The sequence below is a fragment of the Stegodyphus dumicola genome, chromosome 9 (assembly GCF_044657685.1).
Source record: "Stegodyphus dumicola isolate Sdum_Otavi_A_Nest chromosome 9, ASM4465768v1".
NCBI lineage: Eukaryota > Metazoa > Arthropoda > Arachnida > Araneae > Eresidae > Stegodyphus > Stegodyphus dumicola.
The window spans coordinates 9,317,677-9,389,765 of NC_140776.1; the positions used below are offsets into that span (position 1 = coordinate 9,317,677).

Sequence of the window (72,089 nt, forward strand, 5' to 3'; positions counted from 1 at the left end):
GCTTCCCAATTCAAAAAGAGATCGTGACCAATTTTTTCCAGTTTTTTCCAAGATGGGGGGAGAAGAAAACCTAGGATGGAATAACACGACACACAGAGAGAAAGAGAAAAAAAAAGCCATCTTGTCATTTTCTGATAGGGTACCGGTGTTCGAATACTTTTGTGACCGACTGTACAGCGAAACCTTCGCATCCAGCCAGGACTTTAGTCATAACTTTGCTAAAAAAAATATGGGGCATTTTTTTAATACAAAGGGTAAACGTAGAGGCCTGAAACTTCCAAACTAGTTACAAATGTTGCATATCTTTGGGTTCTTTCTGTTAACGGAATTTGCCAGTAGCCTCTATATAAATCTAATAGGGTAATATATTTTGCTTTTGCTACAGTTTCTATACGTTCTTCAATATTAGGCAAAGGATAGTATTCAGTTTTAGTAACAGCATTGAGTTTACGATAATCAATACAAGTCCGAGGATGCTTTGATGAAGATTCTATCAAAATCATGGGAGATGTATAGTCCGATTCTCCCGGCTCTATAATTTTAAGATCGAGCAATTTTATTTATTTATATAATTTTAAGATCGAGCTGAATTTCCCTTTTGAGAATTTCAGTCTGTCGGGGTGACAGTCTGTATGGCTTTATTTGTATTGGTTCGTTATTTAATAGCTCAATATCGTGACAAACTAAGTTTGTTAGTCCAGGATTATTTTTATTATCTGAACTCAATTTACCTTGAGTTAGTGCATTGTATCTTTCTTTCTGCCGATCCACTACAGTCCTTTTTTTGAAAGTTAATTTTTTAGATGAAATCATCTCTACCCATTCATCAAGAAAATGATCTCGAATTTCAGGAGGAACTCGACGTTTAAGTTGGTCAAGCACCATCAAATCTAGCAACTGATCAAAAGTCTTAACTCCTAGACCAGTCACCCATTCTTTGCAATAATTTTCTATTTCATAATTGAAATTCACCCATGTGGATTCGGTACTCTTTTGATGTTTCATAAATTTCTGCCTAAACTATTCCGGGCTTAGTTTAAACCGTCTTAACAATAAATTTTTCACGTGTTCATAGTCTTTAGCTTTATCGGAGGGTTCTCTAGCTATTAACTGGGTTACTTCGTAAGGAAGTACTCTTAGTAAATGAGATACAAATTCTTCTTTATCAATTTTAGCCCATTCTGCTTGCCTTTCAAACAATAGCAAATATAGACTGATATCTCCTTTCTTGTCATCGAATTTCTGCATAAGGTGACGCAGCTCCGTTTTCGGCCGGATTTATCCGGTATTTTGAAACTTTGTCTCTGCTTCAAGTCTTAATCTCTCTAATTCATACTGTTCGTTCCTTCTCCGCTCTTCTGCTTCTTCTTGTCTCCTACGTTCTTCTCTTTCCCTTTCCTCCCTCTCTTTCCGTTCGTCTCCTTCCTCCCTCTCTTTCCGTTCTTCTCTTTCCTCCCTCTCTTTCCGTTCTTCTCTTTCCTCCCTCGCTTTTCGTTCTTCTCTTTCCTCCCTCTCTTTCCGTTCTTCTATTATTGTGTCTAAGACTCCTTTGACGAAGACTTCATGATAATCTCTACTTTCAACAATTTTCTGTTTTAAATCAACTATTTTCAAATCTGCAGTCACATGAACTCCCAGTTCAGCCGCGAGATTTTGCAAATCTTCCTTACGAGCTCTTCCTAAGTAACACATTGTTTCTATGTTTAAAATTAACGAACACTGTATTCCTTATATTTCCTCAAAATAGCTCAAAAATGAAATATTTAAATTATATGAAGTTCATTCTCTCTACCACATTAATTGTGATTAAAATAAGAATAATAACATAGAACAATATATATATCTACCGTATGGACAACTAAAATGAATATTAAATATAATATCAAATACGGTAATAAAATAAGACAATTTATTATTAACAGGAAGTAATAATCTGGTATCACTAATATTGCTTTCAGTGATGAACTAATAAAATAAAACAATTCTATATGAACAGGAAGTAATAATCTGGTATCACTAATATTATGTTCAGTGATGAACTAATAAAATAAAGCAATTCTATAGGAACAGGAAGAAATAATCTGGTATCACTAATATTATGTTCAGTGATGAACTAATAAAATAAAAATACGCACGATTATTCGATCTCGGTCGGTGCCTCCAAAATAATGAAGCAACTCTAATGATGGAACACAGCAATAACTTTTATTTAACACTAAAAAAAATGGCGACCTACAAACAAGAAGAGAAAACATATTCTAAAAACTTATTCAAAAAAATAAATAATTACATGCTTCGTGCGAGAAAATGCATGCAGCTCTCGAGCCTGCATTTCAATATTGCCAGTAATCTGTACATTATTTATTATTCATCTATTTCAAATGCACGAGAGATTAATAACGATATTAAAGCTGTTACAATATAAATCTAATGTTAAGGTGTTGTCATTATAGTTGTGGTGAACATAAAATGTTTGGTGGAGGAAATACCTTTACTTTATACTCTTGGGCTCCAAAGCCTCATTGCTAACATCATCATTAAACTTTCTATTTTTTAATCCACTTATCTATTTTAGGAATTCTTTATAATTAAAATAATTTTGTCAAAAACTATTAAAAATGTCATAAGTGCATATTATTTTTAATGTGATAACACAAGTATTGCATATAGTAGAAAGCAAATATTTAAGTTATACCCCATTAGGCATGGAATTAAACTAGGCTTGGATGACAGAAATGGCAACTCCTTCCATGATGCTTCACACTTCATCAACCATATTAGGTGCAGAGGGGTGGCAGGCCAATCTTTTAGCAACCCATTACCAGATGTTTTCAATGGGTAACAGATCTGGAGACCATGCAGGCCAGGGCAGCAACCGAATATCCTGTGTATCGAGGAAGGTCAGAACACAACATGTAACATGTGGTCTTGTTTGAACATCGCGTTTGGAGGCCTCGAAGATAAGATACAACCACTGGACGTAAGATGTCAGAAATGTACCCATCTGCATTCAAACTACCATCGATCCACCATCTACCACTAAAGATGTGCATGTCGTGTACCCAATGGCTGCCCAAACCATCACACCAGGTGCAGGGTCCCTATGCCAATATCAAATGATCGTGCGGTCTCCTCGGACTTGGACACGGATACAACCATCAGAATACTGCACGACCCGTTTAAAACGATGCTACCAGAATACCGTTTCTCGGAAATGCCCTGCGTCGCTAGATGTAATAATCCCTTTACTCATGGAAAACATTTCCCACGAAAGCGCCCAAGCAGCCAGCCCTTTCATCGTGATTCGTGAAGTTCACAGTGTTTAAGAACCACTCATCTAAGTGAACAAACCAAACAAAGGGATTAGTTTCCCAAAATTGCGGTGGCAATATGCGCTAGACGCAGCTGTTTCATTTGTTTTTCCGCTGTATCTCAAATTCTTTGATCTAAAGGAGTAAAATGTCACTGTGACTGTATCGGTGTTTGTTTACAAATAAGTGAGAGCGTATTTTGAAATCTTGATGGGATCGTATAGGATCAGACGTCTAGGTTTAGAGGAAAATGTTGTTAAAATGCTTGAAAGACAAAATTTACTATCATGTAAGGTAAACTACATTTCTCAGTCAATTCTAAAAAGTTATATCGCTGATAGGTTGAAATTAATGAACACTGGTAGTTATCCCTGATTGCCTTCGTAGCTGAAACGAAATGACAACATTGCCTGCACTTATCTTTCAAAGAAGTGTGGAATATAATTGTAACTCTGATGCCCGAAGAGGGAGAAAAACCCCACTCTTTTAAAAAGGCAAAAAAAACCAGAACCTTCGTACAAAAAATGTTTTTTTCAAATATTTCATGGCTGAATTAGTAACCAATAAACAAAAATTACCTTGTTGGAACAAACTGCTTTTCCATTCTTCATACATTTTGAAAAAATAAATACTAGTATGCTTTAGGATTCATCACTCTATATAGTAATAACAGTATTAGTTAAATGCTTTTCAATTTAATGTAATCAAGTTTTCAGCTCTTTAAAAAAAGATACAAATAGTAATTAATATTAAAGACATACTTTTATATATTTGGTTTAAATAAAAGATTATTTGCATTTTTTAATGGTTTAGATGCATATTTCCTGAGTGTACTTCTTATGTTCGCTGCTAAATAATAAATAAGATAAATTTATTTAATGTTCTTAATTACTGCTGTGTGTGTTTCAGCAAATGCATTATTGATATTCAATAACTCATGCTTAATATGGTTACTAGTTCAATCTCTTTGGTCTGGGAAATTGTTTATTTTGGTCATAGTAAATCTGGGAAATTAAAAGTTGCACTTCAGTAGAAATTTTGCCTCATTTTAAGTGTAAAATAATTGTGTGCTTTCTAAATTTCAGATAATCTATAAATCCTTAAAAACTTGTCATTAAAGAGTTTGTTTCCTAAATATGTATGATATAATTTATTTCCGAGATGAGTAACAAATAAGCATTCTCTAGTTTTCCTTTTTACGTATAAGGTTAGTAAATTTTTCTCTTTATGTAACTGAGTAAATTGTGTGTGTATTATGTTTTCCAAGCTAGCATGATTTTTTTTTTTAAAGACAGTAATTCATTAAATTTAAAACACACAGTTTTGCTATGTCTTCTCATACTGAAAGGAAAACTATTAATAATTTAAAAATGGTATATAAATTTTATAGAATATTAATAAAATATTATAGCTTATAATGCATAGTGCCTTTTCCAAACTCATTGTTTTGTTTTATTAAACAGTTTTAGAATTTAAAAACATGAAGAATGTATAAGAAAATGTTTTCTTATCTGCATTACAGTATGGCATAATTTAATGCGCGCCGCGGCGTGTCCCCCCCTTTCCCCCGCAGAGCAGCGTGGAATTGATAAACAAATTTCGGAATGGTTAGAGAAACGAAGGATATGCCTTTAATGCCTTTATCCATTTTTTCCAGCAATTCCACTTTTTGTTTAATGGACTTCGAAAAATACTTTCGCTTTGTAGATCCTTTACATATTAGTAAATATATATCGGAAATTCTATTTGACATAATCGAAAGTTCAAGCTTACTTTTATAAAATTGCTCTAACAGTCTGCAAAAAATAACAAGCCGGATCCAATTCGAAGATTAAGGAGCAATGCAATCTGCAACATTAACTGAATTAGATAATTTTAGCTTAGCTTATACCGTCCGTTAGACATTAAACGCACATGCCTATTCACAGCCATAAAGGTCTTATGCGCATGCGTCACCGCGAGGCATGCTCAGAAAGTTTGTAGCTTTAAGGTCCGGATTATGGGTGTCCGAATTAATGACTTTTGACTGTACTAAGGCAGTTTGTGCTGGTCTTATTTCTGCCATATCTTTGCATGCTTAATTTCAGGTGATTGTTCTGTTTGATCTGTAATTAAGCTAGCTCATTTTGAGTATGCTCATTGGTGACCTTGTGTTTGTCTTGCTTTTGGAAGTTGTGACTTTAACATGGAGAACAATATTTTAATAATTTATATGCATTATTTGGTAATTAAACCATTTGTGTTTTACCTATTGTTTTTAGCATATATTTCTGCTGTGAAGCATACCATATAGTATACTTAAGGAGGATTTTCCTCTGGGAGATAAGCCGGATCCAATTCGAAGATTAAGGAAAAACGCAATCTGCAACATTAACTGAATTAGATAATTTTAGCTTAGCTTATACCGTTCGTTATACATTAAACGCGCATGCGTTAACGTATTATGTGCATGCGCACATGCCTATTCGCAGCCGTAAAGGTCTTACGCACATGCGTCACCGCGTGGCATGCCCAGAAAGTTTGTAGCTTTGAGGTCCGGATTATAGATCATTCCGGATTATGGGTGTCCGAATCAATGACTTTTGACTGTAGTAAAAACTTTAAAAGTATCATTATTGGCAAGGGAACAAATAATTGATAAAAATCATTAATATCTGTTTGAAATTTTAAATACTTGGATAACTATATCCTAATTTCTACCTTCCTAAAATATTTTTTAAAATTCTATGTATATATATATTCGCCTAAAACCTATATTATTCTTTCTTTTAAATTTTGTTAGTATTAAAAAATATGACCAAAATGAAAAGAGTAAATAAACCATTGAAAAATCTATATTCCTGCTAAAAAAATGAGCAACTAAGGCAAAATGTGGAATAAAACAAAAACTTTTTAATGGATATGTGTGAAATTGATCCAATAGGTTGGTGTGACATTACTAGACCACAAGCAAACAATAAAGCAAAGACATACAAAAACACCTGTATGATGACCATCACATCACAAAAATCCAAATGGGTTGGAAGAACATACAGTGGAAACATCACGTTAATAGCAGCTATGAAACCAATTAGCTGAAATGTATGCTTGACAACAGCGAGGCAAGCTGGCAATAGTGTCATTGATCTTTTTTTATGGCAGTAGCGTCCATTCCTGTAGTAATGCATGTGGAAGCTCATGCAGGGTGCCTGGTAAGCACACTGCAACCTGCTGTCTGCTGTCCCAACATGTCCCACACATGCTGTATAAGATTCAGGTCTGATGATCTAACAGGCCACCGCAGATGTGGAATGGTTTAACTCTCGAGATAACTCTGCACCACTCGAGCTCTATGCCGGTGGCCATTATTGTCCATGAAAATCATGTCAGTACCCATTGCATTGATGAAGGAACATACAATAGAGTGTAGAATTTTGTCGTGATATTGGACGGCTGTGACAGAATCACCAAGAATCAGGTAGGGGTTGTTGCGGCTGTTTGTTCCTATTCCAGCCCATACAAGTAAGCCTCCTCTTTAATGGTCTCTTTTGACTTCTCTTTCTTTCTGATAGCATGTCCCTAGCTCTGTCGGAATTGTTCTATGTGTCAAACTGAGAGTCATTCGTAAAGAGTATGTGGCCCCACTTCTCTGGTGTCCAACTGCAATGTTCATGGACCCTGTTCAATCTCGTTTTGACATGTGATGGAGACAAACAAATACAAACCACAAGTTGTTGGATGTACAGTCCACTTTCATGCAGTCAATGCAATACAGTTTTGTTACTTTAGTGAATTTTGCTCTGAATTTCAGCAAATGATGAAGTATTATGTTAAAAACTGCTTACAAATTTCTTAGGACTTGAAAAAGATTTCAGAACAACTTCTACTTCATGTATGAATATAAACACATTATTATTTTTATGCGAGATTGTAGACACATTTATGTGTGCAATGGCTTCAGAGCCAGTGCAGTAACACTGGGTAGCAGAATCAGGGGGCAGCAAAATTTCTAGAATTTAGAGAAATAACAAATAAAATTTAGTAATGATAAAATTTTAGAATTTAGGAGGCATTAGGAAGCAAAATTTAGGGATGGCAAACTGTTTTGAATTTAGAGAGGTGCAAGGCAGCTCAGTATAAGATTTGCAGAGATTGTACTGAGCAACAAAAGTGCCTAGTGCCAGCCCAGTGTGAGCAATAGGATCGGTGGTAGGCATTCTAGGCATCAAAATGAAGGATCCCATAATTATTTCTCCAAAATGTTTTTGTACAAAATAGATGTTGACTTTAAAAACACATGTTCAATTTCTAGAGCTACCAGTTTTTTCAATTTACACTGGAGATTCTTGATTTTCAACTGCATTATCGACCCATGCACCGTATCAACCCAATTTACTACACATTTTTTTGTGACTTTCTTTTATTTATAAAATTTCTGGTGACTTTTGTATTACTCACAGTTTCATTATTTGTTCCCAAAACGTGATATTTGATATCTGAAATCTCTTGGTTTGAAATGAAAAGTTATTTTCTCAGTGAGATATTATAGTAAATTAGAACTGTGCCTGCAAAAACAATGAAATGATTGTAAATAGGAGTAAGACAACCTTTCAGGTTTTTACCCTCAGTACCAAACCGACAGACTTTATGATGTGGCAACGACTAATGCTGTCAAAAATTATTGTACTTTTTAATGTTTCTGAACTGTATTGGTCTGCCCATCACAGACTAATGGCAGTCTTGCCTAGATCTGGCATAGGATTTTTAAAAAAAAAAGAACTATATCTGCAAAAGCAGGTGTGTTTGAAAGAATTATATTCTAATTCTTCAAACAGCATCAAAACTATAATACTCGTCATATTGCACAAAGGATCATGGCTGGATGTCGAGAACTAAGAAAAGTATCTTGCCAGCTTGGCAGTATAATAAAATCACATTACGTCAGTTTGATGTTACTACCCAATTTCCATGCACCTTATTGGCGACAAATTCAAAAACACAGTTACTAGGCAACATAAATTCAACTCTTCCATGAACAAAGAAAAAGTTTATACAAATAACAATCAAGCCTAAATAATAATTTTTTAAATACTTTTTTTTCCAATGGCAGATTGTGAACAGTTACAGTGTAACCCAGTCCATTAATCTATACAAGGCTAGATGTGGTGGTCTCTTTATTATGGAGGCACCTAATAGGTGGGCTACCATCGCCTCGTTTCATTTATTAAACATTTCTTTCAGTGTAAGTTGCTTCGTTTTTTGTGCTAATACTTTCTCTTTAATTCTATAAACAGACATAATTTCTTGTTCAGTTCCACTGTTCAAGTCCTGCAATTGCTGTGTCGAGAATACCGCCTAACTTGTCAATCAAAATTTTTTTGTTTTCAATAACCTCTCTGTCACTTTCTTTACTATTGGAAGTGGTACATTGAAACATGCTTTCACTTTGTAGATCCTTTGACAGCTCCAGAATCGGAAACTTTTTTTGACATAAGCTTACTTTTTATAAAATTGCTCTAACAGTCTGCAAAAAATAATAAGCCGAATCCAATTAGAATATTAAAGAACAACGCAATCTGCAACATTAACCAAAATAGATAATTAGATACTTTTAGCCTAGCTTATATCGTCAGTTATACATTAAATGTGCATGCGTAAACGCATATGCCCATGCGCAGAAAGTTTGTAGCTTTGAGGTCCAGATTATAGATTATGGACGTCCAGATTAAAGACTTTGTACTGTATTATAAATCATACAAAAACCAATTAAAATATTTTCCTGTTTAAATGAGAATTGGTGATTCCATTTTCAGTTATCAGTTAGAACTATTTTAGTCAATTCATTAAAAAAAAATTTCTTATGTATATTTTTATCTTTTGCAAATTATTTCCGTCACTGAAAATATTAAGATTTCTTTAAGAAAAAAAAAAAATCTCCTGAGTTTAATTGGTTGTCATCTGTGAATTTTGCTACCAAATTAAACCTATTCTATAACTTCATCAAATAACAGCCACATAGATTTATAGAATTTAACTCTTTGAAATCCAGACCATTCGCTAAACTGTACTCTCAAAATACCGAACCACCCGAAATACAGCAATTTCCTCCCCTCCCCATCCATTAACGCAGAAAATAGGTGTGAAGATTTTGAATGACATCCTTTGTACTTTCTAACAAAGATTCCATTAGCCTTTGACCCCTTCTTTATAAAACTATTCTGAAGGTCAGACCAACAAACTTTTCTGGCTTTGTTATGATCATGATTTAGATTTTGTTTATTTCCGCTATTTTTATAGGAAGGACTAAATTGATTAAAAATAAATACAGTCAAAAGTCTTTAATCTGGACGTCCATAATCCGGAATGATCTATAATCCGGACCTCAAAGCTACAAACTTTCTGCGCATATACGTTTACGCAAGCGCATAATACCTTTACACGTGCACATATGCATTTACGCATGCGTGTTTAATGTATAATGGACGGTATAAGCTAAGCTAAAATTATCTAATTATCTATTTCAGTTAATGTTTCAGATTGTGTTGTTCCTTAATTTTCTAATTGGATCCGGTTTTTTTTTTTTTTTTTTTTTTCCCCAGACCGATAGAGCAGTTTTATAAAAGTAAACTTGAACTTTCGATTATGTCAAAAAGAATTTCCGATTCTGGAGCTGCCAAAGGTTCTACAAAGCGAAAGCATGTTCCGATATCCATCAAACAAAACTTGGAATTGCTGCAAAAAATGGATAAAGACATATCCTTTGTTTCTCTAACCATTCCGAAATCTGTTTATCAATTTCACGCTGCTCTGGGGGGGGATGTCGTGGAGCGCAATGAACTGGAAGTTGATCTGTCGGCACTATCCTTATCTTCAGGGCAGATGTTTTTATTTTATTCAGCTTATAATTCCTTACTAAATGTAGTATTTCATCTCGATGTACTCCGTCTTTGATATGATTTAAATCAAATTCCTTGTCATTATAAATATCACAAATACACATCAAATAGTTTTCTGGTTGCAATTTTCTAATTTCAACTATGCGTAATGTATGCTTTACACATGCGCGCGTTTAAAGAAATGTTTAATAAAATAAACAAGTAAATATTAAGCCTTTATTTTTTTTTAATTTTGATACCCTTTAGATCACAACTGCTCTTTATTTCATAAATTACGGTTTGATATTTTTAATTTTATAATTTCTACATGCCATCTTACCAGATTTAAACTAATGATTGATAATCCGGAATCGCCGAAGTCCTGATGAGTCCGGATTAAAGACTTTTGACTGTATACTACTTAAATTTTTAAACTGCAATTTTATAGCTGTTTAAAGATAAAAAGCACACGGTACCTTAAAAGAATCTACAACGAAATGTTACGACTAAGCAAAAAATAATAAATCTCTTAGGACAAGCTGTCTGTAGTACACTGATACAATGCGTTTGGGGAAACTGCACCTGCTACTGCATACCTTAGGAGAAGGGAAGAAAACAAGATTACAATCTCGGCCATTTTCGGGCGGTTCTGGTTGTTTCAATGTAGGGCGGTGTCGGGCGGATTGGTTGTGAAAGAGTTAAAGCAGAGCTAATTTAAGGGACAGTAGGATAATCCTTCAGGGCAGGACTATCCAGTCTTTTTGTGAATAAGAGCTAATCCTCCCTGCTCTGTGAGCAATAATGTCAGTGGGAAGTATAAAATAATAGTGTAATTAATAAATTGCTTATGGTTGACTTATGGTGTAAAGCATATTAAAATTAGTGGATTAGCTTTTCTAGATAAAAAGATGTATTTATATATTTTTTCAAGCAAGCAAAAAGTTATGCTTCATCTGAATGATTTTTGAACTTCTAATATTAAATTCATAATAATTTTATGTTGTATTTTAATTTAATTACACTGCTACCTGTTATGTAATTATATATTTTGCTAACAAATGAAATGTGATTACCTAATTCTCTTTTTTTTTCCTCTCCCCCAGGATGTATTAGCTTTAACGCCATTAGAATTTCAAACTTTGCTCGGTATAGACCGCAGAAAAGCTGAAAAGCTGTTAGATAAAATTAGCAAAAAATGTGTTTCACATCCTGAAACAGTAAGCTGCTTATTTCTAAAATTTACTTATATACATTTTTTTATTCTTCTGTTCACATTTTTTGAATGTAATCCCATATTAAAAAATTAACTGAATATCTAAAAAAAAACCTCTCTCTGATTTATTATTGTACATGACCTTTATTTACATCAAGTAAAAATATTTTAAAACATAACTTAATATTTTAATAACTTTTCACATTTTGAAACTTCAATTTTTAATAATTTTTTTTTGGTGATTTATCATTAGAATTCAAATTTCTATGAGATGGAAAGATAAACTTAATTATTTATTTATCTGTCTATGATATACAAGATGCTTTCTTAAAGCAGCAAGAAGCTCAGTGACTGTAGGCATTAAGAGGAATAAAAATTGGAATATGCAGTTTGATTCAAGAAGCATCATGAAACACATTAACTGGAGTAGAAGTTCTGGCTGAAGGCAATGGATGGTAATACCATTGTGGTGGAAACCACATAGAGCAGTTATTTATCTATTTTACTCAAGAATGTCATGGCCAGCTATACAGACGAGGAATAAACTGATTATCATTTGATTTGAATAGGTGGCAATGGATGCTTAGCACATATTCTAGATATTCTAACAGTAATATCCAAGAAGGGATTTTCTTCACGACAGTTCTCTTTACTGGAATAGATCAATGACTATAGGAAATAGAATCCTTCAAGCCAGCAAATTGCAATGAAAAGAGGTGTCAGCATGTACACATTTAAAATAGAAAAAAACACTGCAACAGTTTGCTCCCATCAGCAAGTTCATGGATATGGATAGCTGAACTGTATGTTCTACATATGGTGATGTGGAAGGATCTGCATGCTGGAAACATGCATTCTTTCCACATATAAAATGTATAACTTATGAAACAAAGATGACTGCTCCCATTAAGTATAATTTGTGCCCTAGAAATGATCCATAATTTCCCACCCCCATTTTACTATCTAATGAGGCCAGCTTCACATAGGAAGGTATTGTCAACAGACTCAGTGACGTATGTGGTCAACAGAAAATCTTCAAAGCAGTGTCTCTCGGAAAGATCAACATGAATAGGAATCCTTGATGTATATCTCAAATGCATCTGATAATCATTTCCCATTAGTATAGGCTATACAATGACATCTGCAGCTGACCCTTCAAGCAACTCTTATACTAATTTCTCTTAATAATATTCAGGCATTATACTGTGCACTAGATGCTGTGTTATAAACATGCTTTCATATAAACCTTGTACGTGCATCTCTCCTCAACATTAGATGCTCCTCAACATCAGACCCTATTTTATACAGCCTATATTTTCACAATTTTTATCAACTAAATTTTGTTTCAATGGTATTTTTCATGGCAAATTTTGTTCCAGATGTCTACCGTCATCCCTTCTCGATATCTACCGGCATGAGTATTTTTTCAGGTTTCACCAACTAAGTGTGGTTTTCAAAAGTATGATCCAAGGCAGTGTTTTCTGCTCTTAATCAATAAATACTACCACCTTAAGTTCTATTTTGCACAGTTTCTCTTTTCTGTTTAGTCAATTTTGAGCTTCAAAAAAATTCTCCTCCCACCTATACATATTATAATTATGTGATAAATTACTTAATTGACTACTCTATTTCAATTTAATAAATGGTTCATGAAATTAAAACTATTTTAGGAAATATTTCCAGTATCAAACTGATATGAGCTGCCTGATGCCTGAATTCCATTATTCAAAGATCAGATCTCAAAGACAGTTTTTTCCATTCCAAACATCTTTTCTTTTTAATTTTTTTCATGTAAAATTTTTATATGAATTATATTATTATTATTTTTTATGTTAATAGGTTTTCCAGCTGTGTTCAAATCAAAATAAAGCCTCAAATGAATTTTTTTCATTATCATTGAATTCACTAGATCTGTTATTGCAAGGAGGCTTACCTTTTGGAAGCATATCAGAGGTAAGTTAGTTTATAGATATTTTACCTTTTCAGTTGATGTAATTTTTCTAAGTTGGTCAATAAAAATAAATAATTTAATTATTCAACATATTGCTATCAATAAGCTACACTTTTCTTTATTTTAGCACAAAATCTTAAAAGTCATAATTACTTTATGTATGAAAAAGTAATGAAACATATTTCCAGATTTCTTTTTCCCTGCACAGTGTTTCTTTAGTGCACAGTACAGAAAAAATACTAGTTGTTTTATTGTGACAGAAGTATAATAAATTGGAGAAGGGAGGACATTTTTTTTTTTTTTAATTTTACTATAGCAGTTTTTGGCATTATTTGCTTAAATAAAATTCTTTAAAAAATGTTTATTTAGGAAAATTTATATTTTTGATAAAAAAATGTGCTTTAGCACTTGTATTCAAAATAGAAGACTTTCTGCCTGTGGCAAATTGTCTGTCGTATTATAATTTGCCAAATATGATCTATTCACAGAAAAAACAGTATTAATTAACTGTACTAACAGGGCTTAATTTTAAAAATTAAACGTGCCAAAGCCATACAGGAGGCCATCAGGAAAAATAGAAAAAAATTAAATAAATAAAATAGTACATATTGACTAATAAAATTAAATAAAATGTAAACAAATAAACAAAAAAGTTAATAAAATTAAATAAATCATTGATAAATAATTAAATAATAAATTAGAATATCAAAGTTTATAATATTTCTGGAACTTTCAGTCTGGAACTATGATCAAACTGAGAAGTACTGAAGCCAGGCTCTGGTAGAGTCCGGCTGAATTTAAGCCCTGAATGCTAAAGAAAAACATGTATTCTTTCCAAATATTTCTGCGATACCAGTTAATTTGAAGATTCATTGATATTCTCATTTTAAGGAACTTCTTAATACAGTACCACATACATATATAACAACTATAAATAAGGCATAAGGGCAGTACTTGTGGTATTAAGTATTAACTTAGAAGTCTAAAGATCCTACACCAGAGGTGGCAATGTGGTGCCCATGAAGAAATTTTAAAATGTCCCCTCATTCAAATTTCTAAATTTTGGATAGTTGGACAACAAAGAGCTGTAATTTTATATCTTTGCCATTTTACCAATTGTACGAATCATATAATTAAACTTTTGATGAAAACTGAATATTAGCAACAGCTAAATAATACTACATGACTAGAGGAATAAATTTCCAACTACTATGAAAATCTCATTCTGCATATTGTGAACTATTTTCTGTCCTCATTATCCTTGTATACTCTGCTCCAACATGGCAATCTATGGCTCCATAAACTTTGTTCATACATAAATTTGTCATTTCACGTATTTGAATTTTTAGTTGTAAGGAGAGTACCATGAGGGAAAAATAAGAAGCAGAAGACAAATAAATTTAATGTTGAGTGTGAAGAATAGTTTTGTTTTATTTATTATAAATGAAAAAAAAATGTATGCTTATTATGCATGTCAAGTGCAGCAGTTGCCAATGAATGTAGTATAGAGAGATGTTTCATCACTACTACAGTGCCTCCTGAATAATCACTGCAATGACATCGAACTCCTGCATTTCAGAAGTATGCTGTTCTACTAAAATTGTTGCCAACCCCTCTGTTGTTTGTTCTAGAGTAGATGAAACTTAATGATCGTACACTGTATTCAGTTTTGTGCTGTTTATTCTCGTATAGTTACCTATCCATATGTTTTGCTGTTGTGGAGATAACCAAAATGTTTTATAAATTATAGATGCAAGCATTTAAAATAGCAGAGTAATACAGTGCACTGCCTGAATAAAACATTTTGCATTACTTTATGAAGTAATTTCAATACTTCATAAAGTAATGCAAAATGTTTATTTATTTTTGACTGCCTGAATAAAACATTTTATTCAGGCAGTCAAAAATATAATATATATATTATAAGGCACTGCCTGAATAAAACATTTTGCATTACTTTATGAAGTAATTTCAATACTTCATAAAGTAATGCAAAATGTTTATTTTATTTAATTTTTCACATTTGAAAAATACTCACATCTAGATATAGAATCCTGAGAACTGTCAGGTAATTTAAGCTAATAATATACAAAATGCATTTAAAATGTATAAAATTTTTCTTACTTATTTATATAGCCTTCCTCCAAATTATTTTACATAACAGAATTTTTCTACACATTATAAAATTTCTTCTGGCCAAAAGAACCTTACATTAAAAATATTTTATTCATTTCATAATACTGTGTTTGCATAAGATGTTTTATTTTACAAATGTAACATTTGTATTTCTAAAATTATATTTGTAAATGATTTCTCTTTTTGTAGATTACTGGTCCACCTGGAGTAGGAAAAACTCAGTTTTGCTTTATGCTAAGTATGATAGCAACATTACCTGTTTCATTAGGAGGTGCAGATGGTGAAGTTTTATATATTGATACTGAATCTACATTTTCTGCTGAGAGGCAAATTTAAAATTTATATTTAAAAATATTACATTAGAATCTAAAATATTATATTAGAAATATCTAAAATATTATATTAGAGATTTTAGAAAGATCTAAAATATTATATTAGAATGCTATCTTAAATTAAATCAGATTTTATTTAATTGTTACAGTTTATTTATTTCCAGTATATATGATGATTAAATTGATTTATATCTGTTAGAATTTAAATGCAGTGAAACCTCCCATGGTGATCGCATTCCATAAACAGCAATCTTTGAAAGTAACCAGCATTTCTTATATCATAAAAAAGCACTTTCGACTACTTTATTAATTTATATAAATAAATATCAGTATATTGAGTGTCACCTTGTTTAAGATGATTACTTCAACAGAAGGCCAAAATAATCTTGAACATGCATGATCATCTCGGTGAGGTTTCTCTGTATGTAAGCTCATAATTTTTTTTTTTTTTTTTCCTTATCCCTTAAATTATTTCCAGGATTGTTGCTATGGCAAGGAAACGATTCCCTCAAATTTTTAAACAAAATAAAGAAATAGAATTATTCCTTCAGAAAATTTCAGTTCATAAAGCTACTTCTGTTAGTGCATTAAAAGATATGTAAGTATTAATTTTCTTTATTTCATAATTAGAATCATTTGTGGTGATACTCAAGCAAAATCAGCAATATAAAATCATTATAACAGCTATAAAAATAATTTATCCTTTTTATATCAAATGAGTAGTTTTTTATGTCCATATAATAAAATATTTACTTCAATATAAATGTACATGTTAGTTAAGTAATTATCATCAAGTAACCAGAAAATATTCAAAAATATGGGCAACTGCTGGCTTTTTCAGAATAATTACTAATTATTCTGAAAATCACTTATCCTTTTTGATGCAAATAGAATAAGTGCTGCTCTATTTTTTTATGACCAAGTCTTAAAACAATTAAATGATCTAAAAGTTGTTGTTGTTACATATGGCTTGATTGGAAAGATCAATCCAAACATATAAAACAGCTCAAGTATCACACAAGAACAATGATATATAATAATAAAAAAAGAACAAACATTTAAAGTAAGAATCAGAATAAATGAACATGGGAACAAAAGTAAAAAGTTAAAAATTTAAACAAGAAGGAAAAGAACATAAGAGATGTAGTCTTTATAAGGAGTTCATGAAAGCTTTGGCATTTCAGTATAGTTTCTTTACCTCACCATATTTCTGAGACTCTTTATCTAGTTCTAGGCATATAAGGAGATGCTCTGCATTCATGATGCCCAAATTGCAAATTTGGGATATACTAGATGGAAGGGTGCCAATTTTATTAAGATGATATGCCATGCAATCGTGGCCTGTTTGCAGGCTGAATTTAGTCACAGCCTCTTTACGGGTTTTTCACAACTTTTTCCATGTGTCTTGAATGTTAACCCAGAATTTGCCTGTTGATTTTGCTGCCTGGTCAGATTCCAGTATCTATTAATTTCTTAAAAGTATGCCTTTTAAGTGACTCTAGAGGAAGTGATTTGCTGTCTTGTGGCTGAAGTCTTCTTCTCTTGGCTAGTGCGTCTGCTTTTTCGTTATCATCGATAGCTACATCTGAAGGGATCCATTGAAAAACAATTGTTTTCTTGTGTTTATAACGACACTTCTAGATTTATGTTATTTCTGAGATAATCTGGGTATCTGTGTCATGATTTATAACTGCAGCCTGAATGGCTGCTTTGGAATCGACTAGAATAACCGCTTTAGAGAAACAATCAATCTTTATTTTGAGGTTTTCCAGAACCAGTGAGATTTTAAGGATCTCTGCATCAAAATTTGACATGGAGTGTCCCACAGGAGTGCCTTGAGAAAAGAGTTTACTGTATACACCAGCCTTAGTGTTGTCTTGTAGTTTAGAGCCATCAGTGTATACTCCAGTGCATTCAGGTTCAGGTTATTGTTCATATAACATACTTAATGTGTTTTATTTTAATATTGCATCAGGAATGTTTCTCTTTCCCAAGTCATTAATATCTAGTTGGTATTTGATACCAATATATTCAAGGGGATTAACCATGACCTTGTAAATTCATTGGTTTGTTTTCATCTGTTTCTTGTAATAATTTCTCACAAGCCTCTAGGGGAGACATTTGGATCTTCATAGTACTTGGTTTGCATTAATTCATCCATTGCGCTCTATGTAATGTTTTCATTTTAACGAATGTACACTGTGTCAAAAAATAAGGGGAGGGGGGAATTTCTATATCTCCTGTTCTATTGAGCTGATTGACGAAATTCAATTTGTGTTTTCCATGTCTCTAAAGCTCGACTTAGGATATGTATTAGATTTATATGTAGCATTGTTCTATGAGGGTAAGTTGAAAAATAAGTTTTCCCTGTCGACTGTGGTCAGAGTTGTGTATGAAAGTCAAAAAATAGAATGAGACATTAAAGATATGACATACCTTTATTTTTCCACATAGGTACCAAGTACATTGAGACATTTGTCATATCGCTTGATAAGCTTCAAAAAGCCCTCCAGGAAAAATCAGGGCTTTGCATATGGAAGAAGTGTTGAACAGCTTGTTTCACTTCAGTATTGCTTCCAAAGTGCCTTTCCCCGAGATTTTTCTTCAAAGCCGGAAACAGATGGAAGTCGCTTGGTGCAAGATCAGGACTGTATGGCAGATGGTGTAGGCACTCCCAACCAAGAGTTGCAATATGGTTTTGCATTGCCGTCACCGAATGTGGTCTGGCATTATCATCCAACAGCAGAACGCGGGATGTGAGAAGGCCAGGCGGCTTTTTTTGAATCGCCTCTTTCAATTTCGACAGGGTGTCACAGTAGTGCGTAGCATTGATGGTTCCAACCTCCAAAAAAGTCCAGCAACAAAACTCCTTGGGCGTCCCAGAAAACTGTGACGAGCACTTTACCTGCAGAAGGTGTTGTCTTGAACTTCTTTCGGACAGGTGATGACGGATGTTTCCACTCCATAGATGCGGCCTTCGATTCTGGCGTGAAATGGTGGACCCACGTTTCATCTCCCGTCAAAATCCGAAACAGAAAGTCATTGCCATTTTCATGGCAACGCACGAGATGTTCCAGGCTGACCCCCATGTGTTGTTCCTTGTGTGTCGAGGTCAATTGTCGGGACACCCATCGTGCTGACACTTTTCTGTATCGAAGAATGTCAAGGATGATGTTTTGAGCTCGCTCATGTGAGATTCCAAGTTCTTCCGCTACTTCATCGATGGTGATACGCCGGTTCGCTCTAATCATGTCATCCACCTTCCTGACATTTGCATCTGTAGTGGCCGTGCGCGTCCGTCCAACTCTCGGTTATGTCCTCCACTTGCTGACGTCCATCACTAAATGTGCGACACCATTTGCTTCGACATCACACCTGGCCCATAGACTTCCACGAGGCGGTTATGAATTTCTGTTCCTGATACTCCACGTGCCCATTCATAGCGAATAACCGCTCTCACTTCCTTCTTTGACCATGAATTCAAAACGCAACTTCTCTCCATACCTACAGGGGCTCAAATGAGAGGCTGGTCTCCGCTTTGCGCAGACACTGCAACAGCGCCATCTGCTTGATTTGCAGCGACCTCTACCCAATGGTGTATCGGTGACTTGCGCGTCTTCCTGCTGTGTCGCCTTTCGCCCATAGCCGTTCAACACTTCTTCCATATGCAAAGCGTGAATTTTTCTTGGAGGACTTTTTGAAGCTTATCAAGCGATATGACAAATATCTCAACATACTAGTACGAGAATAATAAAATAAAGGTATGTCATATCTTTAATGTCTCATTCTACTTTTTGAGTTTCATACACAACTCTGACCACAGTCGACAGGGGAAACTTATTTTTCAACTTACCCTCATAATATAGGTATTTTGACACAAAATCGGACTTTTTCGAAAATGGCATGCCATTTTTTTTTTTTTTTTTTTTTTTTCCCATATTTTGATTCTACAACTCAAATTATGCCAAACTGCCGAGTTTTGTAAAATTCGCTTGAGTAGTTTTTAAAAAATTAGTTTTCAAAAGTTTAGCACCTCAGTGTTAATTGAATTTGACATATATTTATTAATATCTTTCTTTTTATTAAACTTATTTGAATCTTCCTTTCATATTTCGAAATTTAGGTTCATTCCAAATAAAATTCGTCTTTTTTTTAGGATTTATTTTTAAAATTTGTATTTGTAAATAATTTTTATACATTTTTCAAAAAAAATTTTGAATCATAGGCTATAAAAGTTTTGCCATCATCTTAAAGTAGATGTATTTCTAAGCATACCTGCAAAAAATTAAGAGTTTTTTAATCAGACTTTTCTAAGATATATAAATTTACATTTTGGCACGTTTTGAAATTTGGCATATTTATTATTAGCGATAATAATGAGAATGTGGTTTACGCACTTTGTTAAACTTATTTGAAAGTATGAACAATGACTTTTTCCCCGTTCATGGACAATGAAAAAAAGAAAAGGAAAGGAAAATAGGTTGCTATAAATTAAGAAGTTCACCAAGTGAATTATTCTTGGCATAAAATGAAAAGAATTTGCCAAGATAAATTTTTAAATTTCGCACCAAAAATTACAAAGTTTAATATCTAGGCATAATTTGAGTCTTAGAATCGAAATATGGAAAAAAATTTCAGAAAAAGTCCGATTCTGTGTCAAAATACCTATGTTAGAACAAAGCTATATATAAATCTAATGTATATTTTAAGTCTCGCTTTTGAGACATGGAAAACGCAATTTGAATTTCGTCAGTCGGCCCAGTAGAACGGGAGATATCCTTTCCCTCTGGCCTGCAGTACACCAACTGATTGTTTCTTGATTTCAGTAGCAATTGGTGTAGCTCTGCATAGCTGTAATCGGGGTAGTTTTCACCGCTCCTGTGATAATCCGAAGAGCTTTGCTTTGGGCTTTTTCCAGAGCCAGTTTTCCCTTGTGTGGTAGAGATTAACACCTCACTTCCATATTTGAAAATAAGTTTAATATAAGTGTTGTAAGTTTTATTTAGAGTAGTGAGCTTCCTCATTTGGTACCAGCTAGTCTTTTCAAAATTGAGGATATTTTCTCTACTTTTTCTATAACAGTATTTACATGATCAGTAAAGTTTAATTTGTTGTCCAGCACTACACCTAGATATGTGCTACTAGTGCTTTTGTCAAGAGTAGCATTGTCTATTTTTAATTCAAAGTCTGTATTCACATGTCTCAAGCGAAGACTGGTTACCTGTTTTCTTTTTATTTATAATCATATTTGTTCTCTTTGGACCAGGTCTGCAGGACTTCATGTTCATTATAATTTAAATTTTTTTCTTTGGTCTTCATATTTTCTGGAATTTTCTGCTTCTGTCCAAATAACAACATCGTCTGCTAAAATACGGACATTACCACCTGTAATGCTTTTTAACTTCACTACCAAATCATTTATACAGTACAAAGTCTTTAATCCGAACGTCCATAATCCGAAATGATCTATAATCCGGACTCAAAGCTAAAAACTTTCTGCGCATGCGTAAGCGCATGTGCATAATACCTTTACGCTTGTGCATATGTGTGCATAATACCTTTACGCATGTGCATATGTGTTTATGCATGCGCATAATACGTTTACGCCTGCGTGTTTAATGTATAACGGATGGTATAAGCTAGGCTAAAATTATCTAATTATCTATTACAGTTAATGTTGCAGATTGCGTTGTTCCTTAATCTTCTAATTGGATCCGGCTTATTATTTTTTGCAGACTGTTAGAGCAATTTTATAAAAAGTAAGCTTGAACTTTCGATTATGTCAAATAGAGTTTCCGATTCTGGAGCTGCCAAAGGATCTACAAAGCGAAAGCATATTTCGATGTCCATTAAACAAAAAGTGGAATTACTGAAAAAAATGGATAAAGGCCTATCCGTCTCAAAATTATGCGAGAAGTATGGCTTGGAAAGTCCACTCTATATGACACAAGAAAAAGGAACTTTTTGAATATTTTGTGGAAGCATCTGAAACAACTTACATTGAAAGAAATGTTTAATAAAGTAAACAAATAAATCTTAAGCTTTTTTTTTTTTTTTTTTTTTTTTTTTTTTTTTTTTTTTTTGTAAATTTTGATACCCTTTATATCATAATTGTTCTTTATTTCATAAATTACGATTTCATATTTTTAATTGTATCATTTCTGCATGCCATCTTACCAGATTTAAATTGATGATTTATAATCCGGAAGTCCCGAGGAGATCGGATTACGGACTTTGTACTGTATAAATGTTAAAGAGGATGCAGCTGCTAACTGCTCCTTGAGATAGACCTAATTTATTTCATTTATAATTTAATTCCTGCTCATTCCATCTGGTCTTCGCCCATCTTTGGGATAAAAAGTATTTGTACGAGTTATACATTTTTCTGCCAATTTCATAATCGCAACGTTTGTTTAGATGTCTCCTTCTCCATATTATGTTGTAGGCTCCCTGAAAATCATCAAAGACAGCCAAAGAGCTTCTCTCTGAATTGAAGCTGGTTTTAATTTTGTGAACCAACTTCAAAACTGAATTTGTAGTTGACATGTCTTTTCTGAAACCAGTTTATTCTGCCAGAATCTTGTCTGACTCCAAGTAAAACCTTAGTCTTGCAGTTATCATTCTTTCAAATATCTTGACTATAATGGAAGTCAGTGAGATTGGTCGGTACAATTCTATATCTTCAGGTAGTTTTCCTGATTTTAGAATCAGAATGAGCTATGCCTTCATCCAGTTCGCTGGAAGATTGGGTTTTGCACTCCAGACCTTATTGTAAATCATTAAAAGAAAATTTCTTGCAGATTGCCCGAAATGTGTCATGAATTCTGGGGATATAATCTGGTCCTGGTTGTTTACCATTTTGTATGTCTTTGATAGCCTTATCCAATTCCTCCATTGAGAAATGCTCTCTAAAATGTTTGCCTAATTCACCGTCCTTTGATTTAGTACTTCTTTTGTGTTTTTGGCATCTCTTTTCCTGCCTCTGTTACTCTTTACTGTGTGAGTACCGTTCAAGATAGAAGTTATTGAATATTTTAGCAAATTGTCATGGAACACTGACATCTTTGTCTTTTTTGATGGGGTGATTAGTTCTTCATGTTATTTTGTTACTTAATGTGTTCATTATTTTGTAAGCCTTATTTCCATTAGTTCTGTAATCTAATTCATTAAAAAACCTATTCCAGGATTGCCTTTTGGCTTCTAAAACTTTTCCTTTCATTACAGTGCATTCTTTTTGCCGTTTGATTACATCTTGTTTGCATTTTTATTAGTATTTAGCATTATCTAAAAGTTGTATATTATAATTGGAAGGAATATTAGTACAGTCTGTCTAACAGGAGAACAGCTCTTGCCAGATAGTCTGCAGCTGTCTGTTGCTGTAGAAATGAACCCTAACCAATTTTCCATAGGGGGATGATGAAGATTTGTTTTTCAGTTTGCCATCTTCGTGCACTTAATGACAAATTGGTGATATTCGTTTTTTCATTTAACCGCAATGGGAGAATGAAGCGCAGTCACGGGACCGGACCCGCTGAAATGGATCATCGCAACCGGCCTGCACATTTTCAGCAGTTAAGCCTAATTTTACAAAAAAATCATATAAAATCAGCATTCTGCTATGATGACCTTCAATTTTTGAAGTTGCATATTTAATCTACTTGTTTTTAATGTGTATTAATGTAAAGAATATCACATTAATAGAAATAAATTAAACAGGCAAAATACTAAAATCATAAATATAGACACATAAATAAATACTATAAACATGAAAAAAAGTTTACAAATACAAAATTTAAAAAAAAAAAAACTAAACAAGAATTACCTGTATGTAATTAAATTCCAATTTAAAAATTATTTTAAAGTTAATATAATTTCACGGTAAGAGGTTTTTCCATGTAATATATTCAAATATGTAGTATCAGTTTTCTGTATAAAGTTCACATTACACTTTTCCTCTTTCTTTCTTTACTTTATTTCTATTTATTTATATACTTATTTTTTCCAGAAACCATCTGGCTTTTTGCTTTTACAGAATTGATTTACAGACGTATTGTATTTTAGTTAACAGATCTGTTTTATTCGTTGTATATTATTACAAAAGTGAAGTTCATGCATAGATAATTGTTTTAATTTATCCAATTCCTGTTTGTTGATAAGTCCTCAATTTTTTCATTGATGATCCTTAAAAATTCTTAAAAGTGCTTAATTTCCATGTGCAGAAATGTATATGAACCCAGTACTTTCCATAGTGCCTTTAAAATAGAAAATGATGCTTTTCATGTAATGTGTTATTCCAGGATTACCTACAAGTATGCAACTGTTCAAAATTAAGGATGATCATCACTACGCAAAGTTACTGCTGCAGAATGTTCAACAATATAAAATGAATTCTACAAAAGTTTCAAATAATTTACATACAATATATGCTTTAAATGTGTAGAACAAAATAAAATTTTTCTGAAAAGAGTCTTTTTCATGGGTGAATGAGTTATGATGATACTTCATATGAAAAATCATATGAAATATGATCATATGAAAAATATGTCTCTCTTCTGCATGATTAAACCTTAGTTGCTTGACAATAACTACAGTGAAACCTCTGATAACCTAAAAGCAAACTTCTGTTACTTAAAAAAATTTGATATGTTTGGGCATTTTAGTTTAAATATATTTTAATATTTTAACTATTTTTTCAGTGGAAAATTAGTAGTAATTAGAAAAAAAGTAGTTTTATATATGAGGCAATATGATCATATTTTATTTCTTCAGTTCTTTGGTTATATTCAGAATTTTTATTCACTGCTGTTCTGTTATGCACAGTATCTAAGGAGCAGAAGTAACATCTGTTTTCCCCTCATTTAATTTTAAAACTGACTTTATTTTCAGTACTACTGCATAAAATTAGAAGCAAGAGTAGCATCTGTTTTTCCCACATTTACTCAGACACAGTCATAGAGTCATTTCTTATAGAGTCATTTCTAAAGAAATGACTTTATTTTCAGTACAACTGCAGAAAATAAGAGGTTAATTTTGAAATAGCTTTCTTTACAGAAGTATAGAAAGCTCTTCTTTATAGAATACTTTCATGCTATATAAGTAAATAAGCTGGTAGCTAAAGTATTTAGTTTTATCATACTTTTATAAACTCCTGCTGGAAACATCTTCTGAATTAATAGACATTTCAAAATTTTTATTCATTCCGAAATATGATTCCTATAACCATTTGTCAAAAATCTATTCTTTTTATTAAATTAGATAATAAAATTATTACCAAAATGTTAAAGATAAAAACTGGATAGCAAAGCAGTTTTTTCTGTAATTATGCAGAAACATTTTTGTAATATTGTCTGAAGAACCTAAGATTATTTTCAAAAGCAACTTCAGCTCAGTTATGCACACTAGGACAAAAATCTGCTTTTCATGAAGCACTCATTTATATCTATTCAGGCAGAAAATACAGAAAACTGAGCTTGTTTGTGGCATCATAATTGTACCTCAAAAGCAAATTAAGCTTATTGATGACTTCTAAAGGGTTAAGTAAAGGCCTGCGCCAAGCCTGATCGACACCGTCGTGCAAATGCTTAGCGAGCGCCTTTATGCAGTGATAGTATTAAAGGGACATTGCTAATGGTTAACATTTAAAATGAAGCATTATTAACATTATAATATGAGAAACCAAAAAAAATTTATTTTATATTTTAATTTGTCTAAATATGAATACATTTTGTACTTTGTTAAAACCCACACTCAAACATATTTATTGAAGAATTATATATACACTTATGTAAAAAGCCGGCCATCCATTATAGTGGTTAGCATTGCTGACTGCGGTGCCGAAGGGCCCGGGTTCGATCTCAGAGAAGGCATGGATGTTTGTAAATGTATAGTGTCCGTGCGGCATGGGGAACTTTAAATATGCGAAGCGAAAGTCCTCTCGGAAGGTAGGTGCTAGGTGAAGAGGGGTGGGAGACACTCGGACACGTCCCCTAGGGATGCTCCCCATCAAAATTGGGGGCGAAACAAAGCTAAATCACACTGTCACCTAAAAGGTGCTCAAGGCTGTTGCCACCGACAGGCGTATCTTGCGCTCCTTGTCACGAGGAATTCCGTGGGCGTGGGCTGACTATAGGCCAGACAAGTGAGCATTAATCAACAACAACAACAACAACAGCATGTTATAAAAACTTAACACTGCAAGCGAAGTGAAATAATGTACTAAATGTACTGGATACCAAAGATATTGCTGAACACTATTTATTATCTTAAAATTAAAAACAAATTAATTTAGATATCTAATAAGTTCGTACTGTATAAATTGTTGTTCGCAGCATAGTTTACGACAAGGTTCAAACTGTGATTATAAAATTGCACAAAAATTGCTCTAGGTCTGATATCTAGGGATATATCCAAAATTATTTATTGCACACCGCTGTGTTGTTGACATCCATATGGCTTAGAGTTTCAACCGGCAATGCTATATTTCCTCCAAAAGTTTGCAAAAATTGCAGTTCATGCATACTTTTTATATCGCTTTTTTTTAATCAGTTTTTGACATAAGTTGAGCTGATGTCGTAAATATAGGTGAACGAAAATACGTGATGCCGATGTGTATGTAAGAGTACATACAAGGCACTGTAGACGCGATCAACAAATTGCTTAGTCCTTATTTTATGTCTACTGTTGCAATGATAGTAATTTATTCAAACATTTATCTTTATTTGTCATTTTTTTTGGTGACTGCTCATAGTTATTGTTATTCTACTAAAAAAACGGGAAGTGCCGTTACATATTGTGTTAAACTTAGGTTAGCTTTTTAATTCAGAAAAGTGACGATTTGAGCATAATTACTCGAAAAATGTTTTTTAACATGAACCATTTATTTATTAAACTAAAAATTATTATCTTTTGAGAAGAAAGGATTGGGATATTTGCAGAGTATCACTGAATTTAAAATATACCTATTTGAGATCTAAAGAAGTAAAAATAAACAAGGTATTCCGAAATCAAAAATTAACCATTTTCCGATTTTTAGCTATATGGCAAACTGAAGGAAAATGTTTCTTTATTTCATTACATCTTAAATACATACTTTAAATCTGATTTATTTATTTTAATAAGCAAAAGAGTACTACCACATCCTTGAATTATTTGGTATTGATCTAATAGTTCATATAATCTCCAAGAAATGGTTTAAGATATTGTAGGAGTTCCATGGTGAGGCAAGACACAAGTATAAAATATATAATCTTTATTTTACACATCAATAATAACATTCCAATGAGAAGGGAAATTCCCGCTCCATACACACCACTCTCTCCTTACCATCTGCCACTCATCCGAGGCGGGCATGCGCAGAACTCACAAAACTTCCTATTCGTACGGTGTTTCCATGGCAACACCACATATACTCAGTTTTTCAGAAGTAAGGTAAAATATTTCCAACAGTGACTTTCCGAGTGTCTTTAGGAAGTGTTTCACACAATCTTATAATAGTTATTTTCGACATTTATTTTTACTTCCGCTTTTTATATTTTCATTTTTGCCCAGATGCTGAGAAAATGGTCCCGGATAACCAGGTTTCAAGTTTCAGTTTCCCAAAAGACAAAAATGGATGTAATTTTTTTTAGATTTGTCGAATCTTGCCAAACAATACAAACAGGCAAAAAGTTAAATTCTGCTGAAAAAAATTTTGTTGCAAAATTTTTAATTTTAACAGTTTCAGGAACGTAAACCTGAGTAGTTCTGAATTTAATGACTCGAAATGAGCATTTAAAAAATCATGAAAAAAATAAAATGCATTTCTGGAATCTACATCTTCGGTCTTAGAATGATTATAAAAGAATAAACCTGTTGATTCAGAATTTCAAAATTTATTTTTAAAAAATATTAAGCATTGGCATGATGTTATTGAAAGAATTATCTATGTAATTCAGTTTTTAGTCAAACAAAATTTAGCCTTCCATGGTTCTAGTAGCAAGTTACAAAATTTGACCCTGTTATGTCTGTATATATTAATAAAATTCAAACTAAAAAATATGCTTCATTACCTTGAAGATAAAATTCAAAATGAAACAATTAGCTTATTAGGGGATAATATAAAGCAAATTATTTTAAGTAAGGCTAAACAGGCAAAGTATTTTTCTATTTTATGTGATTGTATCCCTGGTGCCAGCCATCAAGAGCAGATATTAATTTGTATGAGGTATCTTTGTTTAGAAAATACAGACATGAGTATTGAAGAAAGGTTTTTAGTATTCTGTGCTTCAACAGATACAATCGGTGAACAACATTCTTATTGAAGACTTTAGAGAAAAATGGTTTAGATATTAATAATTAACATAGCCAAGAATACGACAGTGGTTCAAACAATGAGAAGTAAACAGTTTTCGAGTAATTAATGCTCAGATTGTTGCTTTTCCCAATTAAAAAGTTAACCTAAGTTTAACATAATATGTAACTGCACTTACCTTTTTTATGTAGAAAAATAATAACTACAAGCAATCAAAAAAAAAGAAAAAGAAATGTTGCACAAATTACTGCGATTGCAACAGTAGACACAAAATAAGGATTAAGCAATTTGTCGAATGAGTCTACCCTTACATACACATCAGCATCACATATTTTCACGTTCAAATAAGACAGAAGAGAACACCAAAGACGAACTCCTGCCCTGGTTATAACTTTCGGTCAAATAAGACAGTGTGCTAGGAGGAAGGGGCACTCAGAACTGACAAGCTCGAGGCTGCCTTAACACAGTTACACGCCCCAACCCCTAGAGGTGATCCAAGAGGCTGCTAACCTATCGGTTGAGCTGACAAGCTAAGACTAAGCTAAGTTGACAGGAATACTTGACAACTCACATTCCACATCCCTGTTCTGGAGGGATGGTAAAAACATCTGCCATCAACAGAGGCCCCTATGCCGGACAGTAGAACAAAGTCACTTAAACACTGTCAGACAGACTGGGTCACCAATCTAGCTTGCTAACACTACGTCATGGTATTCGGATGTCGGCTTTAGGCTCCCCCAGGTGGATATCAAGGAAGGATATGAATATACAAGTTTTGAGACTTCATGCACCCACTGGAAACCTCAAGCACTTTAAAGTGCTTGAGGTTTCCAGTGCTCCACTTTAAAGTGCTTGCTGAATTCGACAACTGCACCGACGGGGATATTTCACCCCAGATAATCATGAATATCTGACTATATAGCTCAACCGCAACCAATGGAATGGATGAGAACACCATACAGTCCCTAACGAGCTTGATAGGTTTGATGGTCCATCGCTAGCGATGACTCCAGTCCTGTGGAGACTGATTTTAAACACCCGTGGCCGAAACTGCCTAGATACAGATCCTAATACCCGTGGCCGAAACTGCCTAGATACAGATACTAATCAGTAGCTTCTCAGGTGAATGACAAAATTGAATAACTTAGCTGAAAATTTAAATTTTGATATGAATTACAGTATTTTATATAGTTAATCAGAAACTTGTATTTAAAGAAAATGGAAAGAGAAAAAAATAAAATGATAAAATAGTAAATTTAATTAAATATATGTAAAATGACTATTTGTAATTTGTTATTATTTAAATTTTTACTAATATTTGTTTTAATAAAATATATGTTTCTTGACAGTGTTTCTAATATTGAAAAGGATGTCATTCAGAAAAATGTCAAGTTAATAATTGTGGATTCCATTGCTTCATTGTTAAGAAAAGAATATGGAGCAGCCAGTATTGAAAGCATTATGGAAAGAAATAATATATTACTAGAGCAGGCAGCTATTTTAAAAGATTTGGCTCAAACTTATAAGATTGTTGTAAGTTACATGGCAAATTTTAATTTAATACCAGTTTGTTTTTAAGAGCATTTACAAATGATAATTTTAATTATTTACAACTGATAATTTATATAGCAAATGAAGGCAATTTGTTATGTATTTACTTGAGTTATAGAACCTTATATTTTCAAATAATGAGATATATGAAATTATATAAAGCATATATGAAATTATTAAAATGATTCACTAGTTATTTCAAAATACACAAACAGAATTTACTATTTACTCTGTATATATATGTGTATGTATAAAAAATAGCCAAAATATGTACAATAATACATAACCATATATAATGATAATTTAATATGGGCTTAAAGCATCAACAAAAACTGTATCATTAAAGTAAGATTCACATTAAGACACAATAACACGCCGAATAAATACTAATTCAGAAGTTAAACAACAAAAATCAGCGTTATATTTACAAAATTTTCACAGGACTAGTTTCAATGGTTTTACCGAACCACCATCTTCAGCTGCAAAATTGCAAATGAACAAGATAGAAAATAATGATTAGATAAGATAAGAAAGCCTGGACAAGAATAAGCAAGTGGCGCCATCTGTTGGTGAAACCAGAACTAAAACATAATTTCTTTAAAGGCCGAAGGCAAATTTGGATTGGAATTAGGATCATTAACTAGAACAGAAAGATTTTTATGAATGTGAAATGCCTCTAGAAAATCCAGTTCTCCAATGGAAGATGTTTTTTGAATAATTTTGGCAGCAGAAAAACTGAAAGTGTGGTTTTCGGACCAACAATGTTGAGCAACAGAAGACTTCTGTGTTTCCTTTTTTCTAACATATGCCTCATGTTACCTCATAAGACGCACTTTTTTTCCTAAATTTGGTCTCAAAAAAGTTACCTGCGTCTTATACGTGAAGAACACAGGTTAACTTTCAATAATGAATGCTATTTTTAGCCCGACTAAAGGTCTAGACACACATAACGTTTTCTGCATCTGCCATAATTATTTTGTGCATGTGTGAAATATCTGTCGCCAAGAAGCGCCAAAGCTCGAAGCTGATATCTAAGTTCGAACAGGTTCGACGGTTCGGAACGTCTGTGTTCACGTCTTTACATAGACTTTCTTTGACTCGGCCAACAAACGTGTTGGTATCGGCGCTACTCTGTATAAACATGTTGGTATCTGTGCTTAAAACTATTTGTTTAAAAAACATACCCTGGAAAATATGATTACAGGAAAGAAGAGATTAAGCTATACAATTCATTATAAACTAGGAGTGTTAAACTACACCAAAGTGCATAAAACAGAGCAGCAGCAAGGCATTTCGGTCCACCACCTACCGAAAACATGATACATACTTGGCATCTGAAGGAAGATCAACTGAAGACTGCTAAAAAACAAAAACATAACCTTCGATGCCCAGCTCCAGCTTGGCCTGAACTTGAAAATGCCATAAAAATGTGAGTGATAGATAAGAGGAAATCTGGGATAAATGTTTCAACCAAAATGATAATCAATGAGGCCAAAGGCCTTGCAGAAAAACTTGGGAATCAGAACTTTTCAGGGTCTGAGGGCTGGTGCTACAGGTTCATGAAAAGGCAAGGCTTATCAATGCACACAAAACAACTATTGCACAGAAAATGCCAGCAGATTATGAAGAAAAAATACTTGCATTTCATAGGTTTGTTATAAATGCACGCAAGAAAACTTCTTTTGAGCTCGGTCAAAAAGGAAACATGGATGAAATTCCACTCACATTTGATGTACCATTCAATAAGACTGTGAGTATTAAAGGGTCTAAATCAATAACCATAAAAACCACAGGTCATGAAAAAACCCGATATATGGTAGTTCTAACATGTTGTGCTGATGGCACAAAACTACCGCCGTTTTTCATATTCAAAAGAAAAACTCATCCGAAAGAAAAACTTCCAATGGGTGTAATTGTTCATGTTCATCCGAAAGGCTGGATGGACGAAGCTGGAATGAAACTTTGGTTACAGAACGTATGGGTGAGGCGACCTGGTGGACTCTTAAGAAAACCCTCTCTTTTGGTTTTGGATCAGTTTAGCGCCCATAGAACTGAAACCATAAAGAATAAAGTGAGAGAATTAAAAACCCAGATAGCTGTCATTCCTGGTAGACTGACTTGCCAATTGCAGCCTTTAGATGTATCAGTGAATAAGCCATTTAAGGAAAAAGTGTGAGAACGATGGAACAAGTGGATAAAAGAGCCACATCACGCCCTCACACCCTCAGGTAGAATGAAGCGGCCCTCTATTTCACAAGTGTGCGAATGGGTAAAAAGATGTTGAGAGGACATAAAGGCTGAAGTAATTGTTAAGTTCTTTAAGCAGTGCGGTATCAGTAATGCGCTTGACGGAACAGAAGATGACGCATTGTTCGAAGAAGGTGATACTAGCGATGACAGAAACAGTAGTGATGACGATATTCTCGTTTTCGATGATGATGATAGTAAAAAGGATTTTTATGCTTTTGAAAGTGATTAAAGTCTAATTAATTAAAAATTAAAAAATTAAAAATTCTAGTTTTGAGATACATGTGCTTGAGTTTCGGGCTCTCTGTGTTCAAAATTTGATGGCTCTGGGTGCTACCATTTTTACATAATATGAAGAAAATACATTCATATTTTTCAATATTTAACAACAGACATAATGTGCTTCTCATACCATGGTAATAAACTTTGTAGGTCTTTTCTTGTTCTAGCATGTCAGTACATCTCCTCACAAAGTGGGATCATTATATTTGGTAGTTTGCGACATGCAAGTGAATTACTTTAAATGCTTCATAGCTCCACTTGCAACCCAGTAAATGTCTTTTGGATGAACTGGAACATCAGATGCAAGTTGGCTCAGGTGCTAAGTGGTCGCTAGTCGGGCTTTCACGCATATGCGCCATCTCAGTGTAACTAGATATTGTCGATTTTCGGACACATATTAGTTTCAAAAGTTTTATGTAGAATGCATAACACACCGTGACCAGTGGCGTAAATAAGGGTATGCAAGGAATGCCGTCGCATACGGGCCCGAAGGTTTAGGGGGCCCTTGAGTGTCCTACTGAATTACATTTACATGCTTAAAACATGGATTCTTTTATCTATCAACACATACATAATAGAATCCTTCTTCTAGTAAGTTTCTAATCCCCCCCCCAATATACGATGCAAATAGGGAGACCTTGGAAGCAGATGAAACAGCTAAATTCAGTGTTACAGACACCCAAATTTCCACTGAAGGAAAACAAAAAGGCTGTATGCTTTCATTTTGATTTCCCTCTAGAGGACACAAGTTATTAGTAATAACTGAGGCCAGCCTATTGCTCGTTTATTGTGAGAACAAGTTCTAAATTTCTTGAGGCGGGCATGTGCAAGATGCAGTCCAAGGTGTAAGAGAGCTACGTAAGTATTTCGAAATTCTTCAAAATATTTACATGCATTTCGGAGAAAGTTTAAGAAGATGGAGTTTACTTTCTTTGGGAGACTCTGATACTACTTTCAAAATTTTAAATCCTACCAGGTGGGCTGGACGATTATCATTTTTGATAGCAATTAAACTAAGATACTTTGACATCTTAAAAACATTAAATTAAGTTATATTAACATCAAAGAAAGTACAAAGAAAAGACATTGCAAATGGGTTTAAAAAAAATGGAGTCTTTTAAATTTTTATTCTTAACAATTTTTATGGGAAACGTTTTTATCTTTTACTAATGCAGTGTCTCAAGTATTACAAAGAAAATCAATCTCATCAGTATCTAAAAGATGTTTCTATCAGTATGCAAAATATGAGAAACAAGTTTGAATACATTATGAAAGAAGCTGAGTTTGTTGCAAATAAATGGAACACAGGAACTAATTTTGAAAATGAAAAATAATAATAATAATAATAATAATAATAAAGACAAAAAAAATATGGTTTAATGTGAGGATAACAGGTTTGAAAATTCCGAAATATCTTTTAAAGTAATTGTTTTTTATGCTGCTGTCGCTATTATAAATACTCAGTTAACATATAGAATGACTGGAATGACAAAAATCGCAATAATATTTTCCTTTTTTGCACCTAAAAATCTGTCATCATTAATAAATGCGGAAATTATTAATAGTATTTCAAAAATACAGAAAACATATAAAGGAGGCTTTACTAATGCACTGGAAGTAAAATGCTGTGATTTATAAATACTTTCAGATCAGAAATCCATTAAGGATTTAGTTAAATTAGAAGTGGTAAAATATTATGACTTGGCAAGCAGTTATTCAGAAGTGTGCAATTTATTTGCATTGTGTTTATCATTACTTGTAACCACAGTCACGAGTGAGAGATTATTTTCAAAACTGTAACTAATGAAAACATATTTGAGAAACACTATGACACAAGATCGATTGTCAGACCTATCACTATAGAGTGTTGAAGCTGAGATGTCTGAGGAAATAGACATCCAGGTATTGATAAATAATTTTGCGGAAATGGAGGTTAGGAGCACCAAATTTTAATAAAGAAGGAGTTTTGTCTTTATGACAAATTTTGGCAACCAGTGTTATAATTATACTTACCATATTTGACAGCATATAAGATGCACCCTTATTTAGACGGCCACACACAAGGAAAAAAAGTTTCAATAGCGTGGTTTCTTTTAGTTCTCACGTTTCGTAAAAGCCAAATAAACAATTATTGAATGTAATTACCTTCACATATAAGACTGTGTCCTTCACGTATAAGACGCAGGTAACATTTTTGAGACCAAATTTAGGAAAAAAAGTGCATCTTATATGCCGTCAAATACGGTAATTATGAAAAACATTAGAGAAGACCAGTATGAGCCGAGAAAAATTAAAAGAAAACAGGGAAAAATTGACTATACGTATTTTTATGAAAATCATGTGTTCAACTAGTTGAGTGTACCAAAAAGTATTTTAAAAAGAGAGGGGAAGAAACTTTACCATACCATACTATAAAAAACTTTACACTTATCATATTTTCTACAAAGATTGTATGTTTAAATAATTTTCTTTATGAAATGTATAATAAATATGTTTTATATTTAACAAATGTATCACTTACATTGTAAAAGTTCTTATTTATTACTTGTATATCATTGCATAAGTCATGTTCACAGAGCACTATATATTAGTGTAAATTCTTATTTCTACGTTTACCTATTATGCCGAGTTTATAGCATAACCAGTCATTTATTAGTTTGCTAAATTAAATGAAAAAAGTAATTTGAGCAGATTTTATATAAAATATTTTTATACATTATTTATATTATATTTGTACAAGGGGTGATCAAATGAAAAGGTACAAAACGACGTAAAAATGTAACAGTTAAATATTTGCATATTCCGCCATGGGAGAATGTAGCGAGACATCTTGGGATGCGATTGGAGTCTCTGACTGGGATCGGAGCATGTGTGGGTGCCCGCATGCACAGGAGAGAGCAGAGGCTCTTATCAAAAGTGGTGTCCAAATGATGTGGCAGTCTGTATGAGGACAGGATGGCGTTCGCATTGCAAAATTTGACGACTGAGGAGCAACAAGGTGTTATCCAATTTTTGACAGCGGAAAGTGAGAAACCGACAGCTACTCATCGCTGGATGGTGACAGTTTACAGAGAAAAATGTGTCTCTGACAAGTCTGTCAGAAAATGGAGTGCCCGTTTTCGTGCAGGCCATGAGAGTGTGGGTGATGATTTGAGACCAGGCCAGGCAAACACTGTCATCACGAGCGATCTCATCGACAAGGTTGACTACCTAGTGAAAAGTGATCGGCGTGTCACATTGCGAATGTTGGCGGTGAAGGTGGATGTCAGCTATGGAACCGTGTGGACAATTGTTCACGACAGGTTGCGATATCGGAAGGTTTGTGCCGTTTGGGTTCCGAAGCAGCTCACCGACCAGCAAAAGGAACTGCATAAAGGGCACTGCAACATCTATTTCAGTATCAGGAAGACCACTTTCATAGAGCGGATCGTCACAGGTGATGAGACCTGGTGCCATCACTACGAGCCAGAGACAAAGCGGTAAAGCATGCAATGGAAGCATGCGTCGTCTCCTCCCCCTAAAAAGTTCAAAGCCATGCCGTCAGAAGGCAAGGTGTTGCTCACCGTCTTTTTCGACGTTCAAGGTCCGCTACTTGTGGAATTCCTCGAGCACAGAAAAACCATTAACTCCGATGTGTACTGTGAAACACTCCAATGCCTATGCAGGTCCATCAAGAACAAAAGACTGAGACTGCTCACAGAGGGTGTGGTTCTGTTCCATGATAACGCGCGTCCACACTTCTCCAGAGTCGCACACATGGAACTCGCAAAGTTAAAGTGGGAGACGTTGGATCATCCACCCTACAGTTTGGACATGTCGCCCTGCAATTTCCATGTGTTTGGTCCACTGAAGAAACACCTGAAAGGGAAGCATTTCAGTTCGGATGATGTACTCAAGGACGCTGTGAAGGACTGGGTCTCGTCACGGCCACAGGAATTCTGGGAACAAGGAATTCTGTGGCTTTTGCATCAATAGGATCGTTGTGCTCAGGCCTATGATGTATATTTTGAATAAAGTCTACATTTGTACCCAACATGTCCTTTCGCACCTTTTCATTTGATCACCCCTTGTATGTAAAACTTACTGTATTTTATTTTTAAAAAAAAAAAAACCTCCGAAGATCTAGGCTTTTTTCCCTCTTTTTAATGCTATACTTTACATCGATATGTTCCTTTTTTTTTATATATAGACTTATTCATTTGTTATCAGTATGTATCTCAGTGAAAGGAGAGAAAAATCTGTCTCTCACACTCACACACACACTCACAAAATATCTTAAATAAACTGGTTAAAATTATCTGATGTCAAATATTACACCCAGAGTAAAGTAAATTTGCATTTTACAGTTGGTGAAGGGAAAATATTTTCCTGATTATTCTTTCTTCATGTTACGTATCTTTCAACTGTTTCCCTAAAAACGTGCTTTTTTTTATATAATTATTCCAGATCTGATAAAAATCATCATGAAAACATTGGCTTCTGGAATACTTGATTTTTTTTCAACTTCCCATTTTTTTAAGCACAGTTTATCAGGAGGGCTAGGAAATTTTTTTCCATAGGGGCCCAAGAGTTCTAGTTATGCCACTGACCGTGACAGAGAATGAGATACAAGAAAATAGCAATTATATGGCATTATAGAAACAGCAGTGAGCCAATAGAGACCGCTACATCTATGCCGCTGACAACCAAAGCAGTTGAATACTGAGTGTGAGCAAAATATCAAAACTACAGCACAGTGCTAGTTCAGTAGAGGAAGGTGATAAAAAGAAATGCCAAAATGCAAAATCAGTCCTTAGAGTTGTAATACAGAATAACATGGTCAGTAAGTGCGAAATCAGTCAACAGTCAGAAAAAGAAATGCCAGTGATGAGACGAATTCGAACATAAGAACAGCTGTAAGAACAGCTGAGAGGGGACCCAAACAGGTGTAAGGTAAAAGGGAGGATACAGTGTTGGGGAATATGAATGTAAGGTGTAACGAATTGAGATACATAAGATATATAATATGTAATATATAAGTCATTAGTTCTAGAAGTAATTTATATTTGAAAGCTTGGAGATCTCCTTGAGAATGAGGTGTAGTATTTGCATTTTGTCTAATAAGTTGTTACATATTTAGAGATCAGGGATTTTGTTTTTGTATATCTGGATCACTCTGCCACTAATAGATCTTGAACTTCCTTCATTATCAATCAACATCAGAAGTAACATTAGGAACACTATTAGCATTATTAAACAGGGAATTAAATTGAATGTAGATGTAGAATCAACATCTACATTCAATTTAGCAAATCAGTTTTGCAAAGAGATAGAGGACTCATGGTTAACTGATTTAGTAGCTTTATAAATCTTAATACGCTTTTAAAAATTATCATCACAACCATTAACACAATCAGAATTATCACTTTTCCTCTTCTTACTAACAGAATTTACAACTGGCAAACTATTTCTATTTAGTTAAAATATCGCACTTACCTTGGAGTGAAGTAGCGCATGACGTATAAAGTTCAGCAACCGTGAGATGTAATTGTCGAGTTAGGTCCACAGTCAGATGAAAGTCAGACACACTAATCCAATTGTCACTGATCAGTGATTCATCATATTACCTAGGGTACAGAAACAAAATCTTAGTTGTATCAGAATGTAATGAACAAACTACTGTTCAGCTATAATAATAGTAAAAGAAGCACTGCTGTATCTCTTAATAGCATTGCTACAGGAAACATCAATGGTGAGTGCTTGGTGCTTTTTAACCTTATTAGTGTACTTAGTACAGTTATTTTAATTATTAATTGAATTGTGTGGGATGAATTGAATCCTTCTTCGGATATGCTAAATCAGATGTTCTATTTTATGCCAGTTAACAATTTTTAATAATTAATACTCATGCTTCATTCAAAATGTTAGTTTGGCTCAATAAATAAAATTTAAATCACTGCATTCAAATGCTTTTTTGTATCCCAGAATATTTAATAATAGCTAATTGAAGTAATTACAGTGAACTCTCTCATAACAGTCGCCTTTTAAAAATGATCACTTCTTAAAATATGAATAAATTTGAACATCACTTCTTTAAGACCAATATTATGTGGAACTGAGGAAGATTGTTTTTAAAAAGTCATACTGTATATTTCATGAAAATATGTATTAAGCTACAATATTTGTTAATTTTTAAAATTTTAATTTAACAGATCCTTTTAACTAATCAAATCACATCCCATGTAACTGAATATGAATCTGTGTCTTCTAATGCTTTGTCAGGAGATGAAGAAGAGGATCCTTGTGATTTTGATAAGCAAGAAGGTAAGAAAATTTGTTTCTATCCTTAGATAAACTTATAAAGAAAAATTCAATTGAATTGATATGCAACTTTTAAAAGCAGTTGTGGTGTTTTATTATTATTGTTATTAAGACCTTTAAAAACATTTTATTTTAGCAATTCCTAAGTCTGATCTCAATTAATGTGTAGAATATTTTAGAATAGTTTATAACTAACAATAGAAAATAATCAGAAATGTCACCTATTTTTTTATTAAATGTCTGAAATGGGAATTTAGTATGAATTGGTCAGTCTTTAATTGTAGTGAAGGTTTGATGCCAGTCTTTTATAAGTCAAATTTACAGTGAAACTATAGTTTTTATAGATGTTCTATGTGTGCCCTGCCAGTGACACCACAAATATCTATGCTATATTCCATCACACTCATAACAGAATATCCATTGTTAATTATTTGAGCACTTCAGTTGCTGTAAGTCCTGGGAAAATGGAAGTACAAACACTTTGTTTTTAACAAAACCCCATAGGAAAAAATCACATGAATTTAGATCTGGGTATCTCAGTGGCCAACAAAGCAGTGGCATATTGTTTGACCAGCACTGCCAATCCAGTCATGGAATAGCCTATCATTCAGGCATTCATTTTTGTGCCAACGTGGTGAAGCACCATCTTGCTGCAGAATGAAAACTGGAACTGCTTTCTCCAATTGAGAGAACACCCATTCTGATAGCATATCTTTGTAAATTCACTCATTAATTGTTCTTTCTAGGAAGAAAATAGGACCCAAATCCCAGCTGTTAGAAATGGAACAGAAAATATTCACCTTTAGAGAATTGCACTTATGTTCCATGTGGATTTTCCATGCCCCAAAATTGTAAATTATGGCAATTAACTTTGCCAGAAATGTGAAAAGTAGCTTCATCCACAAACACAATTCTATTCAAGAAACCGTCTACCTGCAGCTTGTCTTGCAAATTCATGCAGAAATGGTTTGTCAGATGGTTTTTAACACCTACACCATCTAAAAGGTATATGGGTGGAACTGTAGGTATTTCTGTAAATACATGCCACACCATTACATGAGGCACATTAAATTTGGAGCTCGCACAACACTTTGATTTTGGGGGACAGTGTTTTTAAATGATGATAAACAATGATGTTTTGGCATATTCCAAAACACAGTATGCTTTCTCCTGCATAGATGGCACCATTTTGATTAACAGTGCCTCTAGCAGCAATTTCATAACTGGAAGTTTTTCACTGTTGCCAGATAAAACTTGTATAATTGTAGTTTCAAAATTAATTTGTTTTGACTTAATAAATCAATTATAGAATTTGTACTGTGCTTTTCTTTTTGGTCTATTCAATATTGAAACACCCTGTGGAGAGTAAAAGCCTTACTATCTGGCAGTCAGCTAACCAGAAAGTTTAAGTTACCGGAATATTTTTGAATTTTAGAAACTTTATTTATATGCAAAATATGAACTATGGAACCATTCATTATGAAATTCATGCCATATATCTTATATCCTATTTAATATGAAACAACTGTATACCATACAACCCATTCCATATGAAACACCCTGTATTTGCATTGTCATTCCAAAAATGAATTTGTTGTGTAAGAAATCATATGTGTGAAATCTGGACTTGTAACCTTGTTTCTGCAAAGTGAAATATATAATGAATCAATATGCAAGACTTTTTTTAATACTCATAGATACTTGTTTTGAATAAAGTTTTAATTTAATGAATATGATGCAAAGAATATTAATAGTTATGACTAATTATAATTTCAAAATTTTGTTAATTCGCAAGTTTGTCAAATGATTTTAAAGAATTTGAAGGTTGTTGTATTGACTTTTACATCTTGAGGAGTGTACTGCAGTTTCTACTGAACTGAAAGCTCTGTCATTAAAAACCTTGCAAACTACAACCCTCAGCAGGAAGCTAACTGTAAAAGACTGTTTCTCAGCCTAAACAGAAATGCAGTATTTTACTTAACTTCAGTGTCCAAGCAGATTTTCCCTGTTTATCCTCACAAATGCACTGAAGAACCAAAACATTATAACCACCTACTCAATAACACATTACATGACCTTTTGCCTGCAAAATAGCTGCAACTCAGTATGGATGCCACAAGTTTTTGGTAGATAACTGGAAATAGGTTGTACCAAATGTCTAAGCAGTGGTCATGCAAAGTCAAGATATTCTGATATGGTGATGCTGCCACTCCATGACATTCTAAATGTGCTCCATCAGGTTATTCGGTGAGTTAGATGGCTAAAACATTGCTTGGAATTCATCCTTATGCTCCATGAACCACTCCAGTACAGTTTGTTCATTTAAAAAAAATGTGGGGATAGTCATGATGTTTTGGCCCGTCAATGTTTGTGTATTGCTGTTTATTATTGTCGCCATTCCTGTTCATATTTGCATTTTGCTGCAATAATTGAAGGGCAGTAAAAGTTTTACAAAGATATCGCTTTTGTACGAGTTGTAAATAAATAATGTCACCAATTAAGTTTCGTAGATTATTTGCTCAGTTATTATAGAAAACTCATTCAAATAGTATCAGTCTCCTTAACATTGCATTAACGTAAATTAAGCAAGTCCTAATTCTTTCCCTGTTGTTTCCTTGCCGTAGTATTTCTTTGTTGTTTATTAAATCAAGAAGTACCTATTTGACCAGAACCCAGCAGATGATATAAAACGTATAAATCATTTGAAATATTTTCATTATTTTAAAACATGAAAACATTATGCATGCAGTTTTATATACTGACACCGCACTTGTACAACTTTCTATAAATTGTTTCTGGCTGTAAAATACTTTTTTTTTTTTTTTTTTTTTGAAGTATAATCGAAAGAGTGTATAATTAGATCTTTGTACCAATTGCCTTGTTCCTATGCACAGTATTATTATGATTTTTATTTTATTAAAAGAGAAGAAATAAAATTTTATAAGCTGCTTTTCTAAACTTGCCTTCTCTAGGAAATGCCTGTTCATTATGGTGGACTTCAAAAATGTTAAAAAGAGCTGGATGAGGGGGACTGAAGAATAAAATAAAACATCAATCAGAATTTTTGAAACATTGTTTGTTTTCTGTTAAAGTTCTGTTAAATTAAAGATAAAAAAATGAAAATATTAATAGTTTATTTTCAAAAAGTTATTTCAAAGACTTTATATTGTTCTCATGTTTTCAGGTTGTGATTTTCCATAAGATGACATACGACAGATTTGATAAGGTTTATTTTGATTATAGCAAAGTACATAAGGGCTGTATATCTAAGGGAAGGATGCCCTCGTGTAGAACTTTCTAAGGAAAACCTGGCTCATATACATGTTACACATGTAGAAAAGGTCCAAGCAGCCAGCCAATTTGCTTGAAATCGAACCCAGGTCAAACTACTTGTGACTTAACTGCTTGACCACCAGTGTGTGACATATGACAGAAAGCATTATAAGATGTTATCAAATGTTTTAAAGTAAAAATATCATTTCTACTTGTAAAAAGTTTTAAAAACCATTGCAATCGTATAGCGAGCTATTTTATTAAAAAAATTTATTTTTATTTATTTAGAGTGACATATGGGAGAGAGAAACAAGATGGGATGTTCTTTGAAAAACTCAAAGAAAATTCTTGGTTAAATAGTATGCTGTTTAATATTGTCATATTTCAGTAATTAGTATAATAACTAATGTTTAAAACACTATTTTTTAATATATAAACATTAGTTATAAATTAAAAAACAGTGTTATAAACATTAGTTATTATTCATACACATTTAAAATTAATGTTTATAACACTTATAAAATGAACAATAACTAAAGTTTATAACACTGTTTTTTTAATTTATAAACATTAGTTATAACTAGTATAATAACTTCTTCTTCTGAGGCACTATAGGCCTACTGCTGGCCAAGGCCATCGCAATCTGTCTATGCCATCTGGATCTATTCATGGCATCCAGTCTTCCCTTATGATATTAATGTCATCGTATACAGCAATCAAGCCTTCACTGTCTTCAGTTCTGTATAAATGATCCAACCATCGAATCCTGTGGCTTTTTATGACCTTGACAATATCAGGCTGTCTAAAGTTTTGGTAAATTTCATAATTATACATTAATCTCCAAACACAATTTTCACAAACAGCGCCAAATATTTTTCTTAGAATTTTGCATTCAAGTATCAGTAAGTATAATAAGTAATGTTTATAAATAAAAATTTAAAAAAAAGTGTAAGAAAAATCCCTGATTAACATTATTTATTTTAAAAACTCAAAACTCAAAATTTTTGTGACTGAAATGTTAACACAATTTTAATTTTTCTTTTACAAAAAAGGTTTTAAAAATTGATGATATTTTGTACTGCTTTGGCAATTACTCAACTTCATGCCTTGTTAGTATAGTAGGGGCTGCTTAATATGATCGCAATGAATGTTATCGTTTGGATATGGTTATCGAATTGCCAAAGTCCTGTATATGTCCATCTGTATATGTAAACAGGGAAAATACATCACTTACTGTGATCAACAAGTCAGTTAATGTTATCAAATGTCATAGCCACACCTTAATTTGATCATGTTTGTCCATGTCTAATCAAAATTGGTTTTCAGAACAATAAATGATGAGAAAAAGTCCTTCTAAACAGCAATGGAATGTAACTAATTTAATATAAAAATATTGAGAAATATAAAAATGGGTATTTCCTTAGCATTTTAATTAGGAAAATGCAAAAGTTTGTTTATTAACTATTATGAAAATTTTTTATAATGTTTAAGAGTCATTTAAGAGATTTTTCTTCTTTAAGCAGGAGTGGTAAAAAATCAGCAATGCCCTCGCCGGGACTCGAACCATGGACCTCTCGAATACGCACTGAGCGTGCTGACCACTACACCACGAATGCATGCTAAGAAGGAGGGAGAAATACCTTATAATGTCTTTAATGCAAAAGTTTATGTATAAACTGTTCATAATATTTCTGGAAATTATTTGACCTATGCTGTATCCCTAATCTTAAAAAATTTGGAAGGCATCCATTGGCATTGAAAGAGGATGTGCTAATGTAAAATTTAAAATTAAGCACAAAAGCAACCGTAGTTTGCCACATATGTTTCCTGACAAATTAAAAAAATTCTGCAGAAATTTTTTCTTGGCTCCTGAAAGAGAAAGACCTGTGTCTGATCACCTTTCAAAATGAATAGTTATTCAGAATTAACGTTAAACACCCCTAATTTTAAATGGTTGACTGAAATTACGTTATTTTGTGACTTAACTCCTCAGTTGATGAAATTTCTCTGTCACTTGGCAATTTTTATAATCTATTTTGACCTTATTTGAAAAATTTATCTTTGGTTTGATGATTTTATATTAGTTAAAAAAAAAACATATTCTATAATACTTTGATCATATTAATAAAATTTTGTATTATCATAAACTATGCATTTTCCATGTTTTCAGGATGGGACCCAGAAAATCAATAACAGTAGCCGAATGACATTAACCACATTCACATTAAGTGGCATCTACTGTTGAATAAAATTTTTAAACTAAAGTAAAATCTCCAAATAAGATTGAAATAGAGCATAACAATTGCCAAATGACAAACACATGTCACAAATTAACTTGATTTTGATTTAAGGCAACCATGAACAGAGAAACCCATTTTCACAGTTTTGGAAAGACCAATTGAACTAATCAAAATTGGTGAATAATGAAGCGTAATTGTAGATGACCATGCTGTTTTCCACCAAAATATCTCTCTGCTTTTTTGAGGTTTACATTTTTATAAATGCTATTTTTTTATTATTATTATTCTCTTTTATCATTTTTATAAAGAAAGAGTATCATAATCTGAGTCTAAGGAAAAAGCCAATTTGACCGTTATGACCAGCTTTCCAAATCAAAGTCAATGGAATACTGTTTTTAAATTTCTCAGTCACAGTTATGCAAGATTTTGAAGAATCATGAAGATATTATTTGCAAATCAAAGCAAATTGAAATGAAAATATGAAATGGATTTGTAGTGTGAAGGTAGTGAAGATTAGGTTCACAAATGTTTGTGAAAAAGATGTGTCGGTTAATAATCAATGATGCAGCAGAAAGCTGACAAATTAGCCATAAAAATTAGGGAAGATAATTTTGTAGCCACAAATTGCTGTCTTAGTCAATAAAAGAAAAGAAAAAGCATTGTTTACACATGCAATCATGATAAAGAAAATATACTGATTTACCTGCTGTATGAACGTGATTGTCAAATGAATGCCCTAAATTGTCTACAAAGTACCATCCTGAAAATATTTGTAATGCCATTGAAACAGATTTTTACCATTGTGCATTGCTTCAATATACATATTCGTTTAAAACTGAAAGTTTTACATGCATGTAAATTATGGAAAGATTGTGAGACCATTTTAGACTATGTCAATATGTGCCAAAAAAAGTCTGAAAGCTTTCAGGTTTTATAGTACACCCCCCAAAAGGGCAACATTTTGTGTGTTATCTTTATTTATTTAATATCATGTTCTTCGTACTAAAACCATAAAATTCAATTTAACAGCAACATCACAAAATATTTAGATGAGCCTATCTTTAGAATTTCCGATACACATTCTCGCGCGCTGGAGATCAAAATTTTTTTTCGTACAGTATTGCCATTGCTCACTTTGAAATCGTTGAGTTTGTTAATAAAAAAATTCGTTAAAGTTTTACAAAATATGAAATCGATAATAAAACAAATTCCAAATTAGAACTACCAGATATTCGGTGAAAGATTACGTTATTCAAAATTGGATAATTTTAGGTACCATAGAGCTCTCAATCATGGAAGATAAATAAGCAGCTTGGCATAAAGTTGAAAAGTTAGAACATTTATACAAAATCTTTATACAGTAAGACCCCGCTTAACGCGGGGGATACGTTCCATCAAAGTAGAGCGTAATGCGAAACAGCGCTAAACGAGGCTATCTTTACATGTAAATATTGGGGTTAGGGGAAGATGGCTAGGAAATTGGTTAGGTATTAAATTTAAAAAGTATGTTTTTTTTAATAAAAATAAAACCAAACATTTATTTCTTAAAGCCCAAATTAATACCACATTATTATTTCTTGCAAAAATAAAAACAAAATATAAATAACAAAACGAATATTCTTAAAAAAAAAATAAAAAAAAAAAATAAAATTCTCAGTCAGTCATATTTAGTTAGCCTTCCGCGTTTTCAGTGTTCTGCCTTTTTGTGACAAAAGCATCTAATGTTGTTTGCCTTTTTCTTTTGCGTTGTTCTCTTAAAAGTTCTTCATAAACGGATAGAGCATCTCTAACACCACGCCTTTGAGCTCCTGTCAAAATTCGGATCATTTTCAATGAATTGATCCATTATTTCAGTTATGGTAGACAAACTCCTTTTTACAAACGCCATCGAAAGTTCTTTTTGCTCTTCTTCTGAATCACTGCTGTCAACATTTTTGTTTTCTTCTTGTTCAGTTAATTCCTTGAGCTCATCATTAGAAAGACTAGCCGCTGCTTCTTGAATTATTTCTTCGACATCTTCCACATTTACCCCTTCAAAATATGTCTGTACAATACCGCACCAAACAAGAAATACAAGTACACTCTTTCGGATATGTATTTGAAACCTATCGCTGCATAATATTTCGGGGAATCCCCGTATGCTGCGAGCGATTTCGTGGAATCCCCGGGTTGAAATAAAAGAGCGCTAAACGAAACAGCGTTAAGCGGGGTCTTACTGTACCAGTTTCTGTGACTCGGTAAGGTCTGGTTCGAAATTCGGCTTTCTAATCTTCATAGAGTCCTCATCTGAACACTCTTTTAGGAAATGGAGAGAGTATTTAAATTCTGCTACAGGGAGCTACACATCTAATTAAAAAATGCAAATTTTCAAAAGCAAATTTATAAAAAAGTATGTCTCAATCTTTATTGCGCCATTCCTCTTTCTCGTGACGTATCATAATGTCATTTCTTCCAAACTGTTTTCATTCATATTTTCTGTAGTATTGCTGAAAAGTGGCATAAAACTAAAATTGTTCAAAGAACCTATCTTATTTGATTGATTTCTTAAGAGGAACTATATGTTTATGCCCATTCATTTGAGAAATATTTAATTGTGCAAACTTTCCAAACACCCTGCGTAAAAAAAAGTATTATCGGGAAAAGTGGCTGCCATCTTTGTTGCTTAAATTAATTCTAAATTTCTATTCTAGGAAAGCAGCCTGACTACTGTAGGTGAGAAGGCTTATGTAAAATCAGCAGATAACTTTTTAGTTGTTCCTGCAAAGTAAAATGCCAGTCAGTAAAATATTCATTACGCATTAACTAATTAAAAACTGGTGTTCTAAAGCTTTTTAAATGCAAAATTCATGAAAATATGATTAATAAACATTTTCACCAAAAGCTATAGGGCCGACGATGAATTTAATGGTAAATGCTGTTTTTTACAAATTGCAACTTTTATTTTGTATTTCTTTCCAGACTTCTTTAAATTAAGTCGGCAATAAGTATGAAATAAATTATCTAAATCAGTAAATTCATTCTTGAACATCTCCTTGAATTTAACTCATAATGGAATGAAACTCTTTATACTTAATTCATTAAACCGTCATGTAACTGGAATTTTCATTGTGCGGGAATTATGTAAAACGTTACATTTTTAATCAAATCTTATCCACCCACGGCACTGATAATGTTTTCGTAAAATTCTGTAGCTTGTCTCAAGAAACTATTTAAAACTTATATAGTCATCTTTAATTTAGGAAATGAAATCTATAGCCAAAATTTTCAAGCATACTATATAGTATTTCTATGACGCTACCAGCGATGACACGCCTGTGCTTTATTTTAAAATTATTTAAAAATAGAAATATTTTCAATTTTTTTGTATTGCTCAATATTTCCTTGATTTGCCAGTTTTAAATTTTCAATCTCGATCATAAATTCCTACTTATTTGCATATATATTTTTTATTCCTAAATGTGATTTTTCAATAAATTTAAGCATACGTTCGTTATTGTATTTGTTTACTTGTTTATTTATTCTTAATTAATTTTCAGCAACTCTATGCAGCTGCAAATCTGCCGCAATATGCTTATTAACTTGCTCATCATATTATTAGGGTATAACTTTCCCCTTTCCCAATTCTAAAAACTTGTTCCCTCCTTGTTTCCAAAGCACCTGTTACTAGTTTTTTTAATGGCACCTGTCGGGGTCTTTATAAATGGCGTTCAAGTTGCGCACGCCCTACTACCCCTACCCTGTCATAGTCATATGAATTAGTACAACCGAAAGAGAAAAAAAATAAAGCTATCTTTTTCGGTTTTTATTTTACTTTTATTTATTTATTTCCTATTAAAACTTTCCATAATCTTCTCGTGTTTTCTAGTCACTTATAAGATTAAATATATTAACTGACTTTTTTAAAAACCTCTTGCATTTTATTTGGTTGCAGCATACTACCAGATAAAATCCAACACCCTTTTAAAACAGTACTGCCATTTGGAGGTTTGAAAATTTAAATAATATATATCCGAGGAAAAAATAGCACAAAATGCATTTTTGTATTTCAAAAATCCCAAAACATATTAATTAAGTAAAAAATTTCAAAAGAGTGAAATGTGAAGCAAAAAAAATTAAGTAAAAAAAATTAAGTAGACCATGTAATGTCTAATGGCAGAGCACATAAAAAATAAATAATAATACTAAAAAAACGACAAAAAATTCTGAAAGCTTTCAGATTTTATATTACGCCCAAAGGGGCGTTTTTTAACGTTTTGTGTGTTTGCTACCTTTACTTTATTAAATATCATGTTCTTCGCACTTAAACCATAAAATTCAATTCAAAGGCAATATTGCAAAATATTTAAAAGAGCATAATTTCGGATACACACTCTCGCGCACTGGAGATTAATTCCCTCCCCCCCAGGTTCAGTGTTGTCATCACTCGTTTTGAAATCGTTGAATTTATTAATAAAAAATTCGTTGAAATGTTACAAAATATGAAATCGATAATAAAACAAATTTCAAATTCCAAATTAGGGCTTCCAGATGCCCATATTCGATGGAAGATTACGTTATTCAAAATTGGATGGCTCTAGGTACCGTTGTTTTATCACAGTGCGAGAAACATACATACATTCATCCATATTCTTCATTATTTAATGCCGGGTTCTAACATTTGGTGGCAACAATTTGAAAGTGAACCGACGCAAAATGCCAAAACGAAATTAATAGCCCTTCTGGGCAGATTGCCCCTTTGGGCTAATAACACATCTCTGACGGATTTTTCAGAGAAATAATGCACAGTAAAACATCCGATGAAGTAAGAGTGATTGAGGGAGTTGTTCGTAAGATAGTATCATATTCTACATAAACATTTTGGTAATACTTTCAAGCTCAGATATTTTCATTTCAATTTGATTTGTATCAAATTGTTAATAGATAACACAGAATTATTCTCATCTAAAATTTTGTATAGCTTTATTATTTTGAAAAGTTCTGTATATTTATTGTTCTTAGCTTAGCATCATTTTGGAAAATTTGCAGTGAATAAATATGTTCATCAGAAACTTTCTGAATTATAAGCTTTCAAAGTGTTAAATATTTAATGAAGACGAAGTTATGAAAGCCTTAATTTAAGACTTAAGTATTTATGAATAAAAAGTGCCGGATTGGTATCTTCAAGACTAAGAAAAACTTGCTGTCCTTGATCTTGATTGTAACATTTTTTTTTTTTTTTTTTTTTTTTAACGATTTCTTTATATTTGTTGTGTTTCTAGTATACATGCGCAGCAGATGCGAGGTAATTTAGAGTATTACATAAATATTCTCCTTCAGATTTTTCCGACTCACCCCCACCTGCTACAGTTCGAAGAAAAAAGATGAAGATGCATCAAAGGGTGAATGCAGATCGCGTGATTCCCGCCCTTGGCACCACGTGGTTCCATTGTGTAAACACCCGGTTGGTGGCTCAGTTCCTGGATACTTCAGTACGCCAGGTGGGCTAACCCTTAATATTCTTTTCATTATCCATCACTTTTTTAGCATGATTCTCACTTCCGTCAACATTTCATTCTACGCCTGCTCACTTTTCCCCTTAAATAGCAATCAGCTATACTTGGCTGATTATTGCTGTGTTTTTCTTTTTCAGCTAAATTTAGGCAGTTCACTCTTGCACTTTATTTGCTACTCCACAAAGCGCTTTTAAACGATACCGAAACTCCTCTGAGACGACCACCTACAATTTCAGACTATTTTCGTATCTGTAGAGATAGTTAATTTTACACCACACGATTATCAATATGTTTTAATATCGGTGTTTTTATGTTCACTTAAACATGCTTTAATCATTTTCAGAGTTTCTCTATATTATGCGTATGTAAAATGTTTTAACTCCTATTTTATAATTTCTCTTCTTATTAAATGCGAATTAGTCTTAAACAAATTGAAATATATCCTCATTTTTAGAAAGGTATTGTAAAATTTGTATAATATAAAAAATTTGAAACGGCAGTTTATCTTCCCCCCCCCCACGCGCATACTTCCTTCTATAAATAAAGACATAATATAGGATTCCATAAATATAGCGTATACATTTCGTTCATATACCATAACAATAGAAAGCAAAAATCAATATAAGGATAAAAATTTTAAAAGCATAAAAAATGCGAGAAAAGAACGAAGAAATTTTTGCTATATGATACCTTATTAAAGAAATTACCTATCTAATAAACTACTAATTACAATTAATAATCACCTATGCAATAAACATATTCGATGATTCCTGGAGGAAAATACATCATTTTCAACTAGGTTTTGTATTCCGGACGTACAAGAAACGAAAATTTCGTTACTTTGTAGAGTTATTAGGTTAATTGGAAGCAGAAAGATGAAAAATATGCAACCGCCTTCGCCGAGAATCGAACCACGGACCCCTGGAATACCGGCCCAGCGTGCTACCGTTACACCACGAAGGCACGCTGGAAAGCGGGAGAAATACCTTATAACTTCATGTATAATAAATAGTAAGACAAGTTGTCGATGCCGCCCAACCGGTACAGTGGTTAGCGTCGGGGCCGGATTTACATATAAACTATACAAGCTATAGCTTAGCCCCCAAAATAAAATATAGTATTAATATTAATAGCATATATTATAACAGATTTATAAAGGGTCCCATATCTCAAATAGCTTAGTGATCAAAGTGTAAATCTGGCTCTGGTTAGTGATCAAGGGTAAATTTGGCTAAATCTGGCTCTGGTTAGATTCGCTAACTACCGTGCCGAAGGGCCCGGGTTCGAATCCCGGAGAAGGCACGAATGTTTGTAAATGTCGTTACATTCGGTGCGACATGGCGACACTTTAAATATGCAGCGAGCCGAAAGTCCTCTCGAGAGGTTGGTGGAAGGTGAGAGGAGAGGCAGACCCTCGGGCCCGTTCCCCTCCTGGGGTGCTCCCCATCAAAACTGAGGGCGGAACTGAGCTAAATCTCACTGTCAGACAAGTTAGCATAAGTAACAACAAAAAAATTGTCGATGAAGAATAACGCGGTTTAGTAATATATACTTACGTATCAAAATTCTGTTTCGTACGTTCGAAAGTAAGTTGTCGGTTTTGTGCATCTCCAATAGTAAGTTCTGCTGATGCTGATGCTGATGCTAAGCCCTGAGATTCCTCAGTAGGAGTTGTCTTTGGTTCCGAGTATGAATCACGTGATCTGGCCTTCGCTGTTTCGCTCTTTGGCCTTGCTTATACCAGGGTGACTCCACTTCACCAGTCAAAGAAATCAGTGAAAATGAGATCTGTCAATTTGCTAATTGTAACAGCGCCACCAAGATCGGAACAGCTGAATTCTATTCTATAATTGCAACCGAGAAATTTACAATACAGTATCTTTGTGTTCAAGGATTATCAACAATACAGTATCTTTGTGTTCAAGGATTATTAACAATACAGTATCTTTGTGTTCAAGGATTATTAACCGATCTAAGCCTCCGCGGATGTACCTTCAGCTTGCTGAACCGTAGCGACGATCTCTCAACAGTGGGATTTTCTGATCATATTGAGCGGACAGTATTTATGTGAATTCTATCGGTATTCATTTATTTACGTGGAAGTCTTTCGGTGTTATTTTATATCTGATTAGAGTAGTAAAATAATCATTATTTACAGTGATGACCATCGATGGATATGATAGGTCTGGTTCAGTTCTGGTGCTATTGTATAATTCAATATAATGATATGGCAATATAATAAAATTAAGTATATATAATTTCTTTGTGTTTATTTATTTATGTACTGCTGCATTTTGTATGATTTAGTATGGTAATGTTATCAGCTTCTTTAGTTTCTATCTTTGTTCCCGGGAATAGGTTTACCTGTTGCAAGAATACCGTGTAAAGTTTAATCATACTAAAGATGAATGTGTCAATGTAATGTAGAACATCCTTTGAATTAGCTTATTCATCTCATGACACATTCTCTAACATAGACTATCTTGTGAACTGTATATCTGTGATCAGAGATGTCTTTTGTAATCCACAGTGCTTTTCCTTGGAAACTTATAATAATAATGTATATAAATAGAGCTTCAATGTACACTGTGCAAAAAAAAAGGGGGGACAGTTTGTAGGGTTTCACTTATTTTGCATAACAAATTTATTTTAAGTTTGATACCTTTATTGAACTTCTCAACTTCCACTCACATTTTTTCGCCAGGATGTAAATTTAAAATTAAGTGAAGTGCGTATTTAAACGGGTGAATCTCTGAGTTTATTCAGAGCGTGTTTTCGCTAGCCAGCACACGTTTCGTTGTTGTTTCGCTGTAGCTAGTAAGCCTCTTGGCCATTTCGGATTATTATCACGCCTGTTAGGTTTTTGTGAGTCAGCCTGTTAGGCTTAAGTTATGAACTATCCAGCATGTCTTATTTTAAATTTTTGACTCGAATTACATTCTACGTTTTTAGTTTTACCGCAAGTTTGATGGTGCCATTGTAACGCACGAAGATCGTGCCTTTCTGTTAACTATGTGAATTTAATAAAGGGTTATTTTCTCCCTTCTTCTGTGCTGGTATTTATTCACGCCTGTACGAGAATTCGCCAGGTTCATTGTTCTAATTTAGTTTACGATCTAATTTAGTTTATGTGGAAAAACAGAGAACGAAATTTCATAACTTTTAAATTCTGGAAGAAGGAATCAAGTAAGTTTAATTTTAAAAAAGTGTGTGTGTGTAGTGTACATGCTTCCGATTACGAAGTGCAATCGAAAAATAGGAAACATTTTCCGTACTTCTCGTAGTTTTGCATAAGGAATGATTTAATATGTTTATTATACATGTTAGTAAAGATCCTTTCCTTATTTCAATATAATGAATATTGAATCTTGTAGGAAGAATAAAGCTAATTTTTCAGAATAAACAAAATACTTTTATTTAAATTTTAAAACAGAACCAAAAAAAAATAAATACTGCAGCTCTAAACTATCAAAATTTTAAACTCTTAACTACTACAGTCAAAATTCTTACAACTATTAAAATTCAAAATCCTCCACTCTCTAAAAAATATATATATATATATATATATATATATATATAAATCTTTCGAATCCTCTTCTTGTTGCCACACCGTAAAATGCAAGTTCTTGTCCTATTATTTATATTTCACGTTCTCTTTAAGTCACGATCTTCACAAGTCATGATCTTTACAAGTCACGATCTTTACAAGATTACAAATTTATTATACATGTTGATTCTCAAGATCCCCATATAATGAAATACAGAGATGAATTGGAGTGTATGTATAATGAAACGTCCATGACGATGCTCTGAAAATAGGTAGTATTTTTAAAAACAAAGCCAAAAATTAAGCTTTGTTTCTGATAATAAGAAGAATAAGCATGGGAAAACTCTTTCATAGTTTATTTCTGTAATTCAAAATGCAGAATAAAGACAACTTGCCGATGTTAAATCTTGATAATACAACGCGCCCTCTTTTTGCCACTACTACAAAAATTAACCACTATTTCAATGGCCGCTTTCTAAGACGGCTTTCAGCTTTCTAAGACGATTACCTCCATAAAATATAAAAGATGGAACCATGTAGAATAATGGAAAGTCATCTTACAGAATATTCTTTGTATTTTTGTTTTGCAAAAATTATCTTTTTTGTGTATTCTGTAAGGAAAGATTTTATAGATTTAGTGTTTGGAAGATTAAATTTCGTTAAAATAAACACAATGAAACGTCTCATGATGATCATCTTTCAAAGTGACCAGCATTTTTAGAAGATACCTTAGTACCAAATATAACTTTCTAAGGCACAACTACGAAAGAACAAAATCGCTTGGAATCGTGAATGGTCATCTTAGGGAGGCTCTTTATTATTAATTTAAATTCATAATTTGAACGCGATTTGTAGTTTCGAACGTAACATTCAACAAATCGAATAAATATATTCGTGGGAAAGAAAAGTTTGCAATACGAAGTCCGCCCGCATTTTATTACTTTTATTTCGAGAAAATTTATTCTAAATTTGCCTATTAGGTCTGCCACCTGATTCGAAGTATTGAAGGATATTCATGTGTTTCAAAAATTATCATGTGGTCCCTGTGAGGTGATTATTCAGTCGGAAACGTCTGATAATTATGAAACAGGAAACAGCTGTGAAGGTGTGGAATTTGTCCCCCAACACTGGACATCACGCAATCCTCGATTTACGTTTATCGTCGTATTTCCGCGTTACTTGGTTACTCGACCATAACGATAAATGAAAAACTGTTCTGGAAGATTTCGGAAGGAACTCTTAATTTAGGTTTATATCATTTTATTTATTTTACTCATTCCCTCGCCACCTCTGACATCGAAATTGCGGAACTGGGTTTTGCTAAGCACCTGGCGGAATTTAGGTTGACTTCATACGAAAGCCGCTATCGTTTTCCTTCTACTGCATCCGTAACTAACTTGTAAAAACAGAATTGCTGGTGATTGTTGGTTTGCCTTTGTGCTTGATTTGCAACAACTTTTGCTTGTCTGACATTAGGCAATATAGCACTTTAAATATCTCTAGTGGCAAACCTTCATTTTTTAAAATAAAATTCATCGACTATTCACGGCTCCAGATGTTTTTTTTTTTTTTTTTTTTTTTTCCTCCTCCCCGTTTGTGTGTGTGTGGAGGCAGTCGCCATAGAGAACAGACTGATGATAATAATCAACATCATTATTTAATTGTGTTTGGATGAATAATAATACCGATGATTTTAAGACAATAATAGTAATTAATACATCCAAGTATATTTTAAGACAGTAATCCGGTAAAAAAAATTGTAAATCATTCATAACCAATCGAGTATTTATTTTTTAATATTCCTTCTGGTATACTGATGTGATGGATTGCCGCAAAGGTTTACGAAGCTGCAGAAATTTGCTTCAGAAGAGTGTAATTGAGATTAGAAAAATAATAAACATTATATTGAAATTCGATTATCTGCAATTTAAAAAAAAAAAAAAAAAAAAAAAAAAAAGCCCTTTCCTTGCAGGACTCAATTTGAAAATCTGATCAATATTTCTGAGAACATTAATAAACATCTATATTGAAAATCATTTCTCTAGAACAAGCAGTTTCACATAAGATTAAAAGTCGTCTCAGGAAGGTTTCATTGTTTTATGGGTGTTTGCCCTAAAAATGTTTCTTAGAACAACCAATACACATGGGTTTTAAATGTATATGACACACTAAAATCGTCTGGAATCGTCAGAGACTGTCTTAAAGAGAGTTTATTGTATTTGATTCTTTAAGCAATATCATTAATTTGATTAATGTGGGTAACTTAAAGAAATGTGAATCCAGAATACTTCTTTTTAAATATGAATTTTAATCTGCATGCATTTAAATTTAAGATCACAAGCAAAGAGGAAACGTTTAATTCTCCTGTATTTGCAATATTTGATACTTTCAATGCGTTTGAAAAATTAAGTATTATTTATATTTCTTCTTTTTTCTTTTTCTAGTATATGACGAATAGCAGTTTTAAAGTGGTACAGAACATTTCTGCTGAAGCTTACTTAACAAGTTATCAATAACAATGAAACAGTTTCAGTGGTTTCTGTTGTGTGTTTATACATTTTTCTAAGTATAAAATTGATTTTTAAATCACAGAAAGAAATTGAGCTATGAGTAAACATTTTTGCATTCTAATTCTTTATAAAAAAAGTATAAGAAATATACTGGAGTGAAATAAAAAATATTTCATTTTTCTTTTTAATGATATATTTTGTGATGTCACTCCTTGCTTTGACATGTGTTTCTACAAAAAATTGTTTCATAATTACTGATCTCTAAAAGTATAAGCGCAAGAAAGCACATACTAATCGGAGGTGTTTTTAGCCCCAAAATTATCAGAAATTTATAATGTTGTGAAATCCTTATTGCAGCTAATTCCAATTATCTGTAATTTTTGCTAGTTATTTTAATTCCGATATTTTTTGTAATCTGTAACGGAACTAAGCTTTTTAACAGTATGATTATTTATAAAAAATTTAAATTTTTATTCTGTAAAACAAATATTTTGTATTCAATGTATACCTTACAAACAAAATAGCTTTTAAGCTGATTTTTCATTATGAAATTATAGTTTTTTTATTTCCTTATTTCATGTTATTTCAGCTTGCAGTCATGAAATCACCAGTTGCTCCAAATGTTGCAGTACGTTACATTATTGATGAATCAGGGATTGTTTTAACAGGTAAGCAGAGTATTGGAATAAAATGAAAACTCTAGAAGTGAGACCCATGGTTCTAAATCATTTTGAAATTTGGGAAGCTTTAGAGAAGAAATATTCAATAACGATGCTTATATTCTGAGAAATAATGGTCAACTTCATTCTATTTCTATTGCATATTTCTAATTTAGATGTATAACTTCTTGGACTACGTGCAGTTTAATATAAAATAAACTATTGCAGTTTATAGTATTGTGATATTTAATAATTGTTTATGCTTATACAATCTTGAAAATAATAATACGAATTCTAAATTGCATCTAATTATAGGTAATATAAAAACAGTGAAATTTCCTTAAAATATTCAGCCATTATGAGGTTTACTGTTAAAGGGAACTCTATTAGGGTGACCTTTTCCTTAAGACGACCAGTATTTCTGAGACTATAAATAAACATTAGATTAAACATCTCCACAGAAAACCAAAATCATGGGTGGTTCACGGTATTTATAGAGGCTAATTTTAATATTTGCAGTTTCTAAGTCAACCGGGTAGACATAGTTAATTGTGTGCAAAAATATCTTTTTGGGTGTAGTAAATCATGACACCAAAATTGTAATTAAAACATAATATATACTGAAAATGCACGACAACTGAAATACTGAAAGGCTGAATTTTAATCTTTTTTTCTTTTTTAGATGATGATATGGAATTTATCTCAATGCCAGATATGGAATGTTTGAATATTTCCACTAAAAACAATTTCCTTACAGCCGAAATAACTGGTACAGGAAGAACATTTGCAACTAGTGTGTCAGCTACAAAATCATGATATATGCTTTGTGCTAGTCATTTCTTCTGTTTTTTATTTATGAATATATATTTCAAATACTGTAATATAATTTCAAAATAAAATATTTTGTGCAGAATAAGTATATATATCATTCTTGGTGTTGGAACTAATACGATACTGAAAGAATAATTAAAGTATTGAAACAAAAGTATAGTAACAACAGTTTGGAGCATTGACTCTTCTTTTAAGCTTATAAAGTATTTTCTCCCATCTTTCAGCATGCCTTCATGGTGTAACGGTTAGCACACTAGGCGCGCATTCAAGAGCTCTAGGCCCGAGTTCCGGTGAGGACATTGCTAATTTTTCATGTCTCCTGCTTCGAAAACAACCTAATGTCTCTACAGTGGTGCCCGAACTAAAAGGTGATGATTCTTTCAACAGGATTTGGTGATTGGGCCCCGTAATCCGCAGTCGCCCTTTAAAAGGGGAGTATATAAGATATTTTCTCGGCAAGAAGATTGTTCATTTTTCATGTCTCTTGTTCCAAATAACTTAATGTCTGTACAAGCTTAATGCGTCTACATATAATAAAACAAAGAGTCTGTCTGTGTGTGTGTGTGTATGTCTTTCGTTCGCGCTGCGCGTAAGCTAATAGACCCACGGCTACGAAATTTGGTACATAGGTGCATCTAGATGAGAACCAATGCACCTCGAAGCGATTTTTTCGAATTCGAATTTTTTTTATTTTATGTTTTGTGTCGAAATCGCGTCATTTTGAGACATAATGGGCTATATGAAAGTGAGATTTTACTCTACACACTCCATTTTCACATCGTCATGAAACGTAGGCACTTAGCTATTTTACGAACTTAAAATAAATTTCGTGTTTCAATAAATCGATTCAATACGAATTTATTTAACAAAGGGAGTTTAACACCTTTTCAACGGATTTTTTCTAAAAAAGTTTATTTTTAAAAATGTATAGTTTATTTTTCTTTGATTTTTGGACACGTTAAGCTTTCAACCTTGCGACTGCTTTTACAAAAAGAATGTTAGAAAAATGATAATATTTTGTATTTAAAAAAAAAAAAAAAATGTTTAAATGAAGCTTCCGAGTACACATCTCACATCTTTAAAAATGTGATTTGGGCAACAGTTTTCCTGTCTTATTGTTGTTGATAGATTTTTGATGAAATCGCATTATTTTGAATAGTTTCATTCTTTTAGAAATATGAGTTTGGCAACAATTTTTCATCGTATTTCTTATGTCACTGTTTTTAAGAGATTGGCATATTTCATTGTAATTTTTTTGATATATATAATACATTTTTATTGGTGGTTTTTTTTTTTTTTTTTTTTTTTTTTTTTTTTTTTTTTTTTTTTTTTTTTTGTGTGTGTGTGTGTGTGTGTGTGTGTGTGTGTGTAAAGTTGTTCTGCAGAGTAAAATTTCTGCCCGGAATTTTATGTTTTTTGAGTTTTTTTTCATGTTTCTGCGCGGAATTTTATGTTTTTTTGATTATTTCACTATTTCTAACATATTGAAAAGTCTTGCATGATTTTTTTTTATTCAATGGAAAGTTAGTTCATTTTTTATTAGGATAATTAATATTTGTATTAAGGGATATAGCTTATTTCATTGTAATTTTTTTCTCTTGAAAATATAAGTAAAATATCATTAATTATACTTTGCTTTTCAGAATTTTTTGTTTTTTGTATTCTTTTATGTTATTTATTGCTCATTTCACTGTCTTTAAGATATTGAAAAGTTTTGAGTGATTTTTTTTAGGAAACAAAGTTCTTAACCTCCTTTATACCATTTGAGTTCTTAAGATTTTGCAAAGGGAAGTTGGTTAATTTATTTATTAGGATAATTAATATTTGTATTAAGAGATATTGCTTATTTTATTGTAATTTTGTTATACGTGATAACTTTTTTTTATGAAGTTGTTCTGCAGAGCAAAATTCTACGCAGTTTTTAAATTTAACGTTTGGTGTTTACTTCAGCCATTTTTCCAGTACATTTAAAAGCCAGACGAAGGCTGGCAGCGAAGCTGCTAGTGTACTGATAAAGAACGATATATACTATAAAGTGAAGATAATTAATAATTGACTGTATTGTTGTTAAAAATAATTAACATTAGCATATGAAATTGTTAAAAAATAATAATTAGCGAAAAAAACTAAATTAATTAAAATAAAAAAGAAAGATTTTATTATTATTATTGTATGTTCAGTACAGCAAAAATGGAAACAGAGCCCTCTATAAGACGACCAAATTACACTCCCAAATGATTTTAGTCTTTTTTCTTGTGCAAAGGTTTCTGAGCATTAATAAAATAACCTTTTCATGAATATAATTTTTGCGGTTTTTGTATTTTATTTGGTTATTTTGTGAATACATTTTATGCATTTCTAATATTAATTTTATGAATTGAAAAACAGAAGTTTTAGAAATTCATAACGCAGATAAAATATTTCAAAAACAAGGTGAATATCGACTATGTATTGCTTTAGATTAATTACAGTAATGCTTAAGATTTCTAATTTTATGTTTCTAGCTGCCATGCATCTGGTAATTTATTTGAATTATTTAATTTTCATTTCCTTTTTGTTATGAGCAAAGTCCAAAGTTGGCCACATTGCAAATTAGCCAATTGATCTGGTTTGGTTTTTGTGATTACGGCAAAGCCTTGAGGGCTATTTGCCAAAGGGAAGGGCTGCCTTCGTGGAGGACTTTTTAAGAGAAATTGACTCGTATATACATTGCACATGAGGAAAACCACGAAAATGCCTATGCAGCCAGCCTATTTATGAGATTCGAACCTCGGACCGAACTACCAGTGTTCAGCGGCTTTACCGCTCGGCCCCTTTCGCCCCAAATTGATCAAGCCATTCCTCACAAAAACAACATTTTTACTTTGGTGGTCATTTCTAGGATTGACTAAGGATAGCTAACAGTCAGACATTACTTTTTAATTTGCTTTTGATGCTTTTTCACGAAATTAAGGTTAGTGGAAGAAATTATTTAATAGAAGAATTTAGAAGAAAGGTTATCAAAGCTCTCAATAAGTCTCTATGTCTCCCGGTTTTTAATTTATCTGAATTAAATCATCTCTTTGAAACGTACTTTCAGAACTGTTGATAATTAAGTTTTGAAGAAAAAGGAAATACGGAAGAAAACAAAATTGCATTCTTTTAAGGATTGACAAATCCTTAAAAGAATGCTAAAAGCAATGACCTTATTATTTCTAAATTAAATCAAACTGTGCAAATTCATTTTTTCCAAGAGATTTTTAGCATATTTTTCTAATTATTTGCAACTAATTTAAATTGTGTTAATTCATTATAGAAAATTGTAGAGCAGGGATACTCAACCGGTGGTACGCAAAGAAGCAAAGTATTTTTAGCTATTAAATTCAAACCACAATAACATCCTGATTAAGTTTTTTTTTTTTTTTTTTTCTAACACTCGTAAATTTTTGCTATTTGAGCTTTGTTCAAAGTCAATAGCCGCTTATAGACTTTGAACAAAGCTCAATAGCAAGAGGGGAACGATCTATCTGCATGGCAGTTTTCGTGATTCTTTCATCTTGTACGTTTCGTAAATATTCTCTTGGCCGTAGACATAGCAAAATTTGCCATAAATGATGTTTTTAAAAGGAAGGATAGAAATGGATGCTGGCATTTTACATTTTCATAACATATTTTGATTGAGAAAATTTAATTTATTCATCGGAAATAATTTAAGAATGATTTTAATAATTTTTCCTCTTTACGTTGAACCAATAAGCATGCTTAACTAGAATTTTATCATCATTCTTGCCAACATGCTCATTTTTAGTATGTTTTAAAATTTAGGCGGTAGATGGCAGCACTATGCTGAATATCATTCTTTTTTAAAAGTAATTTTTGAATTATTCCAACTACTGTGGCTTCATTTGAATCGGAAATAAATTGAACTACAAGTAGGAAAATCCATTTATGTTTTGATATAACAGCAACAGAGATTAGTAACAAAGAAATGGAAATAATTTCAGCTATTTATTGGATTAAGGCAAAACATCGTCATATCTATCAAAAACTATCTACGTCAGAGCCTGCAAATATTTTTTTTAAAGCACCGAGAAGCCAAATTTGGGGATGGCAAAAATTCTTAAAACTGTAAGAATTTAGGAACAAAGGAAGACGCCAAACTGTAAAATTTAGTACCCAAAATTGTTACCGGTCGGCAAAATGCCTAATGCAGACCCTGATCTACTAAAGGAAAGAGGGTGCTTTCGTGGAGGACTTTTCATGGGGGAAGTATTTCGTATTTTCGTTACATATCAGGAAAAACACGCGGCTATTTGCCCCCCATTTACCCTTTCCGGCACGCTACTTTTTAAAATTGGAGTTTTGATGATAAAAAAAAATTAAAAAAAAAAAAAAAAAAAATTGTAGACAGTCTAATTAGGCCTAGAGGAGTACACAATTAAAATTTTGTGAAGATAACACTTATCGTTTTAATTCTGTGGGTGTGCCCAAAGTGGCACATTGATTGAATAGAGCTTCGAAAAGAGTGCTGAAACGAGCATTGTTGTCAATGAACTGACCGATGAGGTGCGGAGAAACAAAGAATACAGACTCTCAGTTGTCCTAGATTATCGGTGAGCTCAGTCTGGGCACACCTAAGGTTCGCCGTTTGATTTTAAGCAAGATTTCAAGGTAAAAGTTTAAACCTAATATAGAATAAGGAGATTAGCATACACAAAAAAAAAAAAAAAAAAAAAAAAAAAAAAAAAAAACATAGAAATTTCTTTTCAAACAATTCTTTTTATACCCTAAAAAACCTGGAAGATTGGTTTAAAAAATGAGGGTCTTAAAAAACTAAACATGGCTAAAATATATGGACCGGTTTGTGTTGAGCTGCCATCTACTATAAATAAAGAAAGTTCAGAGTAACCTATTGTATCCTATAAATGCTTTTTCATTCAATTTTTCTGTATACAGAAGGAAATTTTTAGGTGTGTCGCAAAGGTTTAAGAAACAATAAAAAACTGCGCAGAATTATACTCTGGAGAACAACCTCATAAAAAAATAATAATAATAAAAAATACCCCACCACCAATTTTTTTAAGTGTATTACATATAACAAAATTACAATGAAATACGCAATATCCCTTGATACAAATATTAATTATTCTAGTAAATAAATTAACCAACTTCCCGTTGCTGTCTCTCAACAAACGTCTAGTATCCGAGAGAAACATTAAATTTAAAAACTGCACAGAATAATCGACCTGATTTTTCCGAGTGGCAACAGTGCTGATTTTCAACAGTCAGCAGTTGCCAATATCGCATTTCTAAAAGAATGAAACTATTCAAAATGATGCGATAAAATTGAAAAAATTAAAAATATATATCTAATTCGAATTTTGAAAAAATCGCTTCGAGGTGCACTGGCTCCGTTCCGATCTGAACAAGTATGGCGGGAGTAGCGCGCGAAGCGCGCTGTCTTGTCTAGATGCACCTGTATACCAAATTTCGTAGCCCTGGGTCTATTAGCTACGCGCAAGCACGAACGAAAGACACACAGACTTTTTCTTTTATTATATGTAGAGATTAGGCATTAAACATTTTCAGTTCCTGATGCCCTTAAAGCTTTTTCTGTAGAAGTTATAGCTACAAATTACCCTAGCTCTGAGTGGACCCACATTTATACTGATGGCTCTGCATGTGAGGAAAATACTGGTGTCGGATTGTACTATAAAGGATATTTTGAAGAATTCTGTGCTGTTCGTCTCAATGCCTCTAACTTCGATCGATAAGCAATATTACCCTAGCTCTGAGTGGACCCACATTTATACTGATGGCTCTGCATGTGAGGAAAATACTGGTGTCGGATTGTACTATAAAGGATATTTTGAAGAATTCTGTGCTGTTCGTCTCAATGCCTCTAACTTCGATCAATAAGCAATTTTAAATTTTCTTGGACTTGATACTAACTTTAAGAAGGCAGTTATATTTGTTGACTCCTAGGCTGAAACTATGGCAGCTTTTTTGAAGAGACTAAGATAAATTGGCAATTGCCTCTGGCTGGGAGCTTGTTTTTCAATGGATCCCCAGCCACTGCGAGGTGCCTAGAAACAAAAAAGCCGATCTTTTGGCTCAAAAATGGCTGTAACCCCAACCACATTTTCCTCTATCTAACCATCAGTTTAGTTCTGAGGTGAAGAAGAAAGTAGACCAACTTTTAAAACAAAAGTACAAACTCCTTTTAAATGATAAAGTGTGGAATACTCTTGCATTTTCACCTATCCTGCCCCGTACAGTTTTTATGGCAAATTTTCGACTCTCGACAGGGCATGACTTTCTATATTAAACACTTGCACCACCTTGGTGTAGTTCCTGATGATGTCTGTCTTCTTTGTCTGACGGGTGAAACCATGGACCTTTTACATTTGACAACTTGCACTGCACTTGATTTTATGACTTTTAATTCTGACAACTTTACCAAGGCTAAATTTTATTGGGCTGCCAGAAGTCTCATGGCAGATATCGCTACAGAGTGACCTTGGGGGGAATTTCTTCAAATTAATACAGTGATAGCGTATTGTTGTTCAATGTGTTCTTGACATTCAGCTGCATGGTGTTCAGTGCAGAGATACGTAAGGTTATAGTCTTTGTGCGCATAGAGTAAAGTGAACCCTTCCTAAGACAAAGCACTCATCCCAGATAAATTTGGTCTTCTGTGGAAACGATCCAAATAAATTTCCCACGCATCCTGAGATGACCCGAAACGAAGCTACATTAACGATCGCTTTATCTTTCAGTTTGATCGATTAGGGCTATTAGTGAAAAAGCAGCAACATTACTGACTGATTTAAATAGATCTTGTTGGAGAACCTACGTTTTTAGAGTAAAATCTATGCCGAAGCTAAATGTTCTTTTCATACCAAATACTTCTGGGCTTAAGAAATCTCTTTCTCTCTGTCTGAGTTCCAGAGACAGATATGTGAAAAGTATTCTAGAAGATTATTCCAAGATTAGATGGTGTATGCGTGTTTATTCCATTTAAGGTCCCTCCGCTACTATGTCATTAATGCGTTACTTGATTTACTTGATCTCATCTCTGAGCTTAAATTTTATTTTTACTGCAGCAGTTCGTGGGTCGCGTTAAGTTATAATTTGACCAAGGAGCGCGAGTTTACGCCTATCGTTGGCAACAGCCGTAAGCACCTTAGAGGTAACAGCGCGATTTAGCTGTTTCGCCTCCAATTTTGATGGAGAGTAACCTCTAAGATGCGGGTCCGAGGGTCTTCCACTACCAACAACCTCTCGAGAGGACCTTCGGTTCGCCGTATATTCAGAGTGCCCCCATGCCGCACGGACACTATACATTTACAAACATCCATGTCTTCTCCTGAATTCGAACCCGGGCCCTTCGGCACGGCAGTCAGCGATGCTAACCACTATACAGGTTGGGCGGCCCGAAATGCTTATTTGGACGTATATTCGGACATAACATCTGATTCGCCATTCTACACCTCCTGATCATGCATTACTCCTGATTTGCCTTTTCTAGTCACTTGCGACTAATATCTGCACTTGCTGCTACTATAATCTTCCTGTTTCTGAGACTTGGGTCTCTTTCTTAACAAGCTCATTTATATGTCTTTCCAGCTGGAAAGTTCCTTGAGGTACGTGCGGCAACCTCACCCGGGAGCATATTTCACAAGTGCACATCAGCGTAGCCACTGAGGGAGGGATTTCGAAAATGGACCAATGAGCATCTATTGCTCTTGTAACGCTAATTCTTCATGCATGTGAGCGTATGTTGTTTATGTTTTAATTTGTATTTGTTTCGTAGTTATATATTTATGGCGTAATGGTACAAAATCTGGCAGTGCTTTCGTTTTATGAGTTTAGTTAATCGCTGACATTTCACTTTCGCCTTTTTATCACGCATTAATATTTGGATTGATGTTTACGGCATATTATCGCTTTCGTGAAAATGACTCAAGCTACAATTAGCCTCGAATATTATGGATTTACTAACACCTGCGGATTAAGAGAATTCAAGTGTATAATTTTATTTTAATTGAGCTGAGAAAGGCTGGAAGTGTTACAATGAAACTAGTGCTTTCTTATTTCAATGCTTGCATTCTTTTTATTTTTAAAGTGTAAGATTCAGAATGCATATTGCGTATGATCTGAGTATATCCATTGTTAACATTAAAAGTTATATGTGAATAAATTGAATATATTCGTTGTGAATAAAATTAATTTATTCTGTTTGATGAGTATTTCTTGTGCAGACAATACGTTTGAGAATGAGCAGTTATTAAACGTGAAATTTAACACACTAAATATATACAAATGAAAAATTAGTAAAGTTCACTTTAAATAAGATTCTGCATTGGCTATTACTATAGAACATCTTTTTCATATGTAGTAATGAAATGTAGCAATAAAAAGTACTGACTTCTATTTACATATATAAATTGGTGTAAATATTTTTCTCATATGCATAGTTTTATGTAAAGATAGCATTTGGGCTCAGATGTTTATCACATATTTCTTTCTTCAGCTTATTTACTACTTATTAAGTAATATTTCAGATTGATGGTTTTGCGGAGTATCCAACATGTCTTTGTATTTATTTCAAATTCTTTCAACCAGGTAGCGAAATCTTCACACTTGCTTATATTTGATCTAACTTCGCAATGAAAATTTTCAGAAGAAATCGACGATGCTTTAATTATTTTGTACAGAAAATTGCGTGGGAGAATATTTTCAACTATCTTGCTTAAATCTTAAATCATGCGAAAGATCATGTAACATGACAGCAATATTACTGGATGCTCATTGGTCCATCCTAGAGGGCACTCCCTCGGTGGCTACGCAGATGTGCTTTTGTGAAATATGCCACTCGGGAATTATGTAAGGTGCCGGAAAAGGCAAAATATATTTCTAGCTAATGCCGGGAAAGACGAAAGCATCAAAGTATCAAGCTGACAGAAGAAAATTTGCTTTTCTACAAATGGTGATTTTGATAAGTTAAGACTTGTTGCCTAAAGACTGATACGATATAAACAGTTAATTCTTTTGCATTGAATGACGGTATCTATCAGGTTGGACGATTATCAGACTGACGAAAAGAATAAACTGCAACATATGAAGTTCAATCAACACTAGTAAATAAACTAAAAACTCTATTTCAGGAAATTTATTGCGTATGGTAATGCAATCAGTGCTGGGTATTCAACCAGTTCGGCAGAAATGTTTCCTAAAATATTTTTTTAACTAACTAAAGTACTCGATGCCAGTTAAGTTAGATTGAGAGTAATGTATCTGTTACCGTGAAAGACCGAAATTGGAGAATGTCGACTTTCACCGGAGAATGTTTACATTCACCAAATACGTCGGTGAAAGATTGAATATTGCACTACATTCTTGAATATTCGGACCTTCACCGGTGTATGTCGACAATCACAGATATGCTCTGGTGAAAGTCGAAAAGAGAGGTCATAAAGTGCCATAATTGTTTAAGTTGTTGCAATAAATAAGATTTGAATCACCTCATTTAGTCAGTGTTTTATTACTGTTATTTTATTTTCTCATTTAGAACGTACTGTATAATTAAGTAAGTTTTTAATTTCTATTATTTTCCTTTCTCATTTTGAATGTATTGTGTGTTTTAGGTTCTCATGTTCTTAAGTTCTTATTTCAAGTTTCAAGTGCGTTTATTCGCGACTGAATAACGGAGAAGAAAATATAATATTGTTATATGTTCAACATTCATGAATGTCGACATTGACCGGTGTAAGTCAGAAATAAGAGTATTTGGAAAATATTTCGGACATACACCAAGAGACTATGTGAATGTTGACATTCACCGGTGAAAGTCGACATTCTCCAGATTTCGGTCCTTCACCGTAACATATCTAACAACAGAGAGAACGATACCTCTGTAATCCTTCTGTAGTAACGATGCAAAAAATACGATACATAGTCATACATTTTTCAGTCTCATGCGATAGGAAACCCACATAAAAAATGTCGATAGGAAAAATGAGCTAATTCCCTCTCGTTATATAAGCAACAACGGCATGCACTTTTTAATTATTTTCGTCTTTCTAATCAAATGACTATAAAAGCTCAAGTTCCATCCAATATTTCATCTATATTCAGTTTTAGTCAATTCAATGTGGCAAAAAATGGATCATCATGGATCAAAAATCAATAACGCGAACAAACACACAAACAGACATTCTTCTTTCTATGTATAGATTTTTGTAAAACTCAATATTTTTTGATTAACAAACTCTAGGATTTGAGAGCGAGCAGTAGCAACACTTTTCGAAATAAAGCATTTTTATCTTTAACGCGCGAGACTGTTGCCACTCAGAAAAATGAGCGCTTTCAGAGTTTTTAATTAGTATTTCGTCTGATTAAAGTCGTACGAAAATGGGAATAGTCGAGATGGTTTCCCACGAATTTTTGGAATCGGGAATAATGCACTGGATGTTTGACAATGCTACTTTTATTTCGTTGTAAAACTTAGAAATTTTTTTGTTAACAAACTCTACGATTTGAAAGCGAACAGTGCAACGCTTCTCGAAATAAAGCAGATTTTTATCTCCAGCGTGCAAGACCGTTGCCACTCGGAAAAGTGAGGGCAAAAATTAACGTTTTCAGAGTTTTTAATTAATATCTCTGATTTTAGCTATTTTTTATTTTTGGAAAAAAAATTGGACGTCGACCTTGCCCTGGACTTAGAAAAGAATTGTAGAAAGTTTGGTGACGATAGCTATAGTAGTGACTGAGTTAATCCCGAACAAACACATAAACATACATTCTTCTTTACATATACGGTAGATTCAATGAACCGAATGGATAAAAACTGAATTGTGATATTTATTTAGGCAAATCGCTACTTCGTTGATAATTTTATCACTTATTTAAGCAGCGAATCAGTTCTTATTTTTTTTTTACTTCCACCACTGCCAGAAATGCATCTCGCTCTCAACGAGTTTTAATTATGTAAACATTTTAGTTGCAGTTAACTAGACGCCTTTATAGCTTAGAATCCTGAATGTAGGGCTGGTGTTCTGAAAAGTCACTGTCCTATGACAACATTACGCTAACCTCTTACGAAATAGGATTAGTTCTAAACTAGAAGGACGGCAAGTATGAATTTTGTAACATTCTTCAAACTCTATCAGGGAAGAAAGAGCCTTGGTGATCTTTGAAAGGAAGATTCTAAGAACTATTTTTTATTCTGTTTTGGAGAATAATATCTCTACATAATTTATAAAGATGAGGATATTATTAAATCCATAAAATTAAGTAGAATTAGATGGACAGGTCACCTCCTGAGATGGAATGCAGAGAGAGCGGTCCGTAAGGTCTTTAATGCAACTGGCAACACGTTTTTTAGATTTGTCGCTTGAATGTAGCTGACCTGTAACTGTTCTAATTCCTTTTTAAAACTTAACTTTATGATTGGATTATGACTAAATCTTTGCGTATGGATAATTTATTATTAAATGTTTACAGTTTGGTTTAAATAAGCGAGAGTAGTTGAATTTATTAAAGATATTTAAAATCGAAACTACTTATTCCATTTCGGCGCCATTCGAACATCGGAACACAAACAGTTTCTAAGGAAGAGCCTGTCGTGCCAATGCTGATGATGAAATAATTTAGTTTCGAATTCAGTTTTTTTTAAAGAATTGCTATTTAAATAGTAAAAGAAATCGCATACTTTCCATTACCTCATTCTATTCACTTTTACAAGGAAACTAAATTTTTCCCACGTGATAATCATTCCAAACGGGCGCTGCGTGTCTCCTTTAATTCTGCATTGTCTTTTAGGAGTTGGTATCAATGGCAGTTAGTATCCTGCCTTACCTGCATGATCGATAGAGCTTGAAAGAGTGGAGCGATCTCTAATAGACGCGGCCTTGGATGAGTTGATATTTTTTCGTTTTCGCCACTGGATGCAGACGATATATTTTAATGCTATGCCACAATATCATAAATATTTATATCCGCAAAAATGAGATAAAAACGCTTAAAGATAATTTACAGTTAGCTAACTCATTCAGTAACAGAAGATACGTTGAAAGTGATATTACGTTTATCTCCCCCCCAACCCCCCCCCCCAAAAAAAAATCTGAAAGCTTTCAGATTTTACATTACGTCCAAAGAGATGCTCGTATTGGCGTGTAGACTTACGTTATTCAAAATTCGATGGCTCCAGGTACCGTTGTTTTATCACAATGCGAGAAACATACATACATTAATGCAGATTCTTCATCATTTAGTTTCTTTAAATATATAATATATACTAATACAGGGCGATAATATTGGGTGGCAACAATTTGAAAAGCGATTCAGACTTTTGAGAGTTTTCGACACAAAATGCCAAAATGAAATTAATAGCCCTTTGGGCTAAAAATCCGTGTTTTCGATCAGAATACAATCCTGCCCATGTAAACTACAAACAACAATGCACAGATAATTAGGTACGATAGTTAAAAGAAACAACTTGCAGTTAATCTTGCCGAAGCGATTCAAGTAATTTTTTTACATAATGAAGTTGGAATGGTTCAGAATGAATTTAATTTATTAAAAAGGGGGGGGGGAATTTTCTTTTGAGTTATCTGGTTTGTAAAGTATTTCGAATAATTTTAACCAAAAAAAAAAAAAAAAAGGTATAAATAGGCACGATTGGGAGGTTAGCAGAAATATGCATAAATGATTCCTAAATTTATTTCTTTTGGACATGCGTTTCATGATCTAGAACTCAAAAATTCAAATCTTGACCTTTTTTGTCAACGTACAATAAATAACGCTACAAGGAAAGTCTATAACTTCTCTGAAAATTCGTAATGTTTTAAAAAACTAAACGAAATTCATTAAAGTGAAAAAAGAAATACTTGAAATGCACAATTTCGACCTATCAAAATAGAACCAGTGGAAATAAACTGTCTCGTTTTCCTTAGCACGGCGCACCTCAAAAGTACATTTGTTATTGGTACACCATTCTGATCATCGCAAATGTTTTATGTGTAGCCGCCCACATGCACGCGGAATAAAAACGCTCGCGCAACTTCATACACACACACAAGAAGGAAGGGAATAATCGAGCAACTTAGAAGGTACTTTGATCAGTACTCAAATTTTATAATCTCTTTTAAGAAAGTGGTCGAGTAGTTAAGACCGCTGAATAGTGGAAGTTCGATCTGGATTCGATCTATGGCGAATGCATAATTGGTTTTTCTAATTTTCCCCACATATAACTTTAATGCGAGCTAGTTTCCCTTAGATCAGGGCTTCTTAAATTTTCTCAGTCGCCCTTTTTATCATCGAGGTTTGTTTCGCGACCTCAGGACCCCATAATATTTAAGAAAATTAAGATACAATAACACGCCGAACAAATATTAATTTAGAAGTCAAACAACAAAAATCTGTGTTCTATTTTCAAATTTTCACAGGACTAGTTTCGATGGCTTTACCGAACCATCCTCCTCAGCTGCAAAAGCGCAAATGAACGAGATAAGATATAATGATTAGTAAGATAAGATAAGAAAGCCTGGACAGGAGATAAGCCACTGGGGCCATCTGTTGAAGAAACCAGAACTAAAACATAATTTCTTTAAAGGCTGAAGGCAAAGATGGATTGGAATTAGCGTCATTAGCTAGAACAGAAAGATTTTTTTGAATGTGAAATACCTCACATATATCATATATATGTGAAATACCTCAAGAATAAATGGTTCTGTTGTCATTCCCTTCTTTCCATCAATTAGCTATAAAGTTGCACGTATTTTGCAGAAATTTAACTTTCGGTTCGTTTATTCTCCCATCAATAAAATTCCGACTTCCATACTCAAGGACCCCATTCCGGATACGAATTCCTGGGGTATTTACAGGATTCCTTGCCAGCGTGGTTTAATTTACATTGGCCAAACTAAGAGAGCCTTAAAATTTCGCGTTAAGGAACATGAGGCATATGTTAGAAAAAAGGAAACACAGAAGTCTTCTATTGCCCAACATTGTTGGTCCGAAAATCACACTTTCAATTTTTCTGCTGCCAATCTTCTTTTCAATTATCAATCTTTTCAATTATTAAAAAAATCTTCCATGCTTTTGCAGCTGAGGAGGATAGTTCGGTAAAACCATCGAAAGTAGTCCTGTGAAAATTTGAAAATATAACGCTGATTTTGTTGTTCACTTCTAAATTAATATTTACGAAAATGTTGTGGGACCCCATAATTATTGCGCAAATCCGCCACACGCGTGAGTGAAACTGTCAATTTTTTCACTTGTACTGTAATATACTATTGCAGTTTTAGGTCATTAACTTTAATTTCTAATTTTAAGATATAGAACAATGTGAAAATTTTAAATAAGTAGCAGACGAAATGACAGCGACACGTGCAAAGCAAGGAAAATGAACGTTTATATTATAAAAAGAATGCGTCGAAACATTTTCGTTTTTTCTTTGTCTGTATTATCTTATCTTTATCGCTTTTCAGATACATTGTGTAAAAATATTTGATAGTTGTAAAATTATTATAATAAGTTAAAGAAATATCAAAACTGCTAAAATTTTTGGCGACCTCCTGCTGCAGGTCCCTCATTAAGAAACTCTGCGTTTAGAGAACCCTCCATGAAGGCTATCTCTTCCTTTAGATAACCCTTGTGTGCTTTCCTATGCTTCAATAAACTGAGTTCTTTTAATAATAGAAGATTTTAATATTATTGTTATTAACCCAAAGAGGCATTGGCCTCGAAATAGCATTTTGCGTCGAATCACCATAAACTACTGTATAATTTTCAAATTGTTACCACCAAATATTAGCTCTCTGTGTTATATATCAAGGTATTAAATAATGAAGAATCTTCATTGAATGTATGTATGTTTCTTGCATTGTGATAAAACGACGTCATCTAAAGCCATCCAATTTTTAATAACGTAGTCCTCCACGCGAATATGGACACCTGGAAGCTCGAATCTTGAATTTCGAGTTTGTTTTATTATCCATCTCTTATTTTTTAAACTTTAACGAATTTTTTGTTACGAAACTCAACGATTTCAAAGCGAACAGTGGCAGCACATGGTGCGAAATAAA

General features: G+C 33.1%; 1 protein-coding gene across 2 annotated transcripts; it reads left to right on the top strand.

Annotated features, from left to right (window-relative positions):
- The first annotated feature begins 3,433 nt into the window (after positions 1–3,433).
- LOC118180411 (DNA repair protein RAD51 homolog 2-like) lies at positions 3,434–57,097 on the top strand. Of its 2 annotated transcripts, none has more exons than XM_085823188.1 (10): positions 3,434–3,605; positions 11,269–11,382; positions 13,218–13,331; positions 15,655–15,791; positions 16,276–16,395; positions 29,436–29,619; positions 38,358–38,469; positions 49,296–49,456; positions 56,118–56,196; positions 56,870–57,097. In XM_085823188.1, exons 1-10 carry the CDS (start codon positions 3,522–3,524, stop codon positions 57,001–57,003), a joined length of 1,239 nt encoding a protein of 412 aa, XP_085679314.1. In that variant the 5' UTR covers positions 3,434–3,521; the 3' UTR covers positions 57,004–57,097. The 2 variants fall into 2 exon arrangements, with proteins under 2 accessions (XP_085679314.1, XP_085679315.1); XM_085823189.1 differs by having other exon boundaries at positions 3,445–3,600.
- Positions 57,098–72,089: the final 14,992 nt, after the last annotated feature.

Bases quoted from the DNA above. Each gene is read 5' to 3' on its own strand.
- LOC118180411 (XM_085823188.1), top strand. From the start codon at position 3,522: ATGGGATCGTATAGGATCAGACGTCTAGGTTTAGAGGAAAATGTTGTT. The intron at 15,792-16,275 runs GCAAATTTAAAA...AATTATTTCCAG, and splicing joins TCTACATTTTCTGCTGAGAG to GATTGTTGCTATGGCAAGGA. The intron at 49,457-56,117 runs GTGGGCTAACCC...ATGTTATTTCAG, and splicing joins TGGATACTTCAGTACGCCAG to CTTGCAGTCATGAAATCACC.